At 37.8% G+C, this 63697-nt stretch overlaps 2 protein-coding genes, 1 non-coding gene and 1 pseudogene across 3 annotated transcripts; 3 read left to right on the top strand and 1 right to left on the bottom strand.

Moving 5' to 3' along the window:
- Positions 1-20052: 20052 nt before the first annotated feature.
- LOC143591784 (uncharacterized) lies at positions 20053-20511 on the bottom strand. The gene has a single exon (XM_077071884.1). It carries the CDS (start codon positions 20509-20511, stop codon positions 20053-20055), a length of 459 nt encoding a protein of 152 aa, XP_076927999.1.
- Positions 20512-23546: 3035 nt separating this feature from the next.
- On the top strand, positions 23547-48360 carry LOC143591783 (lipoxygenase 1, chloroplastic-like). Its single transcript, XM_077071883.1, has 7 exons — positions 23547-23657; positions 45382-45645; positions 46306-46543; positions 47155-47490; positions 47568-47761; positions 47829-48130; positions 48204-48360. The coding sequence occupies exons 1-4, from the start codon at positions 23547-23549 to the stop codon at positions 47445-47447; spliced, it is 906 nt and encodes a 301-aa protein (XP_076927998.1). The 3' UTR covers positions 47448-47490; positions 47568-47761; positions 47829-48130; positions 48204-48360.
- Positions 28061-28142, top strand: TRNAS-GCU (transfer RNA serine (anticodon GCU)). Its single transcript has one exon. It is a non-coding gene; the product is annotated as a tRNA-Ser (tRNA).
- On the top strand, positions 47467-48134 carry LOC143591782 (lipoxygenase 1, chloroplastic pseudogene; annotated as a pseudogene).
- Positions 48361-63697: the final 15337 nt, after the last annotated feature.

Genomic DNA, 63697 nt, shown 5'->3' with positions numbered 1-63697 from the left:
AAGGAGGACAAATCTTCCATTATTTTCACACCTCAATACATTATTTTCTTAAGCTTAAGAGCACTAACAAGTAATTTTTTACCATTTGATCCATCTTAGAGCTATTGTTTTGATATTTATCTTGAATGTTCATACTTGTTCATAAGTTGTTCATCATGATCATGTTACCTTTATCATAAAAATCTTATATTTTGGTTTTAAGAATCAATATGATCATGGATATCCAAGATAAACACTATGATTTTTCTAAATCTTGGATCAAACCTAGTTATTATGCAAGAACAAGCATGAATATATATTTATCTAAATCTTATGATTTGTTGATCATCATCAAACTTATAAACTTTCTTTAAATAAGATGATTTATAAAAATTTCTTTTATTTAAATATTTCACAATAGATATAACATACTTCATATCTTTAAATTAATAATTGAGTAAATTAATTATTATTTATTTTATTTCAACATAAACTAATATTATAATCTCTTTAAAAGAATTCATGCAAAACATTTAAGTTAATTAATTAGTAAATTAATTAATTATGTTACTTGAAATAAACGTCTAATCATAAATTATTATTAATATTGTTATTTAATATTATATTAATAAGTTATAATTATGTATCTTCAACTCATTTTTAAACTAATAAACATCAAATGACTTTTATAAACTTTATTCATTGTTGTTAAACGAATTAAAAATTCTTAAGTCCCCATTTGCCACAAGTTAATGAAATAGATATTTAAATAACGCATAATTCCTAAAACTAATATTAATTAACTTTTATAATCCCGATAGTTAGTCTTTAAATTTTGTATTTCCTTTTTAATTATAGTTTGTGAGGTTCGATCATTTATTTCCTTAAACGCGCTTTCGGTTATTATATCAAGTTATCATCCAATTGCAAAGGTGAGTTTCTCACACCCCCTTTTTACTCTTTTACTACTTTTGGGGGTAGCATATATATCCTATCCAAATTACAATTTCGTTTATTATTATTTACAAACTACAATTCGCTACATGGACTTGTGTGTTTATTTGCTTACTTGCTCAAAGATTACGTGCTCATGGTTTCCTCATTAAGTATGATCATACGCTCCCCTATGCACTCAGGACCTCGATGTTATGAGTGGAATAGGGACCCCCGATCTGAGTACGTTAGTTATTACCAACGGAAAAGACACTTAGTTGCGCTATATCCGAGTATGTTGGTGCACAATCCCAATTGGAAAGGACCTTACTTGCTCATTTACGCTTGTTCATGGAATTGTATGGTTTTTATATACTTGTATCAAAACTTGTGTGAACTCACCAACTATTCAATTAGTTGACTTTATTTTATATATATGCTACAGGTACCTTATTTAGAGAATGTTGCTGTGACGAGGACACTAGAACTTAGGTTATATTAATAAATGGACAAGTTGTTAATTGTTCTTGTATTACCCTTATATTTCTTGTTACAAACTTGTGTACTTGACGTTTAAATTAATTAATGATAATAGTGTCACTTAATAGTGTCACATATGTTTTGGGCAAGGCAACAATACGACGAGCGCCCAAAAGACTTCTAGTAGTTTGAATTATCCAAAAAATATTAAAGAGTCGATACAAGGCAACAATTAAAGTAAATAAGATAGAATACGACGAACGCCCAAAAGACTTCTAGTAGTTTGAATCCTCAGTTGCGCATGACTTGAAACCTTGAAACTTGAGCATCTTGAATGATTTGATCCATAATAGCTTGAGTAGGAGAGGTAGATTGATTCGGCATTTCTTGAATAAGTTGAGCTTGAACGGGTTGCAAGAGTGTTGTTTGAATAGAGTATGTTTGGTAAACTTGGGCTTGCGGGTGCGGAACTTGATAAGTTTGGGTTAAGTAGGAACAATCTTGTTTGACAAGAGGAGCTTGAAGGACACGGGATTGATAGGTTTGGACTTGATGGGTAATGTAGTAGGGTGTAATTATAGCTTGAGCTTGGTTAGCATGGATAATCTGAGGTTTGGACTTGATGGGTAATGATGTAAGACCCCATTACCGGTGCCTCACGTTTGGATGTTGGATTTACTCATTCACATAGTTCTACTCATCAGAGTTAATAAAAACATTCGCGGAATATAAAACTTTCATAAACAGTACATTAATCCATAACTTGTCTTAGAATGAACACCTTGTCTTTCAAAATAACATAATATTAAACATAAACGTCTTTCGATGCCAGCCTCTTATTCAATGCCACGTGTTCCCCTCAAGCGAGCTGTCTCATTCTACTCACCTGCGTGCATACTAAAAGTCAGCTACGCTGAGTGAGTTCTAGTTAATAACATAACATACTTTTCATACATACATACATACTTCCATTCATACTTTCATAAATCAAATTCTACTTTACTCTATTCTATTCTGCCTCGGATATTATTAGGGTCCGGTCCCTTTTCTGCCTTGGATATTATTAGGGTCCAGTCCCTTTTTCTGCCTCGGAAGTTATCAGGGTCCGGTCCCTTTTTCTGCCTCGAGATTATTAAAGGGCTCGGTCCCTTTTCTGCCTTGGATATTATTAGGGTCCAGTCCCTTTTCTACCTTTCTATCTCTTACATTCATTCACAATATACATACATATCATTCATAGCTCATAGATAACATTCATATTCATAATCATAACTTGACAGTACGTGCAAGATCCGAAGACCATTCACGTACCGACAAGCAATCATTCATACATTATACATAGCATTCATATTCATAACTATAACTTGACAGTACGTGCAATATCCAAGATCATTCACGTACCGACAAGCAATCATTCATACTGTACACATATATCACATAGGGCATACACTTATCACTTAGGATAAGTGTATTAACAAATCATGTCGAGTATGCACACAGCCACCGAAAACATACAAGGAAATGGGGCTAGAACTCACCTGGATCCTGTTGCGTTCGTCGTTTATCGTAATTCCTTTCTTTAACTGAGCTCGGCTAACTGTTAAATATACATATATGTTAATTAACCGTCTAAACTAATTAAGTTTGCATTCTAGTTAGCCATCATATTTCTAAGCTGGGCTTGATAAACTAGATATTGGGCTAGCATGAGGCGGGCTTAGTTGTTTTATGTTCAATGGTCACCATCTGGGCCCAACTGTTTAGGCCCAACCAAACTCAAACTGGTCAGCCGAGAACTCTGGTAAAAAACACATGGTTGACCAAGAACCTTGGTTTGACCGAAAACCCATGTTTTCGGCCGAGAACTCATTGGCCGAGAACTCCCCTTGGCCGAGAACTCTCCTTGGCCGAAATCTTGGGTTGACCGAGAACCACACGGTTGACCACGGTTTCTCAGTTTGGCCGAGAACCCTCAGGTCCAATATTTCCATTTCAATTCTCCTATCCTACTCATCTTTACTCAACACTGATAACCATTTTATGGTTTATAACCAGAATTTCATCCACCTTTTCTATACAAACAAACCGTTTTACACCCGACACTATTCCATTATCTGGATCCAACTCGTTTAAGCATAAAGCTTGGACCTTTATAGATTTAAAACGTTCTAGGCTAGATCTAAGGCTCATAAATGAGCCGTACATAACCATAGGTCTATGGAGTTCATTTTAATCATCAAGTTTGCATTTTTATGAAGTATCTAGACCCAATCTACTCTATGGTCAAGTTACATAGCAAACCGTTCACAAAAATGTAACCTTTAACGTAAAGAACATACCTTTAAGCGTATTTAGGCTTCGGGTTAGCTTGTTTATGAACTATGATCTGTATCTATCTTGTATATGAAGATCTTATCTACGTTTGGCTTGATTTCGGTCTTGAATGCCTTCCTCTAGCTCGCGGCCGTATGAAGGTGTTTAGGTGTCTGTTTTTAAGGTGTAGAGAGAATAAGATGGATAAGTTGGATAAAAATGGAAATATTTAGGGTTTAAGGGGTATTTATACTCCCTTAAGCCCATGGACCTAAGGCCCATCTTTCCCTTTTAGTCCATGATTAATTATCTTTAATTAACCTCCTTATCTTTCCCTTTTTACCTTTTTTACTATTTTTCTATTACTCAAGTAACTTTCCATTATAAGAAATAATATGTAAAATATTATTTGAAAATTCGGGATGTTACAAATGAACGCACTCTGGGTAGCTCGAATGGCTAGAACCTCGTTTCTGACATCTTCACTGAACACTTAAAACTCTTTTTTTTCCATATGGCATCCTCACACTTAATTTCTGCTACGATGGCACGCTTGAAATAAAGGATTAATAATATACAAAGATAAAAACAAAAGCACATAATGAAAAGAAAGTACAAAATACAAAGTTGGTTTGCCTCCCGGTTAGCGCTGAATTAAATGTCTACAGCTCGACAAAACCTGAATTCCTCATGGCTGTCGAAATGAACACTTACCCAACGAGTTTTCAATATACGCTCGGTAGCTTACATGCCGAGTCCATAACCACTTTACAGCAATTGGCATGCTACTTAAATGATTGTTGCGGGGCCGCTTATTGATTATTTGTCCAATATCATGCAAGTTTAATTTCATGTCATTCTTTACCAAGCGTTCATCCCCATACTTGTTGGTTGGAATAATAAGTAATAGAGAAGGCACATGATACATATGGCATTCGTCAATTTCGGGTCCTATTTGTATTTGTTTTGTTTTTGTTTATCATGTAACCCGACCCGTTTTGTAAACCGAAACCTTTGATATAATCAAAATGATAGATTTTATGTGACAATATTGTTTGATACTTGTCGAGTCTCAAAAAACCTCCTTTTCGGTCCCTAAAATGCCTTTAAAACGCTTAAAACCAACTTCAGGGACCAAAACTGCCATTTTTACAAAGTTTAAAGATCTGGCCGCCCACCCTATCACGATATGCAATGGGTGAGGACCCTATGTGGTCGCGTGGCGCGATGGCCATCAGGTCAACTGCATGTTTGTTTTTTGTTTATACCTTACATCCTATTATCCAATCCGAATTTTTATACATTAGACCTCATGCATGACCCTTTCAAGCTTATCCTATTTATACCCACCCTCATGCTTCATTATTCCCTGTGTATACTTCATCTTCTCTCTCACATTCAAGATTTTATAGGTTGTTTTCATTGTTCTTGGAAGTTTGACTTTCAAAAGTCAAACTGACCATAATACTTGATTCTAACTAACATATTATTACTTATAACTTGTGATAAAACATATATATAATATACACCCCTTGTTACCTTTGGTTGTCACATCTCCAGTCTCGGTCGGTGGAGTGTCGGGCCTCGTAAGGCAAGGCTTCATGGATGACTCACGTGGTCCTTGATATATATATAATTATATAATTTGTTTATGCTTACTAACCATGCTTAACTTCTGCTCATTTTAGTTTGTATTTCATATTTTTTGAGTTCCATGGGTTTGTAGAGACTAGCCTCGGTTTAACCGTAAATAGCTCTAAATCGTAAACCGAACTTTGTTTACTAGTTTTGTTTAAATAATTGTATAAACATGCTTTATGTTAGATTTAAGTTTCTAAAATCATTTTTATGAGTTCCATGGTTATGGGTTTGTAGAATCTAACCTCGGTCTTGATCTAAAACAAGATCCGAACCGAAAACCAAACTTTCGTTTAAAGACTTTATTGTTGACTTTTTGGTTGTAAAACTTAAGTATCATAATATATAAATTATTATACAAGTTCTTTGATGTTTGGGCATGTGGTAACCATTCTTGACCTTATTCCAAGATAAAAACCGAACTAAACCGATTTCACTCGCTTAAGACACATAAGTGTGTTTCTAGCTATCAAGACTTGTATAATTCTTTAAAATCATTTATAAACTGATTTTAATTATTTTCTTAAAGTACTTGGAATGTTGAATCCAACTTGATCTTATAACAAAGTTTGGACCGACGAAACCAAACACTCGCTTAACGGACGTTGTTAGTTCTAAAACAATAGAACTACATACTTGATTAAGTCTTCTTAAATTTTATTGAGTTATCTCATAACATTTATTATTTTGAAAAGTTGACTTTGGGTTTGACCAATTACCAAGACCCGAACACTCGTTAAAACCCGTTTTAGTATCTATATTATAAAGGGACTTGCATTCTTGCATTTTTACCCACCTTATTACTTAACATAGGTTGAGTAAAATTAAGGGCTAGATATTTTAACCCGGTTTCGAGCAAACTTATATTTTTAAAGGACTGTTATTATAATTTCTTAAATATTTACATTTTAAACCTTAAACTTTAAATTGTTTGCATTTCTTATCATTTATTTTATTTAAAGATTTCCAAGACAACCTTTGTAATACAAGACTTCCTTTCATCTAGGCTTTGCTCGTTAAACCTCATCCTTCCAGTTACTTGTCATTTTACCAACCAAGTTTATTACTTGAACGTGAGTACTTTCATTCCCCATTTTTCCATCTTTAGTTTTGGGGGTGATATTGCATACCTATTCAAATTAAATGTTTTATACTTGAGTCTTAAACCACAAACTTTATTGTATACCTTACTTAAATAAATGCTCGATTTGGTGTTATATGCTTACATGCTTAATTGCTAATGTGTTTACCTTTTTTGGTTGGTGGATTCATAAATTCGAGTATATTTGGCATCCCCTTATATAAAGGTGTCGTTAATGTATTCTTATTAACGATTTCATATAAATCCGAATCTATTTGGCATCCCCTTATAGAAAGGTGTCGTTAATGTATTCTTATTACGATTTCGTTATCTAAATTGTTGCTATTATTTATTGTTTTGTATACAAGTTGTGGAATTTCCTATTATATACTTATTGCTCAAAAATATGATATTGCTCACCAAACTTTGTGTTGACAAATTCTATTTTATGCAACGTTACAAGTTTGACTTTAGGTTGACTCGAGGACTTGAAGGAAAACGTAATCAAGACTATTAGGATATTAGCAAAACGAACAATATATTATTTGCTATGGTTGAATTCGGTTATTGTATGAACAAGTTCTGTGACTTTTTATGATTTTATGAATTTAAATGAGTTGATTAAATATTGTCACTTTAAATAGTGTCTTGTGTTCTTGAGCAATCTGTTGCACCTCGGCATGTTCCGCCTTTGGTCGGGGTGTGACAGATTGGTATCAGAGCCAAGACTATAGGATAGGCCGTTAGACGTAACGGCCTAGTATAGTTTTGCTTTAGGGTCCTTATACGTGTTGCTTATACGTATTACCCTACTTGATTGTTCATTACAATTATATATTTAATTGATTATTTACTTCATTTTATCTTCAAAAAAATATACACATGCACACACTCTCATAGTCTTCCAAGATATCCTTACCTTAAACGCAAAAACATTAGTTTTTATATTGTGTTTTATGGATCACAAACTTAATTTGGATCCCATTATTTAAGATCCCTTAAAGGTTGCATTTATATCGGGTTTGTAGCCATCATAGAGAGAGAAACACTATGAAACGACCATTTGACAAAAAGATTCCAAGAATCGAAGGTGATTTACTTACCTGAGATGGTTGAATTGTAGTTTTCGTTTTCTAGGTCAACGAACCGTGTTATACATTTGCCGAATACAAGCGTTCCGGTCGCCATCCAAAATTTTGGTGTTGAAACATAAAAGCTGCGGTGGTTCGTGGACAAGTGTTTTTAACATCTCGTTGTATCTCTGTTTTTATTATATGTTATTATCGTTATTTGAGTTGAAAACATGAAAAAAACGCGATGGTACGTGCACATGTTTAGACTCCAACACGGTATTTTGTAAAAAAAAAAGAATTTAGTGTCGGAATATCAACTCATGGTGGTTCATGTACGATTTCCTGACTCTAAAAATCTCGAAATCTCAAAATTTTCAAACTACTGGACAATCCCGATAGTGATACGAGCTTTCACAATAACAAAAATCAACATCATTGCTCATGGTGACAATAGTGTTTTGAATTTTTTTTGTTAAAAATAATATGCAAAAACAACTAAAATACCCGAGGTAAAATGGAACAGAAATAAACAAAACAAAACAAGAAAAATTATTATTATTATTTTCTAGAAAACTCAAACAAACGATACAACACTAAGCGCACTAGCTCCCCGGCAACGAAGCCATTTTGATGCAATATTTTCGCTATCTAGTGAAAAACAATTAAAATTAGTTCCTAATCACCTAAGCAAGCTAGGGTAAGTAGGGTGTCGAACCACAAGGAGTATGTGGTCAATGTAACATGCAATAGATTTCTAAACTTATGAAGTAACATATTGTAGTTCTGATCACACAAGCAAACAAGTTTTAGTTTTAATACTGATTAAACAAATAACAACTTTCAACAATTAACAAAGACAAACCACACCCGAGATTTCAAGTAAGCAACTGAACAACAGTCTCATGCAACTTAACAGATTAACTATCATAGATCAATACAGACTGACTAACGGGCTAAACCTTAGACATCAACAATCGCTGATGTATATAAAATTATACATCTTTTTAGCTTCAAATAATCTCTAAAAACTGCAACTTCTATCAAATAATATTGTTCAAATAGCTACTTATCATGTTAAAATTTATTTTCATGTAAACCCAAGCCTCAAACGAAGAAACGAACGAAAAGCCAAAGAAAAATCAAAGAAAACACTGAAACACGCCCCCATGCTTTCATGTGCAAGAAAAGAAAAAAATCAGAATGAAAAGACAAAATACTAGACAGCTGGACATGCCCCCATTAGAAATGAGGGACTATTCTATCATATATTATTAAGGCAAGTTTATCACATGTTTACTTGTTAATCATCAAGGAAGAATGAACTGGATTCTTGATCTTAGATGGTAACCTTCATACACTTGATTTACTCAGAATTTCTTTTCTTGTCACATATATATTATATATAAGTATTTTTATGAAAGTTTGAAAATCAACCCCAAAATGATTAAACCCTCCGATCGAAGTGAAACGAAGATTTATTATTAGAAACATTTGTGTCCACAAATCGATACTTGGTTCTTTACCAATATTATTCTACATATACGATGGGTACACTTACCTCTTTTGTGTGTGTTTAGTCTTAGTAGAAATCACTTTTATAAATTTAAAACACGATCTTGTGTGAAAGCTATAAATCCAATCCTTTAATATTTTAGCACACTGCACGCACCACATCAATCGCTAACACACGGCATTGGTTATCAAACAGTCCCTGCCAGTGTGACCCAACTAAGGGCAATTGTAAGCTTTATTGTATCTGACTAGTCAAACAATCCAATAAGCAATTATTATAGCCACCGGCAAACTAATCGTTCTGATCAACATATACCTAAACTGACTGAATGCACAACAATACTAAACATCAATACTCATAGATTAATCAAAAATAGTTACTAATCATTCGTTCTAAATACATGAGAAAATACTGAAAGCTACAACGTTACATCCCCGGGTATGATTCGAGAAGACTAGCCGAGCATCGTCATCGATAGATCTTCAATTATGTTGAGGAAGGCCATTATTATTGATCAAGATATGATTGGTAGCCCTGGAATTCACCTAAAATCGCCTAATAACTGCTAGAAGTCGTAATAATGGTTTAGGGTTTGTAAAATAGAATATATAGGTTAAAACTCGTTTTTTCTCGTTTTTTATGTCCATCGCGATACACGATGGTCATAGCCTAATTCCATCGCGTACCGCGACCTAAGAACACCTCATATTTGGGTTCCTCTCGTTTAGAAACCCAAAATTCATATATTACGGGTCCCGTAACTCATTTTTTAGCCCTGGACATGCTCGTTTTACTTTTTGGTCGCCTTTTGTCAACCTATCTTGTTCAGTTTTAGCATTGGCTTTAGGTTTCTAATCCAAAATCTTCTCGAATCCTTCTAACACTTCCTAAGACTTAAATTTTTGCTCCGGTCTTCCCAAGATATCATTCCATGCTCGTACAAGTCTCCAATTTAGCATCTTTAACAATCAATTATCCGAAATACAAAAGCACGGATGAAGTACCAAAATTCTAACAATATACTCAATTAAACTAAAAACTAATACACTAATATGTATACAAAATACCCGACCATCATTCCACAGGATAATATAACACTCGCTCAGAGTGTCAACCTTCATGAATAACTTCTATATTGAGCTAACAGTGAAACCACCCAATGGATCAACAACTTTACATCTATCAATATCAACAAGCTCATTAGAGGATAAGATGGTCTTATTCCAGGCCTAATTAAAACAATACCCCCCCTCCCTCACCTCTCAATCCATACAGGTCACCCACTTGATATGGTTTCAATGAGAAGAGGGAAAACTATGGAGAAAGGATAACAAAGAGAGATTTGGGAACTTTTCAATTATCATTAATAATGCAAAACATACAAAGCATAGTACTTAATTGAAAACAATGTAAATGTTACTCCAATAGCCCCTAAACTTCCATCAATGACCCTACGACCCTTATTCTATTTAGACACAGTTTATTTCATAACAAAACTCCTCCCTTAAACTTTCTTGACCTCAAGAAAGGCTTAAGCAGCAAGTGAAACTTCCATATGGTTGAGAAGAAAGTTTCACCAACAAGAACATTGTACCCGAACTCATTAAAGTATTTTCAAATTATACCAACCGGAGGATGATCCTTCCAGAACCGAACTTGAATTACAACAAATAATCTTTCCACAAGCATGACACTTTGGACCCACACACGCAGAGTAGCATTATGACTTTCTTGAACCATCAATTGCTCTTCCAAAATATATGTATTGACCACTTGACCCATTTAGTAATGAAGTAGTCATGCCACAGCTTATTCCAACCATTATCAATAATTTGGTAACCCCACTTGACCAGACCAACAAAATTCAACCAAGGAACCATCCAAACATCATACCATGTGGATAAGAAAATTGATTTCTCTTCGATCAAATATATGTACTTCCATATAAGTACTTTCTCTATCAGTTTGTGTGTCCAGAAAACTCCTCAAACTTGATATGTTATACAACTACCATGACACTTTTGTTTTCCATTTGTGCTGCAAGCATCTTCCAATCAAAACTTTATATTTTTGTTTGAACCATGTATATACCAATTTTATTGCTATAACATGGTCACTCACATGAGCATCTCCAACCCAACCTGAATAGCAAATCACCAAAACTGTGGAGAATATATGAGTAACTTGGAAGATTGGTGAAGCAACCCAATGTATAACTGGTACAGGTACTTTGGAGGAACAACAAATAAATTATTCTTCATCATGTTCAACTGACCAATTGTAAGCCCAAATGGACAAAGATACAAAGATGAATATAGTCTCCATTTTCTCAATAAAATAACCCCAAAGATGAAAGACCCTTAAGACTTGGCCTTATGAATTAAAAATAAGCCCAGAGATAAAAATAAAAGATGCAAAAGAACCCAAAGATGTAAGCCCACATGTTTCCATTCCTTTATTAGTGACTTTAGTATCCTTTTTTCCTTCATCTACAATAGTAAAACCAACAACTAACAAGGTACTACAACACCTTCCCTTTCCTATAAAGATTTCATGATGTTCAACCACACCGTAGACAGAATACGTTATATATTCACCCTCCAAAGTAACGCATGATTCTAATATGTTATTTATTTGATGAAATTGATCTAAATATTTGTGAGATTCAGTAAAATTTGAAGTAACTAGTTGCATCTTCCTCTCTTTATTCATCTTAGTATAAATATAGTCATTCATGATAACAATGGAAAACCATAGTTCAAATTTCCATTTGTGCCACCTATACACCATTGCCTTATATTTCCATATGTGCCACTTATACACCATTGCTTCAATGGGACCTCCATATTTGAAGCTGGTGTTTTCAAGTAAAACATACAATAAGCCAGCAGTTATTAGAAACACGTGTATGAGATACTCTTTTATGTAGGGGTTCCTGATTCCCATATGCTTAATCACATCAGTTTCTTCTTCAACGGACTTAACCACTAAACTTGTATCAAACTGATACTCAATAAAACCATGAAGGATACCGCAACTACTTAGAGAATATAAAACTCTTTGCCATCACCATATGCAATATGTTCAAGCTTTATGCAATTATCCCCATACCGAGGTAGCATGTGTGCTTCGTCTAACTTTATCATGTTGCACATTATCTTAGTTGCAACATCAATTCCTTCTTATGATTTATGTTGATTTTCACTCATATTTTCAACTAAATAACCTTTCCATCCCGATTTCCATTCAAAAACGTTGACATCTATCGAATCAATACCTAACTACCATGTGCTCTTACGCTTGATCATTAGAATCTCAATAACATTATGAATTGTTTCACCCTGGTTTATTTCCACCTTTTTGTCACTCTCCTTTGAATTAACAACTATATCCATACTTATTTTATATTTAAATACTTCAGGCATTTCATCGAACGCCTTACGGACATACTCATTATTTTCATATTTAGAAGGAGGATATGATACAAATCTTCCTTCATCATCAGTTGAATAAAATTTGTTTTTGAAAAGATAAGAACATACCACCAAATCTACCACTGATTACGCTCGTTCCTCTAATTTGTGATTAGAATGCACTTCACTGATTCGTTTCATACAATTATTTGATAGTTTTTTGGTACCTGACTGTCACACCCCGACCAAAGGCGGCGGAACATGCCGAGGTGCAACAGATTTCTCAAGAACGCGATGACACTATTTAAAGTGACAATATTTACTCAACTTGTTTATTTCTATCAATAATCACATATACAACTTGTTCACAATAAAATACAAACAATTACATCTTCGTTAAAGTATCCTAAAGGTATGGTCTAAGTGATGAGTCTTTGATCTTCACAAGCAATTAAATAGTAGACCTGTAGCATGCATAAAAATAAATTTGATCAATAAGAATGTTGGTGAGTAATACACTAGTTTTGACGTATGTATATAACGAGGCAAAAATCACAATTCATATGTGTAAATAGAATAATGCAACAACCATTGTAAATGTAAAGCAAATAATTGTGGCTCCTTTCTATTTGGTAACAACCAAAATACTCGGAGAATGAGGATCCTTTCTAATTGGTAACAATTAACATACTCGGATAATGATGCCCTATGCTACTTGCACAAGGCTAAGTAGTTAGTGGTGCGTATGATCAAACTTATTGCGTTCCAACAACAACATAAAAATAAACACTTGTGCACATAATCAAATTGAGGCATAAACAAGATCGAGCAAGTATTCGTACAAACACATAATGTTGAATTGTGGATTTGATAATGAGATCATAAAACAAGTAAGTTTGAATATGGTATGCATGTCACCCCAAAAGTATAAAAGCGTAAAAAGGGGGAGTGTGATTACTCACATGAAATAAATAACTTGAAGGGTTGTTTTTGATACACCGGGATAATAAGTTCAACGAGTGAGGTCTAGGTTAAAAGGGTTTCGGTTTAGAAGATGGTCTTGGAAGACTTTAAAGTACAATAAAATGACAAGTTAAATAATTAATCAAAGTTTGAGGTTTAAAAAGTAAATACTTGAGAAATTAAAGTAACGGTTTTTGAAAAGTAAGTTTACTCAAAATCGGGTCTCGGTATTCTATTCATTAGTTTTACTTAACCTTTTTTAAGTAAATATATATAGGGTATAGTCGCGATAATGCAAAACCCTTTGTTAAATAGATACTAAAACGAGATTTTTACGAGTGTTCGGTTTAGTCGGTTTGGGTCTTGATAAATTGTCAAACCCGAACCTGACATTTCCAAAGTGATACATGTCATGAGATAACTCAATAAAATTAATAGAAACTTAACCAAGTGTGTAGTTCTATTAGGAAGAACCTCAATGTCCGTTAAGCAAGTGTTTGGCTTTGTCGGTCCAACCTTGTTATAAGATCAAGTTGGATCCGACATACCAAGTATTTTGAGAAAACAATTAAAACTAGCTTCATAATATAGTTTTAAAGAAAAATGAGATTCGGTGGCCCAAAACACATTTAGTGTGTCTTAAGCGGATGAACCCGGTTTAGTTCGGTCTTGGTTCGGTCCTTGACTCGGTATAAGACCGAGGATGGTTGCCACATACCCAATGCCATAGAACTTATTAAAATGAACTTAGAATTTATAATACACAAATCTTGCTTGTAACACATTAATAAATCATTTTAAATATAAAGCATTTAAACAAGAGTTCGGTTTGGTTCGGTCCTTGACTCGGAATAAAACCGAGGATGGTTGCCACATATTCAATACCATAGAACTCATTAAGATAAACTTAAAAATAATAATACTCAAATCTTTCATACAATATGTTAACAATAAAGTATTAAACAAAAGTTCAGTTTTGGTTCGGCTCTTGACTCGGGATGAAACCGAAAATGGTGGCCACATACCCAATACCATGGAACTTACAAAAATGAGTTTACAAACTAAAATAAACAAAAACTAAACAAGATTAGTAAACATTAAACAAGTTAGAAAGTTAGTCAAGGATTGCAATAATCCTCCATGTAGTCTTGCCTTATAAGCATTTCACCTCAACCGACCATGACCGGAGAAGTGAAAGCCGAAGGAAACAAGGGGTAAATATTATATATATATATATATATATGTTTTAATAACAATCTTTAAGTAACAAGAATTAGTTATAAACAAGGTTAGCATTAAAATGGAAGATGAATTAAGAACTTGAAGAAAGGATGCTTGGATCTTAGATTGAGAGAGTTTGGAGAAGAAGGAGCAACCAAAAAATGGTTGAGATGGTCTTGTTTATATAGGGAAAGAGTAAAGGGTTAGTAATAAGGTTGCTTTTGAGGTTTACATGCATTTGGTTAAGTTTAAAAGGTCAAATAATGCACAAAACAACAAATAAAATGAACTTGTGACTGCAGGCCTGACTAGGCGCCGCGCGACCCCCTGTCCCTTAGTGGTCGTGCGACGCGGCGCCCCTAGGGGTGGGGTTGGTCTCCAACTTTGATTGTTTTGCAGATTTGGTCCCTGCAGATCATTTCGAGGTGTTTAAAGAGTTATAGGAGCATTTTAAGAGCTGTAAAAGGTGGTTTCGCGATCCGACAAGCGTGAGATGATTATGAAACATAAAATCTATCATTTTAATAATATCGAAGGGTTCAGGATACGAATCAGGTCGGTTTACAATACGGAGGCAAAAACGAATCGAATCGGAAAATGACGAATGTCACATTGATGGTAGAATTTTGTGCTGGTTGGATGATTTATCTTAATTAGTCGCCATCATTGTAACCGCTAAGTGTCAGTTCTCGATTTGATTTCTTTGATGCAACGCTTGTGTCAGTTTTCAACTCTTCATCCTTACCATAGGAAGTGTGTTGATGCCTCTGCTTTGCAGTAACGATCATTCTAACCCTAGGATCTTCAATTGAGTTGCAATTAAAATATAAAGCATGAATAATCAATCGATTACAATTAGCCTAATCGTTTCCTGGTGATTCTAATGTTACTGATGTGTGATTCGGCTTATTCACATTCAATTTTGCTATCAATGCTTTAGTTTGTTCGTTTTGCTGCATCATTGACTTAATTCCGTATTTCATATCATCAGTTGCTCGATCTTGTTTTTTTAATGTGTTTTCTACTAACAAATCGTAATCTGCTAGTGTATTTTCTGCTACTAAATTGTATGTTACAATAGATGAATTAGTTAGAGCTCCAAAAGGATCGAGAAGCTCTGATACCACTGATAGGGTTTCAGTTGAGAATGGATGGAAAACTATGGAGAAAGGAGAACAAGGAGAGATTTGGGCACTTTTCTATTATCATTCATTATGCAAAACATACAAAGGAGGGATACTTAACTAAAAACAATGTAAATCTTACTCTAATAGCCCCTAAACATAGAAGATAAAGCACAGATATTCCTTCGGTAGATAACATATTTCCTCCTATTAGATGGTTTCGATTGAAACATGTCGACAGTAACTTGCCAATCTTGCATTCTTACTATATTTGATATGGTTGGAATTCCCAAATACATAAACATCAATATTTCCAGGTCTATATAATCTAAAACTTTAGCCAATTGTTCCTCACACCCACATCGTATAAACTACACTTATTTAAGTTTAATTTCGGCCATGCCAGGATTCAAATAAAAACAACTAATTAAGAGCCCTAACAATATTTGTCATATTAGTATCACACCACTCTCCAACAACAAACACATCATCTACATAAAACAAACCAAAAACATAAACCCATCCCCCCCCCCCCCAAAAAAAAAAAAAAAATCCCCCCTAACTTTTTTTAAAAAGCCAGGCTAGCTGCAACAATATCTTAAAATGTATAGTAAATATCATACATAGCTAAAATGAATAGAAAAACAGACAAACAATCTTTCTGTTTTATACCTCTCTCAATTTGAAACTCCAATATCGGTCTCCCATTTATCAAAACTAAAGTTCTAGCAGACTCCGAATAGGCGAACAAGTCATTATCCAACTTATCCATATAGAACCAAATGAAACTCATAATTCCCTAAAAAAAAAAAAAAAAAAACGTCCTACAACAAGAATCATACACCATTTTCACTTTTTGAATTTTTTTTTTAAAAACCAATGAGTTTCTTCGTTTTTTCTTGTACGAGTCAACAACCCCATTGATAATAAGAGCCCCATCAAGAATTTAGCGACCATTAATGAACATCAACTGTTCCACACTAACAAGAAAGTCAATAACCTTAGCCAATCTTGCCAAAACCTTAGCAATAATGTCGTATTGCAAATTAATCAAGGTAATAGGTCTATAATCTATGACTAACAAAGGACTGGCCCTTTAGATTTTTTTTTCCTTGAACGGCAACTTTAATTATTCATTTTATAGTAATTATTATAAAGTAATAAAGCATGAGTTACAACAAGGGCTATCCACTTTAGGAAACTTTTATTCACTTGTAGGTAGGTTATGGGATTTAACTTAACATATTTTTATAAAGAGTGAACACATAAAAGGTTTTATATATTTATGAATCATAATTACGTAAATAAATACAAAGAATGTTGATAAATATATGCAATCATACAAAGGTTTAAAGTGCATGCAAACATGCATTTTGTGCCACTATCACATGTTTGCACTTGTAAGTTGATTTGGTTCATAAGTCATAACTAACATATGGGATTCGAAGTACTGGACTTATCCTAAAGTTAGGCAAAAACCAATACTGTCTTTCAACACTGTTCACTATTTTTAAACTTTATATATAACATATTTTATACTCCATTGCTTATCACTTAATAGAATTAAAATGTACCGAGTTTATCAATGCGTGAGTATTCTATGTGTGGGATGGTTCGGCGATGTTACTATGACTCTATGAGTGGAGAAAAAGTTTGAGTACTTTATATTTGAAAGCCAAGTTATACTACGTAGTATATATTTTAACCGTTACACGTGTAATTGTTCTACTAGTTACTTGGTTTAGTTATATGCAACTAAAAGGTAACTGTTTCAAGACTCAACCAATTTAGGGTGAGCATCTCACGGGTTCGTGCCCGTCAAACCCGTGTACCTGACCCATCAAACCCATTTAACAGACCCGGATTTAAAACCGTGACCAGGTTCCATGGCTAAACGGATTACGGTCCGGTCCGATTCCATACCCGTAGGAACTCTTATAACTCGTGGACCCGTGATGATTAATAGTCAGCCCACTTTCACGTACCTTATACGTACAGTTATACTTCCTTGATTCTTGGAGCTTAACCATCGTTCAAGGCTTCATGCAATCCAAGATCCATCGATTTTGATTTTTATTAATAGTTGTTCATAAATTGATTTTTTGAGTCGATTTATTTGAATGCTCAGCTCAGTTGCTCACTATAACCATAAAATACTAAGGTGTAGATCATAAATTCATCCAAAACAATCACTGTTACATGAGAATGATTTTTATTTCTAGAAACAAACAGCTCATGTATTCATTTGTGTAATAGTATATGCATGTTATAACATAGAAACGTTTTAAAGCAAAAATGGTTCCATGATCAGAACCCATTTAAAACCGGTTCCAGAACCCGATTAAAACTCAGACCGACCCATATGAAATGGTCCGGTTGCGGGTTTGGAATCCCTTATAAATTATCCCGTTGCACACCTCTATCTACCATTGCATACGTGAGTGTTTTTTTTTAATTGAATCTAGTATATATATGCTTCTTATTTACCCGTCTTTCCCTGGACCACTTTTCACACATTAATATATTTTTAGAAAATTATTTCATAAAAAAGAGCATTTTATTCTCTTTAATTTAAGTATGGTATTGTTAGAGTTTGTTATTTCTTTAAAATTAACATTTTACGTGATTACCAATTAGTATCGACAATGAGTCAGGTCGGGCGGGTTCAACTAATGGGTCAAAACATGTCAATACAAAAACTGGTTAATTTGGTTTCGGTTGGGTTCATGCTGAAAGGGGCCAGGTTAAAATGGTATCGGGTCAGAATGGGTTTCGGGTTAAAACGGGTTGGTTTGAAAAATGGTTTATTTGAATTTTTTGTACATTTTAGGCACCCGTTACATGGATGACATTATTTTCACGTACCATGCTTGATAAACGCGTATTCAGCACCACGTAAAGCGCGTAACCCAACCTTGTTAGGCACCCGTCACGGAAACGCATGAGTAATCAGTGTGAGTTACACACGTGATGTCATTTTCGGTTAAGCATGAGTAACGTGCATTCATGTGTCGTTTATGTGTGTTCAATCGTCAGTTACACGCGTACTGGCTTTGCATGAGTTGCACGTCCAATTTCAGGTAACGGGCATACCATCATCGGAATTACGCGAGTATCTCGCTGCATCGTGCGGACCTTTCACTAGTCTAATTTAAAAAGTAGCAGACATATGCTTTTAAAGTGATTGTAAGAATCAGGAAAGAAAAGAGAGGGAGGTTGGGCTAAAAGTTATAATGCTAAACCCGGCCCATAGATCTTTCATAATATTTTAAATTTATTTTTATTTTTTTACCAAGAAAATTTCGTTCCTCTAAGTCATTGTTATTTGCAAGGCTGAAAATGTACATAATTAATTTATTAAACCAGGAGTTTAGTGATACACTGATTGATGCACTTGTTCGCCTAAAGAACCAAAATAGATAAATAGCTCATATGACGCTGGGTTCATAAAGCCCATGGTCCGAAAAGAGTGAGAACGACTCTCTCAAGTTCTCAACATTTGACCATTCGATCCCTTATGAAAATGGTATATGCAGGGCCCACTTATCTGTGAATAAAATCATTTTTTAGGCTAGAGGTGCAAATCCTAACCGGTTAACCGAACCAAAACTGACTCGAAACTGGTTATTAACCAATACAATAAAAACATATGGTTAGAAATCGGTTAAGCAAAATCCGTTTTTACTACGGTTAATGATCGGTTATTACTGTTAAAGTCAATATGATCGTTTTAGACCGTTAGAACTCAGTTGTTTACCCTTTAAACCCCTTGCTCTTAATTATAGAAAAACATATATTAGGTGTTACGGTCCGATTGTGCCATTTTGGAGCGTTTCGAAGCTCGCGATTTGAGAGCGTCTTTTTTGCAACCAGTTAAGCAATCACTCCTATTATATTTAAAGTTAACACTTATATTTTAGGAAATTTAGACTAGAATTGTTATTTGTTACAAAATTGAAAATTGAGATTATCACTAGTTAAAATTTTAAAAGAAATTAAAATTGACTAATGGTTAATGCGTTGGACTATTAAAATCCAATTTTTCTATATTTTATATGTTATAGACTATTGTTCTTAAATTTTAATTTAGTTGAAGAATGAAGATATATAAGATTTATTCTAGTTGTATGCATTGATGTACATATTCATTACTTGAGGATAGAGAAACCAAATCATATGTACATTTCAAAACACTAAATATATTCTTTGCAAACATATTATTTTTCTCACTAGGAACACATATAAACTCCAATAAAAAAATCTATAGAAACTTAAAATTTTGACAACACAATCCATTATTATACCTTTTTTTCCAATCAATTCATAATTCTTCTAAATTCGTATACGACTCGGATTCAAGAGCAAGAGTGAGCATACAACTCTCGGATCGACTAAGTCGAAGGCTCTTTCTACCCTTCGAAGGGCTATTTGGCGTGGACCTTAATAACGATCTAGGCGACTCCACATGTCGCCTAAGAATCTGTCTCATGGCATCAACCAAGACAGCAGGAGGTGAATCCGGACACATTGATTTTCGGCAAAAGTTCATGTGACGTGCCACGGCTTCTTCGGTGCTGATCAGCCCTTTGGTTCTTGCAATCTCGTCTTTCACCGCCTCTCCACACAACCCGCAGAACCAGTTGCCATGATACGTTTGTCGAATATTATTCATGTACGCTTGTGTGCACTCTTCCATTAATCCGCAGCAGTCGCACTTTGCGAACACTAATAGTTCCGCGGCTGGCATCATCATCGTGTCTTCAATAACAGCCGTAGACATAGAGGAATAAGAGTGGTTTTGTTGGGAGGATATTAAATGATTAGAAGATGGAATGTGAGTAGAATGAGAATACATTTTGGCAGATCAGTTAAATATATAAACAACAATGTGTAACGGTATGGAAGGTAGTTGGTAGTGAATTGTGCTGGTGGTCCTTAAATATTTTAAACTATGCCCTTCAATGTTCAAAACATGTCACGTATTATCTTTTTAAATGATATCCAATAAATAGTATTGTTAGATATTTTACAAAATGAAGTTTTGTAAAATTATGTTACTCTTTTATTATTCTAACTTGTAAGGTGTAACTAAAACACCAAACTATAATCACTAATTATTCGCTTGATCGGGTGTCACACCGCCATCACTACCAGCACCTAGCAACAACCTACACTTTTTATCCCACCCAACATCAGTCACACAACCTACATCTGCATTGAATCTCAAAAGTCCATCCAACCAGTCATTTCTTGTTGTTGTCTTCGCCCTAACCCCAGCCTCGTTTTTTAAATTGCTTGGGTCACACTAACATGCCATCATCGCAACCGACTAAACGACATCTATTTAGCGGTGGTCTATATAAAAACTTGAACTTATTGGGTTGATGTTTTATATTGGAAAGATTCATCATTTATATTCTAGATACTTTAGGTCTAGTGGTGTATTTTTTACGTTTAAAGGTAGCTATGTAATATTGTACAAACTAAAAGGACCATTTGTACTTTACTTTAGACAACAATATATTAATATTAGTTGCCAGCAGAATGTACACTTGTCATAAACTTCTATGCCCAGCGGCCCACTCCCAGTTAAAAGAAAACTGTGATTCTTTGTAGTTTGTACTACGGGTAATTGGTATTGATTGTTTGAGATAAACATTTTTCTTTTTTTTTGGTTATTATAGATGATATAAACAATTATTACTTTTTACTATATACACGTTGTATATAAACATTTTTTAAATAAACAACCCCTGGCCATGTTATCTAATACTTACAACTAGAAATCTAACCATTTATTGACACATGTATTAAACGAATTTTTTATAAATGATAAGCAAAAATGTGATAATAGTATAATCCATGTGTACAAAGTACAAACGTTAGTTAGATTACACTGACAATTATAATTGAGTATGTGAATCATTAACATGAATGTGTTATAAATTTATAATTAAAATAACTAAAAGATATCAATAAAAACTGAGTTTAAAAAATATAACATACAAATTATTGTATTTTAGATGTACGGTAATTGATAGTAAATGACTGAAATATAACGATTTGTGTATATTTTTAAACTCATAATGAAGATTATTTTCAACAAATTTTGAAAAAAGCAGATATATATTAAGTAGTTATCCACCCACACATATGACATATCATTTTCCGAAAATAATGAAACCTATTGGCCATATTATTTCCACGTTTACATGGCCGACGTGCACTGGCTTAAGCCTTTGAGATATGTTTCCGTGTTTTCGCATTCCATATATCATTTATGTTTTTTAATTGCTAACGTGATTCATTTACTATTACTTATTCATTACAATTAATACGATATTTAGCCACACTTTCACGAGTCGTCCTCTAAATGGATGGGCATTAATTAAGTAATGTACACAATTTGACTTTTACATTTTATAAATCAAATCAACTTTAGGATTACTTTCATTTGCATTGATTTCTTAAAAATTTGATTGGTTGCATTTTTTATTTGATTTAGAAACGTGTGAGATGTCATTGACCAAATATTTGAAAATCGAATTACTTGAATGTTTGGGTTTGCTGGCTAGTCAAAAACCTCATCGAACACAACCTTAGTGGGAAAAGACGTGCACATGTCTAGTTGTACTTGCACAACAAACACATCGTTGGTCGCAAGCTATTGCGCTCGCCTGATTAACCTAAGATAAGACGAAACCAGTAGACCTTGATCATAAGCGGACAACTTGGCTGACCTTCGAGCGCCACACGGAGTCTAGAAAGATTGCTCTATGATAGAGAGCCGCCTCACATATAGCTCTAAGCTTAATAAGAGCCGCCTCACATATAGCTCTAAGCTTAATACGGGTTGTTCGCTTCCTAGCTTGTCCGAATAATACAATACAGTAAACTTGAGAAATCTGCAATTTGCCTCCCTGGTTTATAACGTCGCTGGATGTATTAACCACTGAAAAAGATTTTGTGAAGTTTGCGCCACTATGTTTCTCCGGCGGGGTCTTCTGACTCCTGCCGTCAGTTGACCATCCGTTGACTGTTGGTATTTTAGTAATAATACCGACATATAAAGGATATTTTAGTAATCTTCTAATAAATTATCATCATCATCGTACTCAGTATATCCCACCAATAGCAAAGCTATAGTAGGGTCTGAGGAGGGTAAGATGTAGACAGCCTTACCTCTACCCCATAAGGATAGAGAGGCTGCTTCCGGTGAGACCCCCGGCTCGATAGTAGTTTTGCATCAAGCCTTGGACATAAGGCACATAGCACTCAATCATCGGGACACCGGCTGATCGGTGCATGTACCCTTGTCTTTCGACTATCAACGCCACTACATGATGCCTGATTAACCGTCCGTCACTTTTAACGTTATTTTCACGAGATTAGTAAAATAACGTCAAAATTAGGGCAATTTCACTTATGCCCACCCGAGGGTTCACACATATATACATCATATGTGCGCACCGCAAGCAGGGCTATCTAATAAATTATAAATATAATAATAGTAATAATAATATAATATAACAACAACAACAACAATAATAATAATAATAATAATAGAACAACAGCAACATCATGGCATCACCAGCATCATCTTATCTTCATATTAGAACAACATCATCTCAACTTCATCATCATCAACCTCAAATCCTTAAACCCACCACCAAGTAATCCCTCTTAATCTTATCATCTTCATCATCAGTTTCATAACAAGTAATCGAATCTCTCAAATCCTCAAACCCATAAATCATTCCGACCAAAACCCCTAACCTACGGCACCACGTCGCCGCCACGGCAACCATCGCCGCCATGGATTCCGGCCATCTCGTTTTTCCGGTCATCAGCGCCACTGCAGCCACCGCTACCTGTCTTTGGAATGAACGCCGGAGGCAGGGTCGTTTGGTCTGTCGTTCGGTTCAGGTGAAAAGTTTATAAAAAATGTTTTGCTTGGTTCTTTTCGGGCGAAAAGTTTATTAAAAAATGGTTCGTTGGGTTGTTTTCGGGGTCGATTCGGGTGAAAAGTTTACAAAAAAAATGGTTCGTTTGGTTGTTTCGAGTGAAAAATTTACTAAAAAGAGGTTCGTTGGGTTGTTTTCGGGGTCGGTTCGGGTGAAAAGTTTACAAAAAATGGTTCGTTTCGTTGTTTTCGGGTGAAAAAGTTTACTAGATTACGGTTCGTTTGGTTGTTTTCGGGGTCGGTTCGGGTGAAAAGTTTACAAAAAAAATTGTTCGTTTGGTTGTTGTCGGGTGAAAAGCTTACTAAAAAAAGGTTCATTGGGTTGATTTCGGGGTCGGTTCGGGTGAAAAGTCTACAAAAAATGGTTCGTTTGGTTGTTTTCGGGTGAAAAGTTTACTAGAAAACGGTTCGTTTGGTTGTTTTCGGGGTCGGTTCGAGTGAAAAGTTTACAAAAAATTGGTCCGTTTGGTTGTTTTCGGGTGAAAAGTTTACTAAAAAACGGTTCGTTTGGTTGTTTTCGGGGTCGTTTCGGGCGAATAGTTTACCAAAAATGGTTCGTTTGTTTGTTTTCGGATGAAAATTTTATTAAAAAACGGTTCGTTTGGTTTTTTACGGGGTCGTTTCGGGCGAAAAGTTTACTAAAAAAATAGCCCGTTTGGTTGTTACGGGCGAAAAGTTTATTAAAAAACGGCTCGTTTCGTTGTTTTCGGGCGAAAGTTTGTTAAAAAACGGGTCGTTTCGTTGATTGTCGGGCGAAAAGTTTACTAAAAAACGGGTCGTTTCATTGTTTTCGGGCGAAAAGTTTACTAAAAAACGGTTCGTTTCGTTGTTTTCGGCGAAAATTTTATTAAAAAACGGCTCGTTTTCGGACGAAAAGTTTACTAAAAAATGGTCCGTTTTTTTGTTTTCGGGCGAAAAGTTTACTAAAAAACGGCCCGTTTCGTTGTTTTCGGATGAAAAGTTTACTAAAAAACGACACTTTTCGTTGTCTTCGGACGAAAAGTTTACTAAAAAACAAGTTCGTTTAATTTTTTTACTAAAAAAATGGTTTTAAAAAAAATGGTGAAAATTTACTAAAAAACTTTTAATTCAATTTTTGGTTCAGTTAAAATGGTGAATATATATTACATATTGTATAAATATATCACATGTTTCTTCAGTTCAAATGGTTGATGTTGTATGTTGTTAAACTAGGGGTCGGGGGTTCGAAATCCACCCTCTACACGATATTGTATATTTAGTTTTAGAATCAATTATAGGTTCAGGGGTAAAATGGTCTTTTCAACATTTTTTGGTCAGTCAACTCACGGTCAACTGACGGAAATGACACATACTGCCCCGCCAAAATATCACAGTGGCAGAATCTTCGCAATTTAGTTTTCAGTGGTTAATCCATCCAGCGACGATATAAACCAGGGAGGCAAATTGCAGATTTCTCTTTAATTTGATAGTTTGTTTGGATGCAATTTAGCTCGTACGTGCTTAATACTTTCCTTATTCTTTTAATTATATAATTTAGGATTAAAAACTTGACATTTATTACTATTATTTATATAAATAGAAGCATACAAACCATTAAAACTTACTCCCTTCAAATTTTTGACGACTCAACTCAACATCAAATAGTCGTGTGTTTCTTGGGTGACCACTAAACCCAAAAATAAGCATTCATTACCCTAGTGGCTCAACCTACTCACACCCGCACCACACAAATTTTCAAGATACATATAAACTGATTTGTATCAACTTCTTAAAAACTAAAAAATTATTCCCTAAACTCATCCTATTTGATTTACTTTGACCCAAACTAGCCAACTCATATAAACTAATAAGCCGAATACGGGCAGATTTTATAGGGGATTTTTCTCTAGATTACCAACGTGTTAGATAAAAAGATTTATAACCAAATGGTCAGAGTTCAAATCTCGTGATAAACAAAAGAGTATACAGTTATCTAATAAAAAAGAATACGAGCTGTATGCATAATATTGGAAAAGATTGCTCATTAGTTGACTCTTTAAATTTTCAAGATCATCAATGGTTTCTTGTTTCTTTTCCTATGCATAAATTCTAAGACATAATTTTTAAAACTAATTAAGTATATTAAATTAATATACTAGAGTTTTCAAACTACTCTACATAAAAAGATACCAACCGTCAACCAGATTCTCTCTGTAATTTGAAATTTTAACTCGATTGATTAGCTTTACATCTTTTGTAATTAATCTTATTAATATGTTGATTTATTAGAGAATTTTATTCTATAGTTTTAACGAGGAAACAGCCTCACTTCCTTTAAAATTTATAACTCAAATGTATCAATACGTGTATCTTTTAGTACCTGCTAAACTCAAAATAAGCATTCAATATCCTAATAGATGACTCAACCTACCCTCTTCATCACCACCTTTCATTTCTCTCTCTCTCTCTCCCTCTCAACTAGTCAACCTACTCGTTTTATGAAATACTATGTAGTATACAAAATTTATTTTAATTTCATATTTAGCATTAAATGCCTCATTCAACAACCTAAGGGTATCCACATTCGGGGCTTGCGGAGGTGTCCAGTTGCATACACATTCGTTTGAAAACTAGCGAGTGGGACAACACTCTTCTCATGGATTAAATTAAGGGCGTGAATAAAGGCAAGTTGGGTCAAAGTGTTAACGGACTTTAATATCCTTTACACTCACACATGATAATTTAAGATTTTTTTAAAAGATAAACTGAAGGGAGTTAAGTGAAGCTAAACCATTTTTTTTAAATAAAATGAAGTAAAAGATGAGTAAAGTGGGTGAACTGGTGATGCGCGATGCCTACATGAAGTTAAGGGACATTAATGATTAATGCATACCCCCAATTTCTTTATATCTTTTTCTTTGTCCATAGACAATGCTAAGTAGATATAGAAACGATAAACTTAAAACACAAACCAAACTCAAAATGTTTGCAATTCTTTTTAGAAATTTTATCGAACAACTGATATTAGAAAATGCACATAATTATGTCCGTTTATAATGAAATTTTAACTTTTTAAAGCAGGCAGCCAATCACACAGTTACGTGGAAACTATACCTGATTACCATGTCTTAAGATTTGTAAAATTTGGTTAATAACCTAGCCGGTTTTCATGGTTAAAGATTTCAAGCATAGAAACTGGTTACAAAACCGTAAACAATTGTTAACATTAACCGGTTTTGACCGTTTGGTCAAAAACTGGTATAACCCAACAGCTCATAAACCAATTAACCGGTGGTATTCGCACCACTAAATTGGGGGGTTTTGTTGTTAATTGGATCATAATTAGAATACCAGTCTACTACGGTACCATCGGGTTTCCCATATTTGGGCTTGTATATTCTTTTGAGAAACAATATGCGTCCAAACAAGATGCTGAGAATTGGGCTTAATTTGGTCTCTCTTTTTGTACACCCAACTAGAGTGCCTAAAAAACTCGTATCCGAAAAAAATACCCGGAAACGGTTTTTTATACCTGGGTATTCTATACCTGAAATCGAAACCAATCCTACCCGTAGGGTATGGAAAGGTATGCATTTTGAGCTAAATACCCGTACCCAGAACCGTATCCGATTTATACCCGTAAATACCTTAGACCGGTCATACCCTATACCCATACCCGGTTATACCCTATACCAATTTTCTAATACCCGAAATAATACATGAGTTTTTATAGTATATTTTTATGCTTATTTCACAAGTTTTATGTTTAAATTTTTTCAAAATGCATATTATTAAGTAAATAATTTGTACCTAAGTGATTTATGGTTTTTTTAATATTGTTTAATTATTTTTATAAATTACAAAGCAAATTTAAATTTTAAACAAATTTAGAAATGAATAAAAGAATTACAAATGCAAAACCGGGTAATAATACTCGGTCGTACCCAGACACATACCCGGTTCCAATACCAGGTTATATCCGAACCCGATCATACCCTACCCAGGTACATAGGGTTGAGTTTTCCTTCTCAATACCCTACCCGATTTCTCTCAATACCCGATTTTTCAATACCTGATCATACCCGAAACCGGTTCCATACCCGAATCCGGGTATTAGAAAAAAACCCGATTTGTGCACCTCTACACCCAACGGAAGCAATGTACCACACCACTTGTTGGATTAAATCACGTAGTCCAGTTCATTTTTCCATGGTTTTGGACGTTGGGACTTGGGTATCACCGTATCAGTGTATTGTCGATTAACGTGGTGAATGAAAATGTCATATTTTTTATTTTCTTATTAAACTGTTTTGCAACACACAACCAAGTTTAATAAAATACTATTCAAACTTACGTATATGTTACTGGGATAAGAAAGAATATATACAAAAGTATATCACCAAGTGACGCTTTGGCCGAGTGGTTAAGGCGTGTGCCTGCTAAGTACATGGGGTTTCCCCGCGAGAGTTCGAATCTCTCAGGCGTCGCTCTCTTTTTGGCTTTTTTTATTACACGAATATCTGTTTTATATGAACGCTTTATTTCAGCTCTTTATTATTTATAAAAATAAAAATATTAAACACCCTGATTTACCCTTTTCTAAGCAGGAACTTGTCTAAATGTATTTATATTAACTACAACTTGATTATGATAAGATGAAGCAACTACTCCTATAGAAATATATGGAAGATTCTTAATATAGTTCATTTGATGATAGATTCTTAAAATGACCATTTTAATTTTTTGTTTTCATAAATGGCCATTCGTTGGCGTATACGAGTTTTAAACCAAATTCATCGGCCGACAACTTTTGAAACAAACATGTTATCTCATACAATTTTTAAATTAAACCCATATGCTCAGACAAGTTTTAAACCAAATCCGTCAGCTCATACAACTTTTGAACCAAACTCGTCGCTTTTGAAATCCGTGGAAGACCAAGTTTTCACCCAAATCCGTCGAGACCCACCAACTTTCCACCATTCCTCTTCAAGCTTTTCCGGCGACCATCAATTTTTTCCGACTACCTGCAACTTTCGGCAAATACCATAAAACCAACACAACTACCACACCGCCGCTACATCGCCATAAGAAAGAGAGACTCATTGATTTTTTCAGATGTGATGAAGAGTGGTCCTTAAAAGTTGCCGAAGTAGGGATGGCTGTCAGAGCTTGGATGGTTGCCGGAGTGGAGGTGGGGTGGTAAAAAATATGAGGTTTAGGAAAAAGATGAGTTTGTTTTACTTGTGGGTCCTACTTGATTTTTCAACAATAATTGTTCTTTCTCAAAAAATGGACGGAGCCGACGAGTTTGGCTCAAAAGTTGTATGACCCAACGGGTTTGGTTCAAAAGTTGTCTGAGCCGAGGGATTCGGTTCAAAAGTTGCCAGCCTACGGATTTGGTTCAAAGCTCGTCTCCTCCAACGGTGTTGGATGGACATTTATGAAATCAATAAAAAAATTCATTTTGAGAAATCTCTTTCATATCAATCAATCAATCAATCATAGCCAGTGGAGTCCCACCAATAGCAAAGCTATAAGTAGGGTCTGAGGAGGGTGGGATGTAGGCGTACCGTACCTCTATCCAACGGGATAGAGAGGTGGCCTTCGGAAAGACCCTCAGCTCTTGACTACATATGTATGCGGCAATATAAAAGGAAATCGAAGTTCAACTATAGTGTAATTGATAGTAGTACGTAGTAAAAATGATAATACTATATATATATACTACATATAGTAGCACGTAGTAAGAAAATATCATAATGGTGTGTGACCAAAAATAAGGTAAATAGAGGCCCCTATGGTATTCATTTCACCCTAAAAATCCTTAACTTTAATTCTACTTCTCTAAGAATTTCTATCTCTAACCATGTCCTCTGAGAGGTTTAGGTCTATCAAATCATGCCTAATCCTCTCATCCCACGTCAACTTAGGTCGTCCTCTACCCCTCCTCCCCTCTCTAGTAATGTTTTCTACGGATCTAATCGGGTCCGTCGCATGTCTTCTCTTCACATGTCCAAACCATCTCAATCTCCACTCTCTTATCTTGTCTGATATGTTAGCTACCCCTAATCTCTCTCGAAACACAAAGTTTCTTATTTGGTCTAACCTTGCATGCCCACACATCCAGCGTAGCATTCTCATCTCTGCTACCTCCATCTTCCGCGCTTGTGCCTTCTTGATGGCCCAACAATCTGTTCCATCTAGCATTGCAGGTCTAACTGCTACCCTATAAAATTTTCCCTTTAGTTTAGTTGGGAAACTCTTGTCGCATAATATGCATGTGGCTGCTTTCCATCTACACCATCCTACCTGAACTCGATGGGTCACATCACTATCTAATTCCCTATCGCTCTGAACAAAAGATCCTAGATACTTAAACTTCGTTACCCGCGGAACCGGTTGCCCTTCAATGGTGATCTGGGTGTCCTCATTGTCATTTACTCCACCAAAATCACAGTGGAGGTACTCCGTCTTAGAGAGGCTAATCCGTAAACCTTTTGTCTCTAAGGTTGTTCGCCACTATTCTAGCCTCCTGTTTAGGTCTTGTTTTGTCTCAGCAAGTAACATAAATATCGTCTGCGAACATCATGCACCACGGGAGCATCCCCTGAATCGACTTTGACAACTCATCCAAGACTACTGCAAACAGAAAAGGACTCAATGCAGACCCCTGGTGAAGGCCTACCTCTACGGGGAAGAAGTCAGTATCCCCCACGGGCGCCCGGACACTTGTTGCACTCCTGGTATACATATCCATAATTATCTCTATATATTTTCTCGGGACTCCTCTACCCTCCAAGCACTCCTAGAGCACTTGTCGTGGCACAATGTCGTAGGCCTTTTCTAGGTCAATAAACACCATATGCAGGTCACGCTTCTTCTCCCTTTACTTTTCCATCAACCTTCTTAAAAGGTGTATTGCCTTTGTGGTGGAACGCCCCGGCATGAATCCAAATTGGTTCACCCTAACCTGAGTTTCCCGTCTAAGTCTAACCTCAATCACTCTTTCCCATAGCTTCATAGTATGGCTTAGTAGTTTGATTCCTCAGTAGTTACCACAGCATTGGGCGTTGCTTTTGTTCTTATAGATAGAAACTACAACTTTTTTAGGAATTATTTTATCACATGAATTATTTTAGGAATTTTCCCAAATATATACTATCATTGAACTAGTTGTATTTTCATACTTAGGCAACAACTTTTTTAGTCAATAAACAAAAATTTCATGGTTTGTATTAAAATTGTATCCATCAATCAATATGGACAACAAACATCATAAACATAAAAGGAGAGGAGAAAAAAAGGACGAGAACCATCATAATACATGTAAAAGAGAACAAGAAAATACTCATGACTGATCCTCAAATGAAATAAACAGAAAAAATAACATGTAATATCTATTAGGAGTTATGAGAATATTTTATTCTTTTCGGCCGAAGACAAAGCCTTCAATTAAATTATTCTGAGAAAGCAAATAGAAGTTAATTTCAATGTAACATTGCAACCTAATCACCTACTAGCAAAACGTTAGGTTCAATGTGACACTGATAACAATAGGGAATGAACAGAGAAAATATGTTTATTGAATTTAGGATCGTATGTTTCAAATGCATATTTTACATGGTATTTATAGGTGACGAAGGGGGGTGAAATTCACCATTGGCACTAGTTCGCTAATGTGACGGTGACAATGGCCACTAGGTTATGGAAGTTAGTTACAAATTTAATATTAATTACACGTTAACACCCTAGCTTCTATTAATTAAATAGTTAGGTTGATACATTGATTAATTCCAATAGACACATCAGGTAACAACCAAAAGTTACAACACCGTTTATAACTTATTCACACACAAACACTAACAACATTCTTAGTAACACATACCACCGAAGCCAAGCAAGGACACCACTCAACTTAGCTGATGAAAACGAGAGGCTTTTGGTATTACAACTAGGTCACTAGTAGTTTGGCAGGAAAAAAACACGCCTTTTGGATGCAAAATGAAGCCATGTATGAACTGCAGCCATAAACCAAACCATGTGGGCATTTATTATGTATACAGCTAACCCACATGTACTTAGGTAAATAATGTTGATCATGTAACTGTCCAAATGGTTAAACACTACTTTGAGCATATGTGGTCTACTAGCTACAACCTTAAAAAGCCAACTAACAGTAAAACCAACTAACGCAAAACACACATCCTCAAATCTATGACCCAGTCATGAAACGTGGGTTTAAACACTAGTTATTAACAAAAATAAATAGTATATTTGTAACATTCGTCATTTTCGGTCCTTTTTGTATTTGTATTTGTATCAAAACCCGATCTGATTTTTAAACCGAATTTTTCAATAATATAAACTAATAGGTTTTTATGTTTCAGAACCATCTCTTACTTTTTGGATTTTGCTACTTGTTTGTATTACTTGACTTGTTTAAACCTTTTTTTAACACATGCAAGTATTGATATAAACCATGGAAAACAACTTTGACTACTACCATATATATACAAGATTATCTCTTTCATTTTCTCTTGCTCATTTCATCTTCTTTCTCTCTCAAACAAAGAACACCATTCCTAACCTTCAAGGTTCATAATAATCAAGCAACAACCTTCTTTAATTTTTGTTTTGTTACTTACTAATTGAATCTTGTGGTACAACATATATATAATATGCACCCCTTGTTTCCTTCGGCTTTCATCTTCTCCGGCCATGGTCGGTTGAAGTGATATGCTACAAGGCAAGACTTCATGGAGGACTCATTATAGTCCTTAATTATATTATCTTCCTTTAATGCTTTACTAGTCTTGTTTATATTGTAAGTAGTTTAGTTTCTAATTCATGTTTAAAGAGTTCCATGGTATTGGGTATGAAGTCACTCGCTTCGGTTTTATCCAAAGATGAGAACCGAATCAAGACAGAACCAAGACCGGACTCTTGTTTACTAGTTTTGTTTTAAATAGTTAGTTTACTAGTTTTGTTTGAAATAGTTAAATAAACATGTTTATGTAAGATTTGAATATTATAACTTCTAAAATCATTTTTATAGTTCTATGGTATTTGGGTATGTGGCAACTATCCTCGGTATCATTCCGAGTCAAGGACCGAACCAAAACCGAACTAAGCCGAGTTCACTGGCTTAAGACACACAAGTGTGTTTTTGGCCACTGAAACTCATCTTCTCTTCAAGAATGTATTTTAAACTAATTTTAAGTTATTTTATCAACATATTTGGTGTGTCGGAATCCAACTTGATCTTATAACAAGTTTGGACCGGTGAAACCAAATACTCGCTTAACGGACGTTAAGGTTCTTCACAATAAAACTATATACTTGGTTAAGTCTTTTTGATTTTATTGAGTTATCTCAAAATATTTTGGAAAGTTGACTTTGAGTTTAGTTAATTATCTAGACCCAAATTGACAAATCCGAACACTCGATTAAAACCTTTTTTTGGTATTTATATAACCAATGGTCTTGCAACAGTGCATTATAACCCACATAAGTTACTTAATATAGGTTGAGTAATATTTATGAATGAAATACCAAGACCTGGTTTCGAGTAAACTTACTTTTTAGAACATGTCTTTAATTTCCCAAATATTTACATTTTTAAACCATAAACTTCATTTATTTACTATACTTGTCATATTTTACTTTAAACCCTTCCAAGACTACCTACTAACTTAAGACCCGTTTAATCTAGGTCTTGCTCGTTAACTCGATCTCCGATTATTCACAAATAAATCTTTCAAGTTACTTAGTTAACGTGAGTACATTTCATCCCCCGTTTTCACTTTTATATTTTGGGGGTAACATGCATACTTATTCAAAACAAGAATGATTTATTATACACATTTCTCAAACCACAAACTTTAGGGTGTATGATTAGAATACTTGCACTTTTGTATGTTATATGTCTCATATGCTTTACGTGCACGAGTGTTTATTTTTATGTTGTTGTTGAGCCTCATTAAGTATGATCATATGCTCCCCTAACTCCTTAGCCTTGTGCTAGTAGAATAGGGCCTCATTATCCAAGTATGTCGGTTGTTACCGATTAGAAAGGATCCTCATTTACATATGTTTTGTATACCACGATTGATGCTTTTATTTATAGTCTCATATACGTTTGTGGATTTCGCTCACATTATATATACTCAAACTATGAAATTGCTCACCAACATACGTGTTGACAAATATTATTTTATGCATTGTTACAGGTTTGATTATTACTTGAGTTGGAGTTTGAAGACGTTATTCTATTTTGATACCGCAAGGTTATTAGAAGAATGAACAATATCTATTTCTTATATTTTGGTGTTTATTTGTATGAACAATATGTGTTACTTAACTGTAATTGATCTAAATAAACTAATAGATATTGTCATGTTGCATGATAGTAACATTTGAAAAGCTGTGAGCAATCAGTTCGCCCCGGCATTTCCGCCGTAAGTTGGGATGTGACAGATTGGTATCAGAGCCACTCTTGTGCCATTCGGGATGATGGGACACGCCTCATCGAGGACGATGAGTACAAAGGGGGGTTGTCTGTAACACTCTTTGCAAACACAACATCGTCCCACTCTTAGGCAAATCCCACATCGGCTGTGGACAAGAGAGATCCTTGGTTCATAAGTAAATGTCATGCATCTTCAATCACCAACGTGTTTTGGGCTTACTTGGCTGTGGAGCACATGAAAACTCCACGGTTAAGCGTCCTTAGGTGGAAGTAGTACTAGGATGGGTGACCTCCTGGGAAGTCTCCATTTGGGCAACCAAAAACAAATCTGTGAGCTCTTCGTGGGCAGAGCGAACAATATTGGTGGTGCGAGGGGCCGAATGTTACAAATAGTGTCTTGTGTTCTTGGACAATCCATGGCACCCCGGCATGTTCCGCCGCCTTTGATCGGGGTGTGACAATATTTATACAACTACGTTGTATATATTAGAGTACATGTTAGTGGACCAAACTAACTTGAATAAAGTTTTATCATGTACACGGAGTATGGTGTCATCCGAAACAATGTTTCGCACGGAAGTTAGCTAGTTTGGTTTAATTGAGCTACTTTTGTTTGCTTCGTATATAAACAACTTTGTATGTTTATTTTAAGTTAATGATATCAAATCAGAAAATTCCCTCAAATCTTGTTGGGTTTTCCATGTGGGTTTTCAGATTTCTATATAATAAATATCTTAATAATAGAATTTCTAAATGGTCCAATATATCCCCCAACACTATGTCGAATGGGTGTCATTTCAATCATCATAACTCTAGCTAGTGTATTTACACGACTTGTCCCTTTCTATGACTCCCATTAAAAAAAATCTACAAAGAAAAAAAAAATCCAAGTTACTCGTTAGATTAAGTATTTAAGTTGTTTTTTAAACGATTTGGTGTTTTTTTTTATTCCTTTTAAATTTCATTTTTTTTATTATGTACGTCCCCCTCGTGTCTGATGCATGCTTGAACATACTTTATGACCCTCGTGTTTTAAAGAATTAATATATGCTTTGTCTTTAAGTGCATAATCTATTTTATTTTGTAACTAACACCTGTACCGTTTCATTAAATGCATATTATAGTTAAAAAAATATCATACTAAAATATAGGCATGTTCCTTTAAACATGTGGGCCAAAGTAGTAGCATTATTAGTTAACTAATCCAGCTCCAAGTGGGGGCATATAGTTCATTAGCATCCAATAACTAAAAACAGTATTCTTTCCGTAATATTAAATAAATATCTCTACTTTATTATAAACAATAATACGTAATACTAATAATAATCAGTATTCTTTGAATAAGTGTGAAAATATTCATGTGAAGTGGATCATAACTTCAAAATTTGCAACAATGTAAAAATGCAGGTCGCAAAAAGGGGTTGGTCTTTGTTTTAATATATTTAAAGTAAGGTTAAGATTCTTTATATAATAATCAAATAAATTGTCATTATATTTTGTGTTTCCTCACCCTTATTTTCATGTTCAAATCCGATTTATCAATTTTAAGTAGCTAAAATTTGTAATAAACTATTTTTTTAGTTTTGTAGTGTGTTTTGCTATTTAAAGTTAAAATTAAGATTATAATTAGTTATAGTAAATAACTTGATGAATTATAACATCATTTTTAAAATTAAAATAGTCTGACCAAAGTTTGCCAATATAAAGCCATCAATAGCATACATGGGGAGTTTAGTGATAGTGAAATTCTTAAATAATCATGACACAAATATTAATTCTGTCAATAATCCTGCAGATCATTACAATAAAACAAGAGTCTCAATGTATTAAATGCATTTATATTTATAAACTTGATACACATCACACACAATGATCATACACGACATAAAATTTATTCGAATATTTGAAAAGTGTCTCGGTCAATTGCTAACTATTTGATTTTAACGTCATTCAACACTTGTAATACATAGAGTTAGAGCATTCTCAAGCCGTCCCTTATCCATATCTCTATAATCACACTAAAAAAAACACTATAAGTTTTTCTCATTTTCAATTAAATAATATTTTTTATACCTTTATACTTACAGTTTTTCTCTCATCTACTTATAAACAATTTCAACAAGTATTAAAAAACAGTTTTAAAAATAAATAAGAGCAAACAAAATTTTCCCAATTTTACAAAAAAAAAAAAAAACAATAGCTTTTCTTTCTCCTTATCTCCCAACCACTCTTATAAAAATAGTATTAAAAAATAAATAGTGGCAAACAAATTCTATATATATTAATTGTTGACTTAAGGTTGTCTCTCATTTTGTTATGGTTCTTGACCTGCTACTTTTAAGCATATGTTACAACTACTTATTGGGTGCTCCTGTTGCCACGTGCTATCCCAGCCACTCTCCATCCCATAACTCGATTCATCTGCATCACATTACAGAGTATTGCGTACTCCATACGATAACAACTTCTGGGTAATGTCTTCTCTTCTTTTTAAAACTGGTAAAAGCTTTTACGTAAGTGACTGAATTAACACAGAAAACAGAAATTGTGACGAAAAGGGAAGAAATTCTAACCAAATACAAGTCAATTAAGCACTAAAAAGAAGAGAGGAAATTACCCAGAAGTTGTTATCGTATAATACTCTGTAATGTGATGCAGTTGAATTGAGTTATGGGATGGAGAGTGGCTGGGATAGCACGTGGACAGGAGCACCCAATAAGTAGTTGTAACATATGCTTAAAAGTAGCAGGTCAAGAACAGTAACAAAATGAGAGACAACCTTAAGTCGACAATTAATATATATATATAATTGACTTGTATTTGGTTAGGATTTCTTCCCTTTCCGTCACAATTTCTGTTTTCTGTGTTAATTCAGTCACTTACGTAAAAGCTTTTACTAGTTTTGCTGCGATTCGTGCTACGTGATTACTTAGGTTATGATTTGATTCGGCGACCTGGGTTGTCTGCGTAAATTAGGTTAAAAGTTTTTGCCCTTTTTGCTGCGATTCATGCATTAGGGGGTTATTTGTCTTGCTGTATTCGCTGTATTTTCTTACTTCTAAACTTAAATTTGTTGTTATTTTATTATATTGGTTGGCGGTAAACTGCCCTCACTGCATTTTGTTTCCTCGATTTGCTCTGTTTTGGCTTTTGTATGTGCATGCCTTTTAGTTTGCTATGTTTTCGTTTATTGTCTTCAGCAACATCATTTATGTATTCAAGGTAATTTCTATCTTCAGCAACATCCTTTAGTTTGCTCTTAAATTGTGCATTTTACTTCTTTTATAATAGATAATAGTCGTTTATATGATTAGTCATTTAAATTTAGTTAATATGTGGCTCATAGGTAGTTGTATGGATGGTTATTTTTTGTTTTCCATTCGTATCCTCTCAGTTATGGAGGAATTTACCCTGTGGATTTCGGTTGTTATAAACGGGTTCATGCCAGTTTCAAGTTGAAACCGCAGCCCCACAGACCGTGTGTGAGGTGAGATAGCCGTAGCTTTCAGTTTTAGAGGGGCCAATGATCTGACTGCGCTTAACCCGCTACTTGCGCCAGGAAATGTAACTCCATCTAAACCTGTTTTATGTGTACCGTTTGGTTTTCTTGATTTACATTTATTGTTTGTTATGGTTTTGATAAAATTGCTCTGTGATTTGTTTTTGACTAACTATAAATTGTTAAAAATTGTTAAAACTATGAATGTTAGAATGTTGAAGAAAATTTATTCTTCTCATGAATATACAGAAGCATTACTAATGTTGCCTGATTTTAAGGTTTTGTTCTTCTAGATTATAAATTATTACTTTATTTTAGGTCTTTTTTTGTTTATTAGAGAAATCAATGTTACTTTTGGCCTTTGATTTTGGTTTAGACTTTTGTTTGTGGATCTTGATTAAAGTTTTATGTAGTTGATTATTAATCTCACCTTTCAATTGTTGTCATTAAAGTTAACCAGTTTATGGTTTCACAGTTTTGAGGTTTAGGATAGGCTAAAATTTTGGTGACAAGATCACAACTTTTGTGTTTTTGTAATTGAGTGTGTAGGCCGACAATTTCAAGAACGGCAACTATGATTTTTAACTAGGATGGTGGCGAACTTGCAAAATCCAGCCTTTAGACGAACTAAGTAATTAAAGTTTGTAGGAATATTTATATTTTATATGGGCAATGTGGTGTCCTTTGTGGACTTGTGAAATTCACTTATGGACGATTGATATACCCGACATAAACTTGACGCATGCATCGTTAACAAAATGTGCCCTCGCCGCAATGCGCGATGGGCAAATTTCTAGTTATCTTATAATTTACAAAATCCTCTCACAAAAATGTAAGGACACTCCTCCTTAAACCCACACCACCCCACACCACTAACCAATCAGTCTCGCTCCATCAACCTAGAATCCATGGGGTGGTGTGCTAGCTCAACCTGAGCGAGCTCGGGTGAGGCGAGTTTGACGCCCCACCCACCCTAAGGGAGTGTTTGAGATTGCTTATTTTATCTCTTTATAACTATAACTTATATAAGCATTCTCATCTTATCCACTAAAAGTATGGATGGAAGTTTGCAAATTATAGCGTGAGGTTTTGACTGATTGTGAGTGTAAATTATCGGGTGCAAAGAGAAAAATGTAGTGATTTGTTATAAATTTGGGAAAACAAAGTTTGCCCCTATCTATTTTTTAATATTTATGAATTGACTGTGGATAGATAAGAAAGAAAACTGTAATGATAAATGTATAAAATTTTTTTTTTTAATTGAACATGAGAGAGAAATGTAATGTTTTTACATCTCTTTTCTGTTCAATTAAATAATATTTTTTATTTAATTAATATTACAGTTTTCTTCAGTGTTTTAAAAACCGGTTCAAACTGGCCGGTTGAACCGGTTAAACCGGGTTTCGCACGCTAGGCCGGTATTTTGAGTCCAGTATTTATAACCGGTTTGCTAGAACATCGTACCGGCGGTTTTTGTCTAAAATACCGGTTTTTACCGGCAAACCGTTTTAAGCCCGGGAAATTTTTGATATTTGCGGCCCATATTTTTTCAAAAATATTTTTAACTCAATAATTAACATTCAAATGTTTAAACTTTATGACTATTTTTTAAAAATTGATTGCTTTTGCATTATTTTTCTAATATGGATTAATTTTTGGATTATTTTTTGTTATAAGAATCATTTAGTTTTGGGTTACTTTTGGATTAAAGTTACATTTATAGGAAATTGTAAGGTAAACTATTCAACCGATTGAACCTCACGGCATAACCCGGTTCAACCGGTTGTACCATTTTTTAGCTCTATCCGGTATAAGTAAAATACCGGTTTTTAAAACATTGGTTTTCTTTCTACTATAGTCACAACAAATTCAACAGATATTAAAAAATAAATGTGAACAAACAAAGCTTTCTCAAATTTACAAAAAAACTAATATCTTTTCTCTCCTCACCCTATTATTACACTCAAAACCCCACCCTATAATTTACAAATACTACTCACATAAATTTAGTGGATGGTTAGAAATGCTCTAAGTTATAAGGTATTTGAAAAAGTTAAAAAACTATATTGCATAAGTTATAAATTAAAATTTTGTAACTTATAACTTTTGATCTATATAAGTCAAGGTAAAATAAGAAATCTCAAACACCCTCTGAGATTGGAAAAATCATTCAACAAATTATTATTATTATAGATAAAATATATATACTAGATAAAAAGCAATTTGTCAGTCACAAGAATCCTTTATAGCATCATTTGTTTGACTTTTTTACAATTAATTACAATCTAAAACCAAAATGATAATTTGGTCAGATGGCTTAGGTTGTTTTCAGTAACTCTTCCAAAGATTATGTGCCTGAGTTTGAATCACCTTGGCATCATTTGTTGTTTTTTTAGTTATCTTCTAAGGGTTGTTTAGTTTTTATATCAGTGGTTATTTTTTTCTCAATCAAGTCCCTAATTACAAGATTTTTAGTTATTCTTTTATGTGTTTTTTTATTATCTATTTATGTATAAAAGTATGTTTTTTTAACAAATGATTATTTAGGTTTAGTTCTATACTTGTAATGAATGCAACTGATACCGAACGAATTCGCGTCAACTCGCCGACGCAATGCCCCTGTATTTTTAAATATGTTAACTTGACGAATTAGTTTTTGTATTTAGTTTCGGTACCGTAACAAACGTAGTCAATGTCGCTCGAATTCGCATTGACTTGTCGCTGCAATGTCCGTCTTTTACTGACCGAATAAGCATCGTTTTAAATTTGTTTTTTTCATATCATAAGCTATACGAATTTCAATACTGTTTTGAGTGTCTATTAATTTACTTTTAGGGTTTAATACATATATCGACACGAACTTGGTTGGTGGCGACCAAATTCTAGTGACTTTGATTATAAGTTGTATGTATTCTGATACTCTTTGGGTCTTTACAAACTTAATTTTACATATTTTCGGAGTTGTGACAAACTTAAACAACACCAACAGGAATTCGTGTCCCGTCGCCACCACGCGACTTGTTTGCTACATTGTATAGATAAATAGTGAAGCTTGGCTACACTGAATTCTGTGGCACCGACAACTTGATATTTATCTATAGTATATAATATAACTTTTTTATTTTTATAGTTCTAGTACAAAAGGCGAATGTTATTAAACAGAAAAAAATCAACATAGGTTCAAAGCAGCATCACTTGAGTTTTACGACCGTACGTATAAACGTCATTTTAGATATGTTTTGTTGTATCATAAGCTATACCAGTTTTTTTAGTTCCGGTATCGTATGAACATTACCAAAACTAAGGGAATTCGCGCCGACTTGTCGAGCAACACTTGGATTTTACCAGCCGAATAAACGGCGTTTTATATGTCACACCTCGGTTTAGGGCCTAGGCGTGTGACCACAAGTTGGTACCTGTTTTGTATATACATCAGAGTTGCGGTTTATTTTAGCGGAAGACTTTGGTTGAATAAAATATTAATTTATTTTAAAAAAAAACTTCTCGGATAATAAATACCCGGTGATTGATTTATAAATCTTGTTTAAATACTGTTTGCAATATTTTAATAACTTAAAACTGAGCCATCATTACCTTGTGAGTATCTAACTCCTTGAATGTCTATAATGTCTTGCTACTTGTGCTAATCTGTTTCCCTGAAATGTGGGGAAAAATACGTCAGCTATATGCTGGTGAACACGTATGACTCTATAAACATTTGAATGACGTTACAATACAATTATAGTTTTCTATACACTTAGCAGAAGTATTTCTACTTCTGGGCTTTGTACCACTACCCTACACACACACAAGTGTTCGCCCGAGCCATGGTACCCCTGCAAGGAGAACTAGTTATGACCGTTAGCCCGCGGCACCTGGCCTTTAACTAATTAGGCTAAACAGTTATGTTTGGATTTAGACACATGTGTACTCGGTCTGAGTTGCTTTTATTTTCTATATTGTATTATAATGTTTTTAGAGATCACAAAATTTCATGTAAAAGTTGACTGACTCGTTAAGACAAACACCCGTTCATCTTATTGAGTATATATATGTTTTGATTGATTGAAAAGGTTAGCGCATTCACCTGTACCGTCGGTGTGCGTTTTAAACCTTAACTGTGAATGATTGATTGATTGACTGACTGATTGATTGATTGATTGACCTATAATAAAATAGGTATATAAATATCCGGATCATCTTTTGATCTGGCTTTAGACCTTTAGTCTAGTTTTGATAGCTTTAAACCTTGATTGATCAATTGTTTGAATAAAATATTTAGACCTGTAGTCTTTCTGTTTATTTACTAATCATATGCTGAGTTTCTTCTTCATGAAGAAACATCTATAATATGTTTCTTCTTCAAGAAGAAATATTCATTGATTGCTACCTTTGTATGTAAAATATTATGTTTCTTAATCATGAATAAACAATATATTAGCTATATTCTTTGTATATAAAATGTTACGTTTCTTAATCACGAAGAAACTATATATCCTTATGAATGTAAAATTTGTGTTTCTTAATTGTGAAGAAACATTACTATAATCCTTTGTATGTTTTAAGCTTATGTAAACATAATTATGATCAAGGTTTGGGCTATGCCCCTGACTATGGTCTAAGCCATGTAATATAATAATAAACTAATGACTTAGGCAGAATCCCTACCTTACACGGATATTGGGAGTTTTCTAAACATTTACTGATGTTAACTAGACTGTATCTTGAATTCAATTTACCGAATCCTTTTAATTTATCCATCTCAATAATTTTTCAAGATATCCGTTCTTGAATCATGTAATCCTTTACTTCATGATCTTGACGGATTCCTTCCGTTTATCAATGATACCTTCAAACTTTCAAAGTTCGGATATTCTTATATCTTAGTTTAATTCATTCTCTTTATTTCATCTTTCTATAGATGATCATTAAATAACAAAGATTCTTGTATTTCGAAAACTTTCGAAACTATTTCTTTTCCTTGTATAAAGATAGTATATATATGCTAATATTTTTCTCTATATACATTAGGGATTTGAATACCCTTTTTCTATTACAAAACTTATCGTTTAGACACGAGATTACAAACGGTTACAAGAGTTGACTATCTATTTCTTATTCTCTTGTTTGCTTTTATACTTGATTGCCAGATGCTCCTTGTGTTTCCTTCTTCCTTCCTATTGTTGTTGATCTTGTTATTGTGTTTTTGAACATTCACCTTTAAAATGTCCTTTTTTCTCCACATTTGAAGCATGCAACTGCTTTCCTTATACAGTCTTCTTCAGAGTGTCCGGTTTTGTTACAGAATGTACATATGATTGATGTATTGTTTTTGTTCTTTTTACGACATTTTCCATAATGTCGTTTACCACAGTTCTGGCAGATTGGTCTTTTGAATTTAAATGTTTTATTCTTGATAATCTTCTTTGTTTACCTGTGCCCGTGCGCGTGCCGTCGGGTGCTTCGCACCCTCCGCTAGGACCACTGGGTGCATGTTAGACATAAAAGAATATTACTATGGAATTTTATCTCTTTATAAAGAGCTTCCAAATATTTACAACTTTCCATGTGGGATGGATTTTAACTTTGTTATTTATATTCATGTGGAATGCTTCCACTTTCTTACATTATGTGAGATGGAATTTCCTTATTCCATATCCTTAGCATGAGATGACTTTATTATGAGATATTTTTATTTTCTTATAGAATGATCTTATTTTCTTTATTTAAATTTTTCTTCATTATTTATTTTAAAGAATAATTTTGATCCTTCAACTTTACTAAGTTGTCAAATTTGAACCAAAATTTTGGGGATGTTACATTATATATGTTAGTATTTTTTTTGTATCATAAGCTATATGACTCTTTTGGGCACTTACTAATTTAATTGTTGGGTTTAGTGCCAGTACTATAACGAAGCTAACCGATACAAAGCTTATTTGTGACACATTGATCATAAGTTGTAAGTGAGAACATAATATTTTAGATGCTCACATAAATAATTTTTGGACTTAGTGCTAATGTCATTATGATATTAAATGATACCGAACAAATTTTTGCGATGACGTCGCAACGCGGCGGATGTTCCTAGTTATAGAAAAAAAGCAAAGCTTGGTGCCACAAAATGTTTTCTAGCCTATTATTTTGACATTTTGTATAATTACTTTCAATTATCACTCAATCTACCTATTTGGTTCAATGACTTTGGTTAAGTTACCTAACTCTCTTTATCATGTTTGCCCAAGTTCAAGTCTCTTACGTAACAACTTATTTAGTTATTTATTGTTATCCCTCAATGTGTGTTGTAATAGGTTTTATTATTAGTTTATTTTAATGTATGTTTTATTTCTTTTTCTTTTCTTTTTTTTGCTTAAAAATATATGACAATCTAATAAAAATATTTTTTAGGTTTGGTTCTCGTACCCGTAATGAACCTAATAGATAATAATGGAATTTGCGTCGATTAGCCGTCGTAACACCCGAGTTTTGTTTTAAATATGTTATCCTGACGGAACTATTTATTGGGTTTAGTTCCGAACCATGACAAATATATCTGATACTGAACAAATCCGTGTCGACTCGGCGCTACAACGACCATGTTTTACTAATCGAATAAATGTTATTTTAAATATGTTTTAATATTTGTATTATATACCATAAGAGTCACTACTATTACAAATACACTAATTTGTGTTTTGTGTTAATGTCTATACGGGTACGAACTTAACTGATAAGAACCGAATTCGTTCGGTATGGCACCTAGTTCATTATTACTTTTCAAGAAAGTCAATACAAATGATGATAAATGTGGGTGTGGAATTTTCTAGCGCTAGCATATAGTAAGTACCCTCTTGAAGAATTTAATTTCCGAATGTTAAACGTGGGATTGATAGATAGACTGATGATGTACGTAGTGGACTGACTCCCATTGGCCGGTGGTATAATCTTCTTCGTCATCATTAAAAACTCCACTTTATTATAATACTCATTCATCATTTCTACCGTTATCATCTTCACTCTTTCTGTAATTAACATGGCAATTGTTAAAGAGATCATGGGTTGTTCCATAACCGAGAAACCCATGCTTTCAACCACTCTTAAGCCCACCAATCATCATAACCAGAACCAGTTAAAAAAACTCGAACGAGGGTTCGGGTGGTGAAGGCGGCCATCAGTGAAGACGACATAGCCAAGCTTGTGAAAGCAGACAAGGCGGTTACTTTCAAGGTCAGGGCTGTACTGACTGTTCGGAACAAGCACCAGGAGGATTTCAAAGACACACTCGTCAAGAAGATTGACGCCTTTGCTGATCAGATCGGCAGAAATGTTGTCTAGAGTCATTTTTTCAAGCTTAAGTTCGGATCGGGATCAGGATCAGATCATGTATTATTTGTTAATTAATTTTTATTACTATCGAAAACTTTTTTATCAACTCTAAGCTTGCCTCAAGCTCTCAGCTTGGCTTTGCAGTGCAGTATTAATATGGGGAAGTCCAAAATAGTTAAAACTTAAAATGGCATTAAGCTCTCGACGAGCCTAAATGATCTTCCCATACAAGGCTCGAGTTCGGGCTCGATTACTAAAGAGTTTACTTGAGGCTTGGGCTATAGCTCGTTTCGAGCTTTTTATCGATCTGATCTCAGAGTAGCTCGCGAGCGGACAGCTCGTTTGCACCCCTATTGTTCTTTAACAGGATCCCTTTTTATTACTGATGATTTGAATGTTTTTATTTTTGATTTGATGATGAAGAAACTAGGGCTCCAAAGAAGCAGTGTTGAAAGACTGGAAACAGAAATCAAATCTCAAGTCTGAAAAGGTTAATTACACATCTGATATACTGGTTGATTCAGACTTTGGGATCCCTGGAGCAATTACTATTACTAATAAGCATCAAAAGGAGTTTTATCTGGAGAGTATTACCATCGAAGGATTTGCGTGTGGCCCGGTGTATTTTCCTTGCAATTCGTGGGTTCAGTCCACCACTGATCATCCTGATCCTAGGATCTTCTTCTCTAATCAGGTAGTTATTGTTATTAATTGTTTGACAAGTCAAAGGTTGGAACTTGAATACTCAAATATAGATATTCATACATAAAGTTAAACGCTTAAACCATCATCAGTTTAGACAAAGTTCATCTAGTAGTGTGATATAGTATAGGGCAAACTTAATGATATAGAATTGAAGTTTACAATTTTTTCCCAAATTTCGGAAACCGACTTAATTTGAATTTGTTACCGAATTTAGCAGTCGAACCGACATACACAACATTGCCTATGTGAAAAATAGTTAAAGAAGTTAAATTGAGATATCTACAACTTTGAAATAATATGATATTTCAAAGAAAGAAATACATTTACATATAAACTACCTGACAAATAAAATGTCACATCAACAATTTAAAACAAACAACTAAAAATAAGGTTGAACAGGTAACCCTGGCTGCAAAAGTTGATAAAGACATGTAGGTTGGTTTATATCCTAATTTAATGTTTGTTGCTAAAACTAAAAGGGTCACTGGTTGTTAAAATCTTTAACTAGTAAACAATTATATCAACTTTTAATCAGATGAGATATAATTGATGAATAATTCATTGACAACTTGCATAAAAGCAATTACGTGTAGAATTTGTATACGATACGCATACACCTTCTTATGGATATTGTTGTACAATTCTACAGCCATATCTGCCAGATGAGACGCCAGCCGGGCTAAAATTACTAAGAGAAAAAGAGCTTAAAGCTTTAAGAGGTGACGGTAAAGGAGTGAGGAAGTTATCAGACCGAATTTACGATTATGATGTTTACAATGATCTTGGAAATCCTGACAGAGGAAATGACTTTATTAGACCGTTATTAGGTGGTCAAAAGATCCCGTATCCGAGGCGGTGTCGCACGGGCCGCTTACCTAGTGACACTGGTGTGTGTTTTTAACCTCTCTTATACTGGGTTGGGTAACGGTGTCGGTTCCAAACAGGCACTTTTTGGGTAGTCAGAATAGTTTGCTTGTTAAAGGGACTATGCAAATATAGTATTACAATACTTTCTTTTTCAGGTGAAAGTGATTTAATAAGCTGTATTGATTAAATACAATTAGGGGCCACTTGTAAGAATGTTTGGCATGTTTCCTTTTTATAGTATTACAAGAAATAAAGCAAGCAATTTTGGAAGTTGTATCAAATTAAAATGCAATCTGGGGCTTCCTTTTTTATCTTAACCTTTTGATTTAACCGATCTGTCACGTTAGAGATAAAGTGTAACCCGAGTGGCCCATTTATAATTAAAGTCTTTGTTTGTGTAAATGCTAATAAAATTGTGTTTTCCACTAGTGTGTAAACATGATTCACTACAAATGTTGAACATGTTAATGATGATTGTAGAAAAAGTATTATCACAATAATAGTAAAAGTCTCTAAATAAAATGATTTAGAAGGTTGTATGCGATCTATTCTACTTTCAGCGAACTATGATGATTTGACCTGTTAGAGATACAGCTACCGTAACATGTCTAATTTTGTGTGATTTTTACAGATATTTTAGCTGAGAGTCGAGTGGAGAAGCCTTTTCCGTTATATGTTCCAAGAGACGAACAATTTGACGAGTCAAAGCAAAATACATTCTCAACAAGTCGGTTAAAGGCGGTGCTACATAATCTTTTGCCCTCAATGGTGGCAAATATTTCAAAAAAACACGACTTCAAGGGTTTTTCACAAATTGAGAGTCTTTACAGTGAAGGACTCCCCCTCAAAATTGGGCTTCAAGATGATTTATTAAAAAAACTTCGGCTGCCAAATTTGGTGACTAGGCTCCACGAGTCTAGCTAGGGTGGCGGCCTTCTCAAATATGACGTCCCCAAGATTCTTTCAAGTAAGCATCACACTCGTAACTCAGCTATGAATATTGTAAAACTGCATGGAATATTATAGTATCTTTTGTATTTGCAGAGGACAAATTTTCATGGTTACGTGATGATGAATTTGCTCGGCAAGCGCTTGCGGGGGTCAACCCGGTCAACATAGAAAAGCTTAGAGTTTTCCCACCAGTGAGTCAACTCGACCCTGAAATCTATGGGCTACAAGAGTCTGCCCTCAAAGAAGAACACATATCGCGCTATCTTAATGGCCTCACTGTTCAACAGGTGAAAATACTTTGTACAGTTATTTAAATAATGAGACAATGACCGAAACATGATGAATATTTTACAGGCTATGGAGCAAAATAAGCTATTCATAATTGACTACCATGACATACATCTACCATTTCTTGACCGTATAAACTCACTTGATGGGCGTAAAGCATACGCAAGCCGCACCATATTTTACTTGAACCCATCAGGCACACTTAAGCCTATTGCAATTGAGCTTAGTTTACCACGAGCTTTACCCGGTTCACAGTCAAAACGTGTGGTCAGCCCACCAGTAGACGCTACTAGCAATTGGGCCTGGCAACTGGCTAAAGCCCATGTCTGCTCTAATGATGCTGGTGTTCACCAACTTGCAAACCACTGGTAAGCACACCGTATGTGTAATTTTAATCTTGTATCGGTCATTTTCACGACTAAGTTGTCCTTTTGTAACCAGGTTACGGACACATGCAACCATGGAACCGTTTATATTGTCTGCACATAGACAGTTGAGTGCCATGCACCCGATATATAAGCTTTTGGAACCACATATGAGATACACGTTGGAAATCAATGCAATTGCGCGCCAAAACTTAATTAACGCAGATGGTGTGATAGAACAATTGAAGAGGTATGTACCCGCCTCAACACCGAGCAAGGCGGGTCAACCCACAAGATAAAGACATTATGAAGGCACAAAGCCAAAACCTATGCGCATGGCGCATACAAAACATGCCCAGGCACACATATGCTCGCGCATCACATATGCGCGCGGCGCATATCACATGCCCGTGTGTATCACATCTGCCCAGGCACACATATGCTCGCGCATCACATATGCGCGCAGCGCATCAGCGCGCGGCGCATATCACATGCTCGTGCATATATCACATGCTCGTGCATATCACATCTGCGCATGAAATATCTGCGCGTGAGAATAAAGAGAAGACCCCGCGCATCCTCAGGGTGAGCGCATATCATACGTGCACATAATCAACCTCGTCCTTATCCAAATCAGGATTAGGGCAACCTTGATTGTGCACATCAGACAACCTTCCAGAAGGCATCTTTTTAAGGAGAAAGAATATGCTGATGTTGATAGCTGCCAAATGAAAGGTCGACAACTCAGCATGACACATGTGTTACCACGCGATTACAACCAACGAGAAAGCGCCAGGTGTCCCAGAGGACACGTGGCGCAGTGCGATTGGAGGAAGCCAACGAGGTTGAGCCCAACCGGTGGTAACCCTAGCACTATAAATACAGCATCAACTCCACTTTGATGACACATTCATACTCAATCATTGACAGTTACAAGCAGGGATAACACATTCAATCATATTGAATCACATTCACTCACAGTCAGTTACATACAAACAGACAGTCTCACAATCAAAAGGGTATTCAGCTATTCAGCAATACTCTGGAGATTCTCCTACACACATTATTATCTTCTCCACAAATATACTGATTCTCACGCCGGAGGGTTACCCCAAAGAGGACCCCTCTGTCCCTTTCTGAGGGGTAAGTAACGGCGCTGTTCATTTTGTAGGTGGAAGAACACTGATCCAGAAGAACCATCGGTGAAATAGTATAATCACACCCGAGGAAAGTAGATATGCTACCAGTGAGTAGATCCACGTTTCTTCATTGGCGCCATCCACTGTTACAAACGGCAATCAGATCTCATCAGATCTATAAAAAAAAAAAAAAAAATCAATCACCATGGTTTCTGGAGTTCGTAACGTTGATCAAGCTCTGGAGGATATTGAACTTGAGGGTGTTAACGACGGACAACAGGTTCTGAGGGTTCCGCGTGATTCTACGCGTACCACCAGCAACCGTCCCTTCGTCACAACCCCTCACGGCCAGACTGAAACTCCTCCAGACGATCTCACGTTACAAAATATGGCCGGCGCGAAGCTGAAAGGACCAATGGGTCCAGAAGATGAAGCAAATGATCCGAATGAATGGCTCATAAACGAGCAGCGGCGTCTGATTGAAAAGTACAACGAAATGGTCAAGCAGAAGAAGCTAGTCGACCAAACACAAAGGCAAGCTTTTGATAAGCAGACTACAAAGAGGCCGCGCGCGCCGGAAGAAGGGCATTCTGTTCACACTGCACACACTGAGTTCAGTGATGAAGAAGTGCATAGCATGAGGAAGACACGGGATACTCATGCAGGAGGCTCACAGCTCCGCGCGCCTGTGAACATGGCGCCTGGAGCCAGAGCAGATCTGGATCTGCACATGCCGTACAGCCCACCGGTCAGAGGGCAAGTGGACGTAACCACGCCCTACAGACCAGCCATCCTGGTAAAACACTCAAAGTTTACTGCGCGCATCGCGCAGGCTCCCATCCAGCACAAGACAAAGATGCCAAGTGGTCTGGGCAAATATGATGGCACAACAGATCCAGATGACTTTTTGCAAGGTTTCTATAACACGGGAAACCTAGAGAGCTGGACGATGCCAACATGGTGTCATATGTTTGCTCGCTGCCTCACGGGCGCAGCGCGGGTATGGTTCGAGAGCTTGCCGACAGGGCAAATTGATGGGTTCGAGGAACTATTAGAAAAGTTCCAAGCCCACTTCGTACAGCAGCGCAGGCACACGCGCGATCCTGATGACATCATGCACTGCATACGCAGGAATGATGAAACGATTGAAGATTACATCACTCGTTTCAATCAGGAATCCCTGGCAATCGGGGGTATAACTGAGCAGCTCCTGCGCGTGGCCTTTATACAAGGCGCGCGCAGTGATCAACTCCGCCGGGCTCTCGTAAGCAAAGATGGTATGCCCACCACGTGGGCCAAGTTAATGGAGGCATCGCGAGTTTTCGCGAGAAATGAGAAACAGATTGCCCAAGATAGGGCAAGAGAAAGAGCGCATCAGGCAGAATCACCGCGCAGCAAAGAGAAGAGGGCCAAACAGAACTCTGTATGGTCCAGGTTGCAGCCAACAAGTTTTTCTTCCGCGGAAAAACAAGCGCAACCAACCTCACCCCAGCCCCAAAAAGAAGTTCGTAATCGCGGGGAGGGTGACAAGAGGGAGGGCGGCAGAGATCCTAGCAGACCTCTGCCAAGAATATGGACGCCCCTCACTAAAACACCTTCACAGGTGTTAAGTACTGAGAATGTCCAATTCAAGCCCCCCAAGCAACTACACTACAAGGGACCGCAAAACAGTGGCAAATATTGTGAATTTCACAGGTCCCCGGGCCACAACACCGACGCATGCCATCATTTAAAGGATGCGATCGAGAAGGATGTAAAGTCAGGCAGGCTGGCTCACTTGGTAAAAAACCAAAGAATAGAAGATGAGCAACCGGAAGGAGCCTCTGCCAGCAAGAAATACAAAAGAATCTGTGTGGCTGAGGGGGGACGACAAGGGCAGACGTCAAAAAAGAGAAGCGCGCAAATCCACGGAGATTGGCGCGAGCAGCAAGTCATCTTCCCAAGAATCAGGTGTAACACCCCGACCAAAGGCGGATTATACATCGGGGCGCCACATATTGTTTCATTACTCGTGACACTATTGGGTGTCAATATTTAATAAATACATTCATTCGCGCACGCGCAGGGTAAAAGTAGATAACATAAATCATCATAAATCAATATATTATAAATCATAATATTCGAACAGCAATAACTTGTCTTGATACATTTTAATCTAGGTCCAAAATAAAGAAAACTTCCTATGTGTCCACAAGCTCCAAAACAGCTACTGCAAACCTGAACATGTGTTAAAATAAACGTCAAACACTTGCGTGTTGGTGAGAAATCAAGTTTAATACAATACATAGATAACAATAAAATCTGCGCGCAACATGTGTATGTCTGGTTTTCAACAAGGGTGTAATCTGATCGGGACCAACTCTAAGATTCATAAGACTGCCAGTGCTCACAATTGAGCTCACAAACAAGACTAACTGTGCATGTGTAAACAAAAGAGAAAATCATAAACGATAGTTCTCCCGTGTTCATCTAATGGTACCATGAAAACTGCGGAATAGACCGACAAGACGGTTAATGATCCACACATACAAATAAACAGCCAAGTCTACGTCCTCAACACATGGGATACTGCGCGACTAAAGTTCATAAACAAGTTTAAGACTCTAAGTTTGTATGAACACATGAACATCCCAAAACATTAAAAGCAAAAAGGGATTAGGTACGAGATTACTCACTTGATAAACGATGCGGTGTAAGATAAAGCAAGAACCAACTTTAAACAAGCACAAGTTAACCTATAAATAAGATTATTGTTTTAATGATTTGTTTCAAGTCTTGATTATAAGTTAGCATAATTAATAAGTAAATTATTATATATAATATATATTACCGGAAAAGCAGGGCAGAACAGGGAGGAAGACGGAGGCAGAGAGGAAGACGGCAGAGAGAGCAAGGAGCAAGAGAGCAGGAGAGATTAAGTGTTTGTGTGTGATGTGTTAGGAAAAATAATACTATTATTTATAGGAAAACCCTAGGGAACACAATCCCTAGAAAAAGGGGAAAAGATCTCAAAAAGCAAAAGATTCCAAAAGCAAAAGATATGGAAAGATATGGCAGCTGCAGGGGGCAAGATAAAGCTGACAGGGAACAGTAAAAAGGCATGGGAGGGTCAGATAAAGGTACAGGTCAAGCATGGCAAAAGCAGATCTCAAAAGATAATGTCAGTCACTTTTTCTGTCAACCAATGGGGTTGGTGCGCATGCTGCGCCGAAAGTAACTTTTCAGACATAAAGCAGATTAGGTCAACAGCTCAAAAGATAAGACAACACAAAAGCAAACGGCTAGATTTAAACAGAAGAAAACTCGAAGGATTCAGCGCGAGAAGGCTAAGGCGCGAAGGCAGACACAGAAGGTCAAGAGAGCGCGAGCGCGAAGGCAGACAGAACTATCCTTAACGCGTCGCGGAAAGAACTACATTTCTAAGCGCGCCGCGGGAAGAATCACATTTCTTAGCGCGCCGCGGGAGGAACTAAAATTCCTAGCGCGCCGCGGGAAGAACTATAATTCTTCGCGCGTCGAGGGATGAACTACGATTCTTAGCGCGCTGCGAGAAGAACTACAAATCCTTAGCGCGTCGCGGGAAGAACTTCCGTCCTTCGCGCACTGCGAGAAGAATTACAATTCTTAACGCGCTGCGAGAAGAGTTCGTCTCGCGTATCGCTGAAACAGGTGGTCTTCACGCAGGATTCCTTGTAAGGGAGTCTGGCGCGTGGAGCTGCGCAGACAACCTTAGGCGGGAAGGAACAAAGGACAAGCAAAGAGTTAGAAGAAAAAGAGGGAAACAAGGCGTAAGGGCGGGACGGCGACAAGAGGGAAAAGAAGGCGGAAAGAGAGAAGGAGAGGGACGGGACGGCGGAAAGAAAGAGAGAGAAAGAGGCGGGAAGGAAAACATTATTATTATTATTAAAAGTAAAATATAAGTATAAATAAATATTAAATCATAAAAGAAAGAGTTCGGATAAGGGAAACGGGTACCTGGGTCGGGTCGGATCGGGGCAGATGTCACATCAGGGGAGGCCCTTCAATAAGCAGTCCTCTCGTAATCACCACACACATTGCTCATTACGAAGTGTCAAAGGTCCTGGTGGACACTGGAAGCGAATCTGACATTATGTATGAGCAGTGTTTCAGAAAGTTAGACCCGGCAGACCAAGCGCGGCTCGAAATTGTGAACGCACCAATCTGTGGTGTCTCAAATGAAATCATACATCCCCTAGGCCAGATTCAGTTTGAACTAACTATGGGGGATGATGAGCACAAGCGAGCCGAAGTTGTCAAATTCTTGGTCTTGCCCACCACGTCATGCCACAATATGATCCTGGGTAGGGGAACGATTGCCCAATTTAATGCTGTACCGTCGCCAGCGCACGGCGCATTGGGGTTCCCTACACCAACAGGCGTAACATTTGTTTACCGCGATTATTTGTGCGCAGTGACAAGCACGCCGCGGGAAGGGAGAATGAAACTTCCAATGGCTGACAATGCGCCAGAGAAGTGGATTTTAAACCCAAAATTCCCAGAGCAAACGGTCACAATTGGCGCTACCATTTCAGACGAAACGAGATTGAGAATGAAAAAGTTGCTCACAAAATACACGTCGGTTTTCGCGTGGCAACACTCCGATATGACGGGGGTCCCGCGAGACTTGGCGCAACATTCTCTTAACACGTTCAAGTCGGTGGAGCCAATTGCTCAGAAAAAGAGAATCATGGGGGATGAAAAGGCGAAGGCCATGAATGAGCAAGTGGAGGACCTGTTGCGCGCAAACATCATCCGCCCGATCCGATACCAGACATGGGTAGCCAATCCTGTGATGGTAAAGAAAAGCAACGGGTCATGGAGAATGTGTATTGACTTCAAGGACCTCAACAAAGCATGTCCGAAAGACTGTTACCCCCTCCCAAACATCGACGCAAAGGTGGACTCCGTGGCGCCATTCAAGCTCAAATGTTTCCTGGATGCCTACAAAGGCTATCACCAGATTCAAATGGCACCACAGGATGAAGACAAGACTGTCTTCAGAACCGACAAGGGTGTTTTTTGTTACACAAAAATGCCCTTTGGTTTAAAGAATGCGGGCGCAACCTATCAGAGACTTATGGATTCGGTTTTCAGTGAACAAATCAGAAGAAATCTAGAAGTCTACGTTGATGATTTGGTGATCAAGAGCAGGGAGGAGAGACAAATGCTCAAAGACATCGAGGAAACTCTTCAGCGCCTAACGGAAGTTAACATGAAGCTCAACCCGAGCAAATGTACTTTCGGCGCAGAAGAGGGGAAATTTCTTGGTGTAATGGTCACTAAGGATGGTTTCAAGGTGAACCCTGAAAAGGTGGAAGCCATCCTTGACATGCCTTCACCATCCACCATGAAAGAGGTTCAGAAGCTGAATGGTAGATTGGTGTCAATCAACAGGTTCCTAGCGAACCACGCCAGCAAATCTACTCCATTCGTTAACACCTTGAGGAACTGTTTGAAGAAGAGCCAATTCAAGTGGACGCCTGAGGCTGAGCAAGCTTTCACTGAGATAAAAGAATGTCTCATAAAGTTGCCAGCGCTCACAGCTCCACTTCCTGGCGAAACCCTTACATTGTACCTGTCAGCTGGAGACCGCGCGATCGGCGCAGTATTATTGGTGGATCGCAAGGGGATCCAAACGCCAATATACTATGTGAGTCGGGTGCTCACAGACCCTGAGACGCGCTATTCCATCATGGAAAAGTTAGTTTTGTCACTAACACACGCGTCGCGCAAGCTCCATAGATACTTCAATGGTCATCCTATTGAAGTTCTGACTGGTTACAACATCCAGCAAGTCTTGCGACGCCCCGCGCTCTCCAGAAGGCTGACAAAGTGGGCGCTGGAATTAGGTGAACACACGATCACTTATAAGCCCCGTCCAGCGATAAAGGGTCAAGTTTTGGCGGATTTCATCACGGAAATCCCAGAGGGAAAGATTGAAGCAGCTCAGCGCGAGGTAGACCCTCCGCGAGCAAATGATGAAGAAGATGTTTGGAGGCTATTCACTGATGGAGCCTCCAACAGCGAAGGGTCCGGCGCAGGCCTCAAACTGGTGGACCCTGATAATCATGAATATACTTATGCTATTAGGTTGGACTTCAAGAGTACCAACAATGAGGCTGAGTATGAAGCCCTGCTGGCTGGTCTGCGCATTGCGCGCAAGTTTGGAGTTAAAAGGCTAGAGGCCCATGTTGATTCTTACTTGGTAGCTGCTCAGGTCAACGGCCTATATGACGCCAAGGAGAACACAATGCCTCTATATCTAGAGCAGGCAAAAAAGTTCGTTGAGCAGTTTGACTTCTTCAGAATCATACACATCTCGCGCAGCGAAAACAAGTCAGCTGACGCGTTGAGTAAGATGGCATCAACTAATTTTGATCACTTTGGCAAAGATGTCAGGGTGGAAGTGATGAGCAACCCGTCAGTGCAAACGCAATCGGTCCTTGTAATTCATACAACCCCTTCATCCTGGATAACTCCAATAATGGAATTCCTGAAGGAGGGGACGTTACCGGATGATCGCGCACAGGCGAGAAAGATAAGACACAAGGCGCAGAACTATGAACTACTTGATGGTACATTATATCGGCGCTCTTATCTTGGACCGCTCATGAAATGCCTGGATGCTGAAGAAGCAAGCTATGTGATTAGGGAGATTCATGAAGGAATCTGTGGAATACACGCTGGTCCGCGCATGGTGGTTGCCAAGGCAATGAGCTCAGGCTACTATTGGCCAGGCATGTACTTGGATGCGCTAAAAGAAATCCAAAAATGCAAGGCATGTCAGAGTTACGCGCCAAACACCATGCGTCCAAAGAACAACTTGATTCCAGTGACCTCCGCATGGCCTTTCCACAAATGGGCCATTGATATTGTGGGGCCCCTGCCGCAAGCGCAAGGGCGAGTGAAATTTTTGGTAGTGGCGATAGACTATTTCACAAAATGGGTTGAGGCCAAGCCACTAGCAAAAATCACAGCTGAGGCGATGAAGCAATTTATCTGGAGCCACATCATTTGCCGTTTTGGCCTTCCTATGGAAATTGTGAGCGACAATGGCAAACAATTCACTGACAGGAAGATATCAAGCTGGCTCAAAGAATTGCACATCAACCAAATCTTCACGTCGGTCTACCACCCTCAGGGGAATGGCCAAGTGGAGCGCGCGAATCAAAGTTTGCTAAATGGGCTGAAGAAAAGGTTGGAGGGAGAATCCCATTCTTGGGTCGAAGAGTTACCTAATGTCCTGTGGGCGCACAGGACATTAAGCAAAACTAGCAATGGCGAATCCCCGTTCAGCCTAACCTATGGGACAGAGGCCATGATCCCAGCAGAAATTGGATGCCCATCCCATAGGGTACTCATGATGAGCAAAACTAATAACGAGCGCGAAAGAAGATTGGACCTTAACTTGCTTGAAGGGCGCAAAGAAGCGGCTATCATCAATGAGGCCAGATACAAGAAAAAGCTGGAAAAATATTATAATCAGCGCGTTAAAGAGTGCCACTTCAAGAAAAATGATTTTGTCCTTCGAAACAATGAAGCTAGTCGCGCAATACCCCCAGGAAAAATGTCCCCCAATTGGGAGGGACCTTATCAAATTTCAGAAGATTTGGGGAAAGGCGCGTACACTTTAAAAGATTTGAATGGAAAAAAGATACCGCGCGCGTGGAACGCGGCACAACTTAGAAAATGCTTCATGTAAAAAGTTCAAATATGTAATCAAGGCTTTTAAGCCATCATGAATGATGATTCGCGCTATCTTTCAATATTTGTCGCGCTATCTTTCAATATTTGTTCGATTACCTTTGCATACATGTTTCACACTTCCTTTATTAATTTGGAACAATATGACAACACTATATTGACTTCAAAGCAAAATAAAGCGAAGTAAAACATACATGCGCGAGCCTTAGCTCAAACGCGTTAACGAGTCTTAACTCTAAAACGCCAGGGCCTTAGCCCAAACTTACGAGCCTTAGCTCAAACACGTTAATGAGTCTTAACTCTAAAAACGTCAGGGCCTTAGCCCAAAACAAAGAGCCTTAGCTCAAAACACTCACAAACATCCATCTTACAGCCCGCGCAGCCTAATCATAAAAATCCTTAAACACAACTAAGGCAAAGTACATGCCATATCATGATAAGGTCTCAGGTCGAGGTCGCGCGCGGAATCATAGTGGATATCTGAGTAACACACGCTGACATGTAATGGCTAAACTCATACTTCCATATAAATACCGCGCGACAACGACGCGCAAAAAAGAAATAATGAAAAGTTAGCGCGCATGTCAGCATAAACAAGATACTGCGAAACCACAAACAAAATAGAACAGAGGTTAAGTGAATAATTTCCTTACAACCTTGTTCTTATTTTAACGTACAAGCATATCTTATATCTATACAAGCAAACATGAAGAGATGAATGGAAATGCGCAAGATGTGAAAAAGAGAAAACAAGTTTCATTCCATTGGATTGAAATTTACAAGTATGATGAGTTACAAATTACAAGTATAAAAAATTAAATATGTAAAATTTGATGAAGGGCTTCTCAAGTCTCCACGTCGACGTCACCCACTTCATCACCTTCATCATCTCCCGCAGCATCTGACGCGGCCTGCTCCTCATCTCCGAACTGACCATAGTCAAGTTCTTCCTCCTCATTGGAGTCTTCTATCACGACGGTGGCAGGAGCAGATTTATTCGCAGCGCCAGAGCCGCTGGCAGGGGCAACATCCCCCGCGCCACCATCATCGCCACCAGCCCTCTCGCATTCATCGAGCAACTTCTTTAGCGCGCCGAGGTCGGGCTGGTCAGCAAGCGCAGCTATCTGCAAAATCATTAGAAAAGTATTGAGTACAAAACACTTGGAAAAATTAGTCAAGTAAAACTCATTAAGGTCAAGGTACCTGCATAAGGATGGGGATGGGAGTATTCATGTACTTTTCCCCCACCGCGGCCATGTCCGCGCAGGCCGCGTCGCTCTTGTAAGGGTACTCGGATGGGTTCTTCTTCAACATGCCATAGTCATACCCATCCGTAAACCCTTCAGCTCGGCCCACCAAGCGCGCGGCGGCATTGCAGTCCATCACAAGGGCCTGAAACTCGGCGGAATATTTCATCGCCAAAGCGCAGCGAGTTATGCCCTGAGACACCAGCCATTGGCGATCCTGCGCGAGGCCAGCAACAGACGTCTCGAGGACAGGAACCTGGGAGTTTAATAACTCAACAGTTTCCTTAGTCTTTTGTAGCTCCTCCTTATCAGACGCTGCTGCCGCCAAGATTTTTTCATTCTCTGCCTGCGCAGCACCAAGTGCTTCCTGGCTGGACGCCGCCGTCGCCAAGGCCTCATCTCTATCGGCCTGCGCGGCCGCCAACTCCCTCTTCAGGCGCGCAACCTCGCTCTCCAGTGATGATTTTTCAGTGATACTCTGGACGATATCTTGGTCACGCGCCTCAGCCTGCTGTTCCAAGACACGCACTCTACGCGCGTACTTGGCAACTTCGGCCTCCGCCAACTGCTGCTTCTCCCGCGCAGCTTGGAGCTCATGCCCGCGCTTAATATAGGCGGTGTTGGCACTTGCTCTATTTTCGCTGAGCTCCGCCTGGAGTTTCTCGGCTCGTGCGCGAGCATCAGAAAGGTTCCAGGCAGCCACCTTAGTCTCTTGCTGGGCTGCCACAAGAGCATCGCGTACTTTAATATAATCGCGATGAAGCTCTTGGGAGGCAGCAAAGAAAGCTGACCCAGCGAAAATGTGATCGTTGAGCAAGTCAGCGCGAGTGCGCTCCTCCTGATACCTCCTTTCAGTAGGAGGCACGGCATGAGCCCAGAAGTCCTCGCATACGCCCATGGATTGGAAGGAACTTTCTTCATTAATATTCCATCTCGGGCGATAAACGTGGTCACCTTCCTACAAAACACAAGAAATGATCTAAGTCATAAAACATACTTATATGGAGGTACGCGCAGCGGAGCAACAAATTAAAACATACCTGCGGGGATGAAGCAGAAAAGTCAGCGCCAGCCCCACCAGAAGTATGCGCTGCGAAGGCTTGTGGCATCGCAGGGCTGGCGCGGTCTCCCAAGGAGTCCTCAGCTTGAGCCCCCTCATCCTCCTCATCTTCTTGAATAGGCCTCTTCTCCTGCGACCTGGGGGGCTCCAAACCAGCCTCGCGGAGAGGGCTGCGGGTAGGAGGAGGCGAGGGAGGTTTCGACGCCGCCAGTTCGGCGCGCAATACGGCTTCCTGCTCTTTTGTAACCCCAATAAGGGGAGAATCAGCACTAGCAGGAGCAGGACCAGAACCAGCGGCGCCGCCAACGGCGCCAGGAGTGTCGCCAGCAACTTGTACGCCAGCTACAACTCCTATGAACAAATCAACAAGGAAAAATGGTTTATGACTGAATCCAAAAGAAAAATAAAGAAGACAAGTGTGCAAAACATACCTTGGCGCAATTCTGTTCGCGCGGCGAACATCGCCATAAAATTCATTCTACCCTTTTCAGAGGGTAGAACAGGGGACTCCGAAGCAGCCCCCGGCGCAGCCTCAGCACCTTGTGGCGCCTGTGGCTCATCTGCTACCGTCGCCGGTTCTGCAAACATTCAAGGAGGAAAGGTTTAATAACAATTCAGCCAGATGAAGATAAATAAAGTATACCTGTTGCAGGCGCGGCACTGCTTCTCTCTTCAGCCGCGCGAAAGGAGGAGGCGACGCCACCATACCTCAAGTGGACAGGAGGTCTGCCCACTCTCACAGGAAGGGAAGCTAAAGAAACCTTTGTGGTAAACACCTGGGTTTCCTTAGGTCCCTTCGTTTGAGCATGGGGATGAGCGACAGGGGTGTCATCTTTCTTCTGTTTCTTACTGGCCCCTGCGCCAGATTTCCCCTTAGCTTTGCGCTTTAGTAGGGGCGCCTCCTCTTCCTCCTCCTCCTATTCCGCGAGCTCTAGCTCGTAGTTTTCAAGCGCATCTACAAAAACAACCAACAGAACTGTTAATAAACTTGGGTATTCTAAAGGAATGAGCATAAGTGCGAAGGCTTACCAGGCGCGTCACTGTCAAAGTCAAATTCCAGATCCACTGGGATGAACATGTCATCGAAGCGATCTGGGAAACCAACTTCCCCAGCGCCAAGCGCGACGGAGCCACCCTCCACTTGTTCATCATAAGCGGCAAGGACATAATCCTTGGTGACTGCGCAAAAACAAGTCAAGTGATATCAGCAAAATAATTATGTTCGCGCAGAAAAAATAAATAAAGCAATGAAATAAACTTACACAACCCGTCGACTTGGATAACGGGCTCAAGCGCGCTGTCGGCCCATAGCTTACTCATGCCGACCCCCACCAGCGCCTCCTCGCAAATTTTCTTCGCGGGGGATGGTTCGGCGGTCAGTTTCTTAACCCAGGCGCCAGTTGGGTTCTTGAGGACACCCTCATCCGCAGGCGCAGAAGAGATAGAGCGCATGGTCATACGGATGGGTATCACACCAGCCCTAATGTAAAAGAACCTCTCAGACCAGTCATGAAGGCTCTTGAATGAAACAGTGGAGCACTTCACCTTCTGACTGCGAGGAATGAAAGAGATCCAATTGTCCTGGATCTTGGGCTTGTAAAAATATTGAAAGCGCCGAGGAGTGGGTTCCTCGCGCTGGGATTTGCACATGAACTCAAAGTGAGTCACGCGCACGAGTCCAAACGGATGGACTTGGGATATATGAATCCCATAGAACTTCAGCAGTGCACCCACAAACCTTGTCATCGGGAGACGAAGGTTGCAGTGGGTGAAAAAGTGGCTATATAGGGATATATAGCCGGCAGGCGGGTCCGCCGCCGTTTGCCCGGACCTAGGCAACATGCAGCCAAACAGGGTGGGAAAGCCCTGAGAGGCGATGAGGTTGTCGAGATCGGCCTGCTTCAATTTGCAGAGGATTTCATTCCACCTTTTGGTGGCCTTGGTCCTCCCTACTTCCTCCGATGTGGTCTCAACAACCCTCTTCCCTTTCCCCTTTTGCTTCAATGTCGACATCACCACAGATTTCACACGGCGTCTTCGAGAGGCAACAGAGGTGATTGAGGGGCTAGACGAGTCTGAACTATCAGACATACAACTGCAGCAGCAGATAATCGAGAAATCGAAAAGATGAAAACACTCAATTCAGAATATGAAAGGCAGAAACTCGAAAATTATCAACAATGAAGATGAAGATCAAAAATTTCCTAAGGGCGTCCTTTTATAGGCCCAGGAGAGAGAAATGTGGCAGCTGATCGGATTTCACGCGCCCCCACTCGCGGGTGCAAGCCAACGAGGGCGCGACACGTGTCCCTAACACTGTTGAGGGGACATAAAATTGTAACCGACCTGCCACGGAACAGAGACGCGCCCCCACTCGCAGGTGCTAACCAATGCGAGCGCGACACGTGTTCAGGACAGCTGTGTGAGGGGACATGAAAGGCAACTGTAGCACCTCGAGCACACGAAACGTCTGACACGTTTACGGCGCACGTCACCACCAACTAACCACGTGTTTGGACCCTTCGTTTTCAACCAAATGGATAGAACTTCGCGCAACGATGGAAGCAACCAGGAAAACGACAAAACCCCATTAAAAGGCAAAAATCAGTAAGTCTAATATCCATCTTACCGCGCTCGCGCGAGATAAGACACACATTAGACTGGGGGGGCTTGAAGAGGTATGTACCCGCCTCAACACCGAGCAAGGCGGGTCAACCCACAAGATAAAGACATTATGAAGGCACAAAGCCAAAACCTATGCGCATGGCGCATACAAAACATGCCCAGGCACACATATGCTCGCGCGGCGCATCAGCGCGCGGCGCATATCACATGCCCGTGTGTATCACATCTGCCCAGGCACACATATGCTCGCGCATCACATATGCGCGCAGCGCATCAGCGCGCGGCGCATATCACATGCTCGTGCATATCACATTCAATCATATTGAATCACATTCACTCACAGTCTGAAGAGGTAGGTCCCAGCAGAGCCCAGTTGGACCCGCAAGACTCACCTTAAACAGGGACGTCTGCGCAGAGACCAACTGGATCCGCAGGACCAACCATGCTCAGAGACGTAACGTCCTTACACGCAGTACGCAAGCTGGTCCCGCAGGAAATGCCTCCCAATGGTGAAGGACTCCGCCTGTCCCCGCAGCCTCGGATACAAGCCATTAGGGAAGGCCACCCGCGCAGCATGGCTACACGCACAAGGCACTTAACTCTCCCCAGTGTCACCTGAAGGAATGAGCAAAGGCGGGAGGGGGAAAACTCCCGCCTAAATGAGCCAGTCCGTATGATGGAGGATCTTTTGTGTGATACCTGACGAGGTACAGACAAAAGATCTGACCGAGAATGCGACAGCTCACTGACAGCAGCATGGCAGACAGCACGCCACAGCACTGTGACCAATAGCCGCCGCCTACCCACCAACTCCTGCCATACCACGTGCCTAGCCTGTAGTTGGCAGAAGAGGAAGAGTGCACGACACGCCTGCTCTGTGTCAGCCGCTACCTATCCACCACTCACAGGCAAGGCACGTGCATAGGTTACAGTTGGTAGCGTGTTGGGCCGGCTAAACCCCTTGGAAACCTACCTTCGGCCATAAATACCCCAATGGTATGATCATCTAAGAACATCTTATCTTATAATGTATACCTGATATCTGCTCTAGCAATCTCTTAATATACTTTTATATTTAAAGAGCAATCTAGTCTGATTCTCACGCCGGAGGGTGGTCACAAGGAGGAACCCCCCCCTTCTCAGTGACGAGCTCACGGTGTCTGTTTTGCAGGTTATCAGAAGAACCATCTTCCAAGGGTCTAACCCCTCGTGGGAAACAGCTCTCCAACCCCCAGGTTACCAGTAATCTGCCCGGGGTCTGGTTAGTGTTTCTTCATTGGCGCCATCCGTGCATAAAGCTAGAACTTCATTTTTCTCCAGTTTTTTCAAACTTCTAGAAAGATGGTTAAAGAAACTCCGGTAACCACAACCCCAGCTACTGGAGGGAATACAGGCAACACAGTTTTTACAAACACTACCCCGGTTACCCAAGCCGGGGCAAGTGAAGTAAATTTTACGAACACTACCCCAGTTACCCAAGCTGGGGCAAGTGCACTAAATAATCGCCCACTGGGATTCACCGATACCCAGTTTAAAAAACGAACAAGACTCCCCCGCCAAACTCTCGATGAAGTTAAGGCATGGGCGGAGGCACGACAAAAGGAATTCCAAGCTGAGTTGGACGAACGCTTGCGTTCCGTCCAACAGGCCGACGAATTCGAATACTTGGACAATGACTCGGAGGAATCCGACTCCGACGCGAACCCTCGCCATAGGGCAAAAGGGAAGCGTAAGGAAACGGACTCCCAACCGAGAAGGCATTTTGGACAAGCCT

This window comes from Bidens hawaiensis, unplaced genomic scaffold, assembly GCF_021521415.1.
Source record: "Bidens hawaiensis isolate Kalapana, Puna unplaced genomic scaffold, B.hawaiensis_p1.1 tig00040055_1, whole genome shotgun sequence".
NCBI classification, from domain to species: Eukaryota; Viridiplantae; Streptophyta; class Magnoliopsida; order Asterales; family Asteraceae; genus Bidens; species Bidens hawaiensis.
Note: the sequence above shows the minus strand (reverse complement) of the source record. Positions and strands in the feature narration are given on the sequence as shown.

Excerpts from the sequence above, each read along its gene's own strand:
- LOC143591784 (XM_077071884.1), bottom strand. The coding sequence starts at position 20,511 with ATGTCTACGGCTGTTATTGAAGACACGATGATGATGCCAGCCGCGGAA.
- LOC143591783 (XM_077071883.1), top strand. The coding sequence starts at position 23,547 with ATGGATTCCGGCCATCTCGTTTTTCCGGTCATCAGCGCCACTGCAGCC. Across the intron at positions 45,646-46,305 it reads GGATCTTCTTCTCTAATCAG|CCATATCTGCCAGATGAGAC; the intron begins GTAGTTATTGTT and ends ACAATTCTACAG. Across the intron at positions 46,544-47,154 it reads CCGCTTACCTAGTGACACTG|ATATTTTAGCTGAGAGTCGA; the intron begins GTGTGTGTTTTT and ends TGATTTTTACAG.